General features: G+C 34.6%; 3 protein-coding genes and 2 pseudogenes across 4 annotated transcripts; 4 read left to right on the top strand and 1 right to left on the bottom strand.

The window, feature by feature from the left end:
• The first annotated feature begins 30,113 nt into the window (after window positions 1-30,113).
• On the top strand, window positions 30,114-34,336 carry LOC120196487 (serine/threonine/tyrosine-protein kinase HT1-like). The gene is made up of 6 exons (XM_039198292.1): window positions 30,114-30,442; window positions 32,342-32,474; window positions 33,035-33,230; window positions 33,544-33,665; window positions 33,760-33,915; window positions 33,991-34,336. Exons 1-6 carry the CDS (start codon window positions 30,165-30,167, stop codon window positions 34,306-34,308), a joined length of 1,203 nt encoding a protein of 400 aa, XP_039054223.1. The 5' UTR covers window positions 30,114-30,164; the 3' UTR covers window positions 34,309-34,336.
• A 1,585-nt stretch (window positions 34,337-35,921) lies between these two features.
• LOC120196837 lies at window positions 35,922-38,609 on the top strand (annotated as a pseudogene).
• An 872-nt stretch (window positions 38,610-39,481) lies between these two features.
• Window positions 39,482-42,310, top strand: LOC120196835 (vicilin-like seed storage protein At2g18540). Its single transcript, XM_039198548.1, has 5 exons — window positions 39,482-39,787; window positions 39,876-40,051; window positions 40,167-40,247; window positions 40,318-40,629; window positions 40,715-42,310. Exons 1-5 carry the CDS (start codon window positions 39,484-39,486, stop codon window positions 42,116-42,118), a joined length of 2,277 nt encoding a protein of 758 aa, XP_039054479.1. The 5' UTR covers window positions 39,482-39,483; the 3' UTR covers window positions 42,119-42,310.
• A 98-nt stretch (window positions 42,311-42,408) lies between these two features.
• Window positions 42,409-45,538, bottom strand: LOC120196955 (probable protein phosphatase 2C 80). 2 transcript variants are annotated; one of them, XM_039198624.1, is made up of 5 exons: window positions 45,389-45,538; window positions 44,202-44,925; window positions 43,679-44,003; window positions 43,223-43,372; window positions 42,409-42,821 (listed from the first exon to the last, which is right to left on the bottom strand). In XM_039198624.1, the coding sequence occupies exons 2-5, from the start codon at window positions 44,780-44,782 to the stop codon at window positions 42,525-42,527; spliced, it is 1,353 nt and encodes a 450-aa protein (XP_039054555.1). In that variant the 5' UTR covers window positions 44,783-44,925; window positions 45,389-45,538; the 3' UTR covers window positions 42,409-42,524. The 2 variants fall into 2 exon arrangements, with proteins under 2 accessions (XP_039054555.1, XP_039054556.1); XM_039198625.1 differs by lacking the exon at window positions 45,389-45,538 and having other exon boundaries at window positions 44,202-45,159.
• Window positions 45,539-47,431: 1,893 nt separating this feature from the next.
• On the top strand, window positions 47,432-51,646 carry LOC120196439 (annotated as a pseudogene).
• The last annotated feature ends 20,443 nt before the right edge of the window (window positions 51,647-72,089 follow it).

The following is a 72,089-nucleotide window of genomic DNA, read 5'->3' as shown; positions in this document are numbered from 1 at the left end:
TTTAAGATAATTTAATATTTTAAAAGTAATAATACTATTATTTAATCTCAATACTTAATATCCTTGTCTATTTTATTTAGACTACTGAAGTACATTTGATCTAATTAACGATGTTATAAAAGTAAAAGATCAATTTAATATTGATACCAGTTGACATTATTATTGATCTAATATTTTTATATTATTTTAATTATTTAAGAAATAAAATTTTAAATTTTATAATGTAAAAATAATTATACATCAAATAAAAAATAAAGTTCAATTTATATAAGGGTTAGTTATGTCCCCAGACTATGATCTTTGTTTTAAATCGGTCCTTAAACTTTTGAGATTTCAATTTCAGCCTCAAACTATGACCTTCATTTTAAATTGATACTCAAACTTTTGAATCTTCTAATTTCATCCCTAAATTCATCCAAATATGTAATTAGTTTCAACCATAGTTTAACCTAAACTTTATTTTTTTTAAAACATATAATAATATAACTTGACCTAACAATTTTACTAACAAGGGATGTGATTAGGATATACATATAGTTTGGGATGAAATTGAAATGCTCAAAAAGTTTGGGGACTAATTTAGAATGAATGTAATAGTTTGCGGATGAAATTGAAGTGTTAAAAAGTTTGAGGACAAATTTAGAATGACAATCATGGTTTAAGAATGAAATTGGAATGTTTAAAAGTTTAAGGATTGATTTAAAATGAGGATCATAATTTGAGGACATGTGATGCAATTAACTCTTTATATAATTGCGATTTTTTAACGAAATTATTAACCGTTCAAATGCTATGATTTTTAATTTATTCTATTTCTTTTACTGGGAATTAGAAAATTGAATACAGTCGGTCCATGGTTGATAGGTGGCAAAAAGTAAAAGGTGAATCCAATAGATTTGTAGGTGTTTTTGGATAAAGCTAAAAGTGAATGTGTTTGTAGCACTGCAATGCACCAAAACCCAATATTGGAATATATATAACCTTTTTCAGCAAAATCATTACGACCACAAAGATATTGGCCATGCTATGCTGGATGAATAGATGGAAAGAAAAAACAAGACATTGGAATGTAATGCTCAAACCTTTACAACGAAAGATACAATGTAAATAGAATTACAAAAAGAAGGCATCGTGCTCACACACATGACATCTCACACACATGACATCTAGGTTTAGCCACCGACAATGGATATAAGATACATTCCTTTTTCTTTTTTAATAATCTAAAGGTGATTATATGGTAGTATCTGTTCGAAAGACTTTCAGTTAATTTGACGATGAACGTTCAAACGTCACCTTTAACATACGATGTGTTCGAAGTTGAGACCTCTAAAGGTACCAATATTTACTTTAACTACTGAGATGTTGTAGTTTGTGCTAAGATACGATCATTTCTTTTGTCTACCCTCGCTTGCAAGTATATAATATTCTTTTTCTTTGTCATCTTTTGTTACAATCTTTAATATTGGATTTGTTAGTTAATTAATATTAATATATGTATTATAAGGAGTATATTATAAAATAATTTTTTTAATTCAATTTGTCCTATTTATAGAATTCGTTGAGTGGCGTTAATGATAGAATAAAATTTGTTTGTCTTAAAGAACCTAGGTCTGAGTAGATGCGTCTATGAGATGTATGCGGGTTGTCAATAACTAAGAAAAATTCTAAATAAATGTTAACTTATAATTATCTCATACTATTCATGATTTTAAAATTTAAACTCTAAATATTATATAAAAAAACTTAACACATTATTTTATTAAATCAACTGATAATTAATTTTTTCAATTATTAATTTCATTTAAATTTATGTATTAATTTGGATTGTTATTGTAGTTGTTCTTCTTAATACATTTTACTCATCGATGACTAATATTACACCAAATTACTTTTATATATATATATATATGACAAAGAAGGGAAATGGGATATGGATATTTAGAATGAAACATAAAATCAAAGGAAATATACGTGATAAAGATACTATCTATCTTTGACTCACTCTTAAAATATGAAATGGATCAAGGAGAAGGAATATATCGCAGGGATTATAGTTCAAGGTTTCTGTATAATAAAAGCACAACCGTAGGATAATTAAAACATTAATCTTATAAAAAATATTTTAATTTTATATTAGCATAAATAAATCGTTCTATATTTATATTTATATATAATATATTGTTGTCTGTTGGACCAACGCCTACTTTGTACCATTTCTATAATTTTGAAGGATTTAACTTTTTCTAGGGAATGGTTTAATTTTGTTTATTGGAGTTCAAAGAAATAAAAGTCTGTTTCTCGTTCCACAAAATATTAAGGGATGGTCGCTGTTGTTTTTGAAGTTGCTTAACTATGTGCTGTATTTGGGGATATGAGTGTTGCTTGTGTTGATGTTTCTATTATTTGGAGTGATAGTACGAGTGTCGTGGCAATGAGTGCTTTTATAATATCACAAGGTCATAGTTTCAAACACATTAATGTCGCCATAGCCTATTTAAGAGCTACAACGAATTCTAATTTTCTGGATTTCCTTTCAAGTGTTTTAAGTGTTCTGGACATGTTTAATGAACCTAGCACAATTACATCTTAATTAATTATACCATGTTTGATGGTATAAATTATAATTATAGAGTTATATAAGTTCTAAGGTTTAAATATGTCAAGGGTCCCTATATCATTTCAAAATTTAAAATTTAGTCATGTACTTTAATTTTTTGACATTGAGTCCTCGTATCAATTTTTGTTTGAAAATCTTGATCCATTCTGTAACTTTTATCTAATTTTAATATTAATTGTTGACCTAACAACTAAAAAAAGGAAGAAATAACATTTTTAATCCTCTGCGTTTTTTCTTTTTCTTTTTTTATCAATATGTCCATTAAAATTATAAATATAGATGATTGAAACATTCTATTTTCCGTTAATGATATTTAAAAAAAACTATTAATGATAAAATTGATAATGATAACTATAAAGTGAGAGACTAAAAATGTTATTTTATCTTTTTCATAGTTGTCAAGTCAATAATTATCAATAAAACTGAACATAAGTTGGGAAAGAAATAAAGATTTTCAAATAAAAATAGTATAAAGACTAAATCTCGCAAAATTAAAGTATAAAGACTAAATTTTTAATTTTAAAATAGTGTACATACCATTAACATATGATGACAAAACGTTAGTTCGAAAAAATAAACAATAAAAAAAATAAAAATACTATAATTATTACTAAATCAAATAAAGTAGAATAAATATAGAATTCAAAATAAAAAACGAAATTGTTTATTTGTATGTAGAATTAAAATCGGATGGATGGAGTTATTGGGATCTGTTTATGTAATACTCCAAAAATATGATTAGTGACCCAAATGAATAAAATGAAAGTTTGGTGGCTAAAGTATAAACTTGAAAAGTTCTGGAACTAAAATAGTAATTTTCAAAAGTATATATTTTTGTCCCGTAAATGAATAGGTACCCTTAAGAATGACGCTTTTGTGTCATTCAGATTTTTAGTACGGAATTTGTGTTAAAAACTATAAAGTGTGAAAGTTCGAGAAAAATTCAGATAATCGAGTCGAATCGAAAATTTAGGAAATTTTGCTAGATGATAAAGCAAGGAAAAAAATATCTTTTCCATGCTTTAAAATGATAAGATTTAATGTGGGCCATTGGATTTAAGTTGATTTCCATGTTAAATCTTAGTCATTGGATTAAAAATGACAAGATTGAAATTTTGAAACTTTACAAGGGTAAAGTTATAAACTACTAACTTCATGGTTTAATTTCAGCCCTTGGATGATAAATTTTATATGTGGCATGATTTGGATCATTATATTTTAAGGTCGTAATAGCCATTTTGGACTAAAATGAATTTTAAATTCATTTAAGTTATAAAATCTAAAAAGGACTAAAATTAAAAAAAACAATTCAAGAACTTTCTTGAATTTTGCTTGCTGCTCTTGTGAGCTCCAAAAATAACATAGGTAATTATTATTATTATTATTATTAAGCCTTTTAAGTTGGATTTAAGGTTAAGACGTGATCGAATTTTGTTCTTCATTGAATTCTCTTTCATTTGGTACCATTTATTCATGTTGTTCATGCTTATAATCCTAAATTTGTGAAAAGGGTGGATGAAGAGGATGATGGAATTTGAGATTTTAAGGCTTTAAATTGATGAAATAGGTGTTGTGATATTGATTTCATGTTTCAAATGATGAAAATCCACTAGTTTTCCTTTAAGGATCAATTTGGAAAGGATGAAAAGTTAAGGGGTTGATGTTTTGAATTGATTTTTTTATGTTAGATATGATGAGAATATTATGTTGTATGCCTTAGCATGTTTATTCAAGCTTGAAAGTGAGGAAGAATGGTTGAATCCTAATAGTGATCAAAACGACACTTTAGGAAAAGTTTGAGAATTATATTCAAAGCTTGGATTTGATGAAGGTTATGGTAGAAAATTACAATAAATATTTAAATGTGATGTTTGGAACTTGAAACCACCTTGGAAGGTGATGAATTATATTCGGCCTTATGGGTTTCTTAAGGAAAAATTTATAGGAAAATTCAAGTGACTTATTTATGATATTTGTTATCTTTCAAGGATTAATTTGATGATTAAATTATTGGATTTAGACTTAAAATGTGAATTTTTTAGGATTAGTCTTTAAAGCCTAAAAGAGAAAAGTAAGGGCTAAGGGCTTTAAGGTGAAATTGTGATTTTAAAGGGAAATTCAAGTAAGTTAAGGTAGAAATAAAGTGTAGGAAACATTGTAATTACAATGTTGTATTGGAAATAATATTATGAATTTTTCCTACACTATATACACATGGGTTAGATGGATTATAACATGTTATTTTGTTTTTTGTGTGTGTTAATGTTTGATATATTTATAGATATCAATCAAAACCAGGATCTAACTAGCAACAAAAGAAAGGAAAAAGATCGACCTTAAAGCTTAGCGAGACTTATATTTTGACTTGTATAAAAAGTGTCAAGGTGAGTGTAATGCATACATAACATGATACATGAATGCTTTTATACATCATTAGGAAGACTTGCGAAGAGTGTACCTTATTTATATTAGCATGATATTTACGTCGTTAATCATATATTTGACATGTTCTAAATATGTCAAAAATTAATATAAAATGTATGGATCACTAGTTTATTTATGATGATATATCATGAATGTTATTTCGGGTATGAACTGCCCAATGTTGAATTATGTTGATATACAATGCCATGAATGAAATAAATATAGACTATATACCCAAGTAGGTTATTGAGGGACAATGATATAGACTGCATATTTGATTTAGCACTATGGTGTATATAAAGAACACTTAATGCATATGGTAGGCACGACCTTATGTGTAATATGGAGGGCACGACCTTATGTGTATTAACACTTCGGTGCATATTTGACTCGTGTACTCATGGTTCTCATAGGCTTATATTTGGGCAATGTTTTATTGGTTAATAAATGATAAACAGGTGAAAAAGCTTATGAACTTTGAAATAAATGACAAGTATATTGGTAAGAAATTTTATATGTGGTTTATATCATGTTAATAATTGGTAACATGACTGAAATACAGGTAAAATGATCATAATGCATTGAGTATTGTTATTTATTCATATTTATGTGTTGTATTACATTGACTATTACTATGATTGCCTCACTAAGTGTATACCTAGCGAGTGATGACTCTCACGCGCAGGTAAAAAGCAGAAATCGGAATAAGGAGTATTTGTCATCGTACCTATCGAGGAGTATATCTCTAGTATCAGTAATGACATCTTCCTGATGTATTTTGATTTTATAATTGGCATGTATATATGTTAATGGTATTTTATTATAACCTATGTTTAAACAATGGTATTTTAGTACAAACTATGTTTAAACAAGTTTGTAGTAGTTTACTTGATAGTAGTTTTAATGAATTGTAATATATTATGATAGTTATAAAAAAATGGATTGCAGATTAACAATCCAATAAAAATTAGAATTAAATGAGTATTAGGATGAATTTTAGTTTAAGCAGAATATATGCAATTTCATTTGTTATATATTATAATTATGAATTGCTAAGTTGTTGCCTGAAATTGAAATTAGTTTGGTTGATTAAGAATTAGAAATTAATTTCCTTTGATACAATAATAAATGGTTTAAATTTGAATGCTAGAAAATTTATTGTGATATTCTGACTCGTATTTAGGAATTAAATACAAGTAAGGGTGTTATAGTTTATATAATTTTATTAAGATAGATTCGTCCATTCCTACAGTATTAGAAAATATTGGGCATCTGTCTATAACGATAGAACAACTGTAACACCCCTTACCCGTACTTGACCCGTATACAAATATGAGGTGTCACATCGACTTTTCAAAATATATATAATTAACAAATAAGAACAATTTAAAATTTTGGATCGAGATAAAAAGATAGCAACCTTAACTTAAAAAAGATAAATATTTCCATTCATAGTTACATAAAACTTGATAATGTACGGAATTACAAAATATATGAGTTTACAAAATAGATCAGAGCATTTCAAATTAAATGTATAATACATGCCAATAGTTTACAAAATTAACAAAAACCTACATTTAATTCGTCTTGATCTGATCTTCTCAGTATGTTATCCTCAACAACTCAGTCTTCCGATTTCTTCAAACCTACGTGTGAGGAAATCACACGCTAAGTTGATGACTTAGTGAGGAAAATACTAGATTACTAACTTACTAAACTAAATTTCATGTTTTTTTTATCAAAACCTTAATAAAAATCTCTCATTATTTTTCATATCGATAAGGTATACTTGTGTATTATTCTCTTTGTATAGCTTCGTTTCAAATGCCCAATGTATACTACTGAGAACTATAAGTATTTGAGTACATTGAGGTTGTGCACTAATCCTATCACCACAGCTCGTAATTTGCACCGAAGTGCCACATATTTGTCCCGAAGGACCACATAGGTTTGCACCGAAGTGCCACATAGGTTTGCACCGAAGTGCCACATATTTGTCCCGAAGGACCACATAAAACCCTCAACTCTTGGCATGCCAACTATACCTCTAATCCTCATACATATACTTTGGGATATTAATCACTTAATTATGCTCAATCATTATTCGAAGTGTTTCTTATTCACATTGTTCCTCTCATATAGAGTCTTTTCACATTCACTTGTTCAAAGTTCACATTTCCATTGTCATATAATCATAAAACATAGATTGTATAATATAACTTGAATAAAAACATTGCAATATAACATAAAAGAAATTATAAAGTTTTCGATCGAAAACACTAAGGTTGGCTTATCAGAAGCTTTCCTCAATTCTGTTACAAAACCGAGAAGTTGCACTCACATTTGCCTCACTGAAGTTCTAATCCAAATCCTTAACCCTTTCGAATCGATACTTAATATGTCGAGCTGATCAGAAGTTGATTACGTTCAATCACTACACAAAACAATCAAAAATCAATATCGTTCTTCGAATCGTTTATATCCAATCAGAATAACTTGTGATGCAAGAAACACTTAATTTCCATTTCATGCCTAGAAGTATCGATACTACTCCTACAGTACCGATACTTCCCTGCAAGGGTATCGATACCTCCTCAAGGTACCGATACCAATTTCGCATTCTGTAATTGTATCTTAAAAATGGTATCGATACCATTTCCCTGGTATCGATACTACCCACTCAGTGTCGATACCCTCTTCAACTGGTATCGATACTACCATTAAGAAATACACAGATTTATCCCTTAAAGTATCGGTACTGTTTTAACGGTACCGATACTCGAAGCCCAGAATAACTATTTTCACTTTGAAAATCACTAAAAAGCTTCATAATTCTCTTATTTTTATCCCACATTAAGCCTTTAAACTCACCCTTGTACATCCACACTAACTTGACTTCCTTTATTACTCCTAATTGTTCAAAATCCCGTTTGAACACTTGAATCTCTAAATCATACCAAAATTTCAAACATGTTCTTAACAATTTCTAACACTCTTAACTCTTAAGTTAGATCATTGACAAGTCAAATATCTCATTAAAACTTCAAAAGCTACTCCATATCAAAATTTCATTTCTAAACCCATTTTACAATTTCATCTCTAATTTACTCATCTTGTTGTTTTAATCATATATAAGTTTTCCTTAAGCTTATATAACACCCAAACTTCCAATACCAACCCAAAAATTGAAGAAACCATCAGATTTACAAAAACTTACCTTTGCTAATGAAGTCCACGGCAAGAAGAAGAAGAGAAGAAAGAGTTCTAGGCACTTCTCTCTTTTTACCACATATTTATCCAATAAAAAAGTAAATAAAATATCCTTCCCTATAAATTACCATTTTACCCTTATTAAAAATCCATATTTACTATCAAACCCTACACAAAAAATCCACCATAAATCCATGAATTTATCCAATTATTCTAATTCAACCATTGAGTTTAAAATTCTTACATTTTGGTCACTGACCCAATGATTGGGATGTTACAAATCTTTCCCTTAAGAAAATTTGTCCTCGAATTTTCATTGCATAAAGAGGTACGAATATTGCTTCCTCATATCTTCTTCACACTCCCACGTAGCTTCTTCTACTTTATGGTTTCTCCAAAGAACCTTAACTAGTGGAATCGTCTTATTCCGTAACTGCTTGTTCACAAAAGCTAGAATCTGCACTGGTTCTTCCTCATATGTCAAGTCAGATTGAACTTCTATTTCACCTGGTGTTATGATGTGTGCAAGATCGGATCTATACCACCAAAGCATAGATACATGGAAGATATTTTGGATCTTTTCCATCTCTGGTGGAAACACTAATTGATAGGCTACTGGTCTCACTCTTTTCAGAACTTCATGAGGTCCAATGAACCTAGGACTCATATTTCCTTTACGCCCAAAGTGAAGTACTTTCTTCCAAGATGATACTTTCAAGAATACCTTACCACATACTTGAAATTTAATTTCTTTTCTTTTTAAATCAGCGTATGACTTTTGTCTGTCTAATGCCACTTTCAAATTGTGCTGAATCACCTGAACCTTTTCTTCCACCTCTTTAATTAAATCTGGGCCATGAACTTCCCGATCCCTTAACTCATACCAATTGAGTTGCTTTATGCACTTCCTTCCATATAATGCTTCATACGGTGCCATCTTGATGATGGATTGATAGTTATTATTATAGGCAAATTCCAAAAGTGGCAAATACTTTTCCCACGATCCAGCAAAATCGATCACAAACACTCTCAACATATCTTCCAAAATCTGAATTGTTCGCTCTGATTGACCATCGGTTTGAGGATGAAAAACAATGTTAAAGTTCAATCGGGTACACAAAGCTCCTTGTAGAGACTTCCAAAATCTTGAAGTGAATCTGGGATCTCTATAAGAAATTATTGAGATTGGAACACCATGCAGCCGCACTATCTCCTTGATATACAATTCAACATATTTTTTCATAGATAAATCCGTTTGTACAGGAATAAAATGCACAGTCTTAGTAAGGTGATCCACAATTACCCAAATTGAATCATTCTTGCTCGGCGATAGAGGCAAACCTGTTATGAAATCCATCGTAATGTTTTCCCATTTCCACTAAGGAATTGAGGTTGGTTGCAATAATACCGAAGGCACTTGATGCTCCGCTTTTACTTGTTGACAATTTAAACACTTTGACACAAATTCTATAATGTCTCTCTTCATGTCTGGCCACCAAAAATGCTCTTTCAAAACTTGATACATCTTATTTCCTCCTGGGTGCATCATTAAAGGACTTCAATGTACAATTGAGGTTTGTACATCTTATTTGCAATAAAATATCTCTTTTCAACTCGTCATCATTAGGAACACACACTCGATTTTTGAAATATAAACACTCATTCGACTTAACCTTGAAGTCATTGAGTTTACCTTTTTCTAATCATCCACACCAATCTAAACACTTATTATCTTTCTTTTGTAATTCCTTTCTTTTGTAATTCCTTAATCCGCTCTAACAATAATGGCTTCAACATTAACTCTGCTATCAATGCACCATTTTCCTTAAGCACGATTCGAGCATCCAAACTATACAAAGCGATAAAAGTCTTCCAACTAAGAGCGTCCGCTACTACGTTGACTTTCCTGGGATAATAATCGATAATTACATCATAATCTTTCAGCAACTCCATCCATCTTATTTGCCTCAAATTTAACTCTTTCAGTGTCAACAAATACTTCAAGCTCTTATGATCGGTGAAGATGTAACAACGCCACCATACAAATAGTGCCGCCAAATTTTAAATGCAAAAACAACAGCTGCTAATTCAAGGTTTAAGCTATCTTGAAGCATAATCAACTACCTTTCCATCTTGCATTAAAACAGAACCCAAACTATTATGAGAAGTATTGCTAAAAATTGTAAAATCCTTGTTTGATTCCGGTTGCACCAACACTGGAGCTTCCGTCAGAACTTTCTTCAATGCTTCAAAGCTCTGCTGACAATCAGGAGTTCATTCAAAATGCACATCTTTTCTTAAAAATTTGGTTAAAGGCAGAGATATCATTGAAAAGTTTTTGACAAACCTTCGATAATAATCTCCGAGACCCAAGAAACTTCTAACTTCCGACACACTCTTCGGGACCTCTTATTCTAACACAGCTTAAACTTTTTGAGGATCTACCCAAATGCCCTCTGTAGAAACCACGTGTCCAAGGAATACCACTTCAGATAACCAAAACTCACACTTAGAGAACTTTGCATAAAGCTTTTTATCTTGTAACATTTGGAGAACCACCCGAAGATGAACATCATGCTCCTCCTTTGATTTTGAATACAGCAGGATGTCATCATTAAAAACTACCAGGAACTGATCAAGGTACGGTTAAAAAATTCTATTCATCATGTCCATAAACGCTGTAGGTGCGTTAGTTAGCCCGAATGACATTACTACAAATTTGTAAGGACCATACCGAGTCCTAAACGTCATTTTTGGAACATCTTTTTCTTGTATCTTCAACTGATGATACCCTGAACGTAAATCGATCTTGGAAAACACTGCAACTTCCTTGTGTTGATCAAATAAATCATCGGTCCTTGGAAGAGGATACTTGTTCTTTATGGTCACCTTGTTAAGTTGATGACAATCGATACAAAAGCACGCCGAACCATCTTTCTTCTTTACGAATAATACTGTAGCACCCCAAGGTGACACGATAGGTCTAATAAATCCTTTATCTAAAAGCTCCTGCAACTGAAACTTTAACTCTTTCAACTCCATAGGGGCCATCATATAAGGAGCCATCCTATAAGGAGCCATTGAAATTGGTGCTGACTCTGACATCACTTCAATCTGAAACTCAACCTCCCTATCTAGAGGTAACCCAAGTAATTCATCTGGAAATACTTCTGGAAACTCTCTTACTGTATGGATATGTTCAAGCTTTTTTTTTTTTGGCTCTCATATCAATTACATTAGCAATGTACACTTGTCATCCTTGCAGCAATAGCTTTCGAGCCGACATTAAATATTTCACATTATCTAATGGATTGATTCTTTCGCTGACCACACTAACTTTCAATCCATCCAGACTTGTTAACATAACTCATTTAAGTTGACAATCCACATTGGCATGATAATGATAAAGTAAATCCATACAAAGGATAACCTCGAATTCGTCAAAGGGTAATTCCATTAGATTAGCAGGGAATTCAATTCCTTGAATCCATATGGGACACCCTCGACAGATTTGTCTTACCCAAGCACTATGTCCTAATGGATTTGTCATAATTATTTCACTACGAATAGATTCTAATGGAATGCTCAAGTCTTTGACCAATTTACTTCTAACATATGAATAATTCGATCACGAATCAATCAAAACTAAAACATATTTACCAGCTATCTAAAAAGTACCTGCAATGATTTTAGGATCTTCACAATATTCACTAGTCTTTAGATTGTACACATGAGTGGTAGAGTGTACTTCCAATTAAGCGGTCGACTCAGATTGATTCATTCATCTTCCTTGACATATACCTCTCATAGGTGCGACAGTAGATCTTTCTGTTTGGGCAGGCTCTCCCGTCATCAATGGGCAATCTCGAATAAAATGCCCTACCTCCCCACACTTAAAGCAAACTTCGTAGACCCTTATCCAAATTCCACTATGGTTTTTCCCACAGTGCTGACATTGTTTCGGCTTGTCCACTCCAGATTCCACCGAATAAGTTTGTCTTGCTCTTCCCTGATTTGATCCTCTAACTGAGGATGCTGCAGATTCTGCTCCAGTCTTAGGTCGAGAACTCAAACCTCTACTATTATTTGATTGGAAAACACTAGACGATGCACCAGATCTCTTATTCCATTGCGTCCTTTACTCTGCAAACATTTCATTTCGAGCTCACTCTAAAGCTTTAGCTCAGTTCACTACCTCTTGGAAGGAATAGAGGTTGAGTTCCAATAATAACTCTTTCAATTGGGGTCGTAAACCCTCTACAAACTAGTCATAGGAGTACTTCTCTTTAGGAACCAACTCGGCAACAATCGACTCAACTTGTTGAATTCGCACTCGAACTCATAGACCGTGCGATTCTCTTATTTTAAACTCATAAATTCTAGCTTCATCTGCCTAATGAGTTGATCCCTTATGTATTTATTCTTAGACTCTTCTAAAAAGAATAACCTAGTCACATGCTCTCTTACCACTCTCATCGTCATATTAGACCACCAAATTCTAGCTTGTCCTCTTAGTAACGAAACAACATCATCCAATTTCTCCATTTCAGAACAATAGGAATGTTCTAGCATAATCTTCAAGTCATTGAGCCATATATTGGCAGCTACAGGACCTTCTTCAGCTTCTCCCCTAAATTCTGGTGCTTTTAAACTTCTCAGCTCTTTAGAGACATTCATATTAGAGGCTGAGGGAGCAGACGGTTGGAAATGCGTCATAATGGCATCCAACGACTGGATGAAGATCCCTTGATCTTGCATAGGCACTCCCGGCTGTGCCTCTCCTCACCATGCCTACTCGGGGCAGGTGAGTTACTATTTTCCTCCATCATATCTTCCGCTTCACTTCGAGAGTCCTCAAAATTCAATATATATTAAGATAAATTTACTAAATGTATTAGCAAGGATAGCATACTGATCACTTTATCAGATAAGAAAAACATTATTAAAAGTTGGCATGTATACTTTTTAAAACCAAAAAAGACTTTATTTCGAACTTAAAACCACTTAAACCATAGCTCTGATACCATTAAATGTAATACCCCTTACCTGTACCCGACCTGGATACGAATCCGAGGTGTCACATCGTCTTTTCAAAACATATATAATTAACAGATAAGAACAGTTTAAAATTTTGGATCGAGATAAAAATATATCAACCTTAACTTAAAATAAGATAAATATTTCACATTCATAGTTACATAAAACTTGATAATGTATGGAACTACAAAATATATGAGTTTACAAAATATATCAAAGCATTTCAAATTAAAAGTATAATACATGCCAATAGTTTACAAAATTAACAAAAACCTACATTTAATTCATCTTGATCTAATCTTCTCAGTATGTTATCCTCGACAACTCAGTCTTTCGATTTCTTCAAACCTACACATGAGGAAATCACACGCTAAGTCGATGATTTAGTGAGGCAAATACTAGAGTACTAACTTAATAAACTAAACTTCATTTTTTTATCAAAACCTTTATAAATATCTCTTATTATTTTTCATATCAAAAAGGTATACTTGTGTATTATTCTCTTTGTATAGTTTTGTTTCAAATGCCCAATATATACTAGTGAGAACTCTAGGTATTTGAGTACATTGAGATTGTGCACTATTGATTTCACTATAGCACGTAATTTGCACTGAAGTACCACATATTTGTCTTGAATGACCACATAGGTTTGCACCAAAATGCCACATAGGTTTGCACCGAAGTGCCACATAGGTTTGCACCGAAGTGCCACATATTTATCCCGAAGGACCATATAATTATCCCAGAGGACCATAAAAAACCCTCGACTCTTGGCATGCCAACTATACCTCTAATCCTCATACATATACTTTGGGCTATTAATCACTTAATTATGCTCAATCATTATTCGAAGTGTTTCTTATTCACACAGTTCCTCTCACATAGAGTCTTTTCACATTCACTTGTTCAAAGTTCACATTTCCATAGTCATCTAATCATAAAACATAGCTTGTATAATATAATTTGAATAAAAACATTACAATATAACATAAAAGAAATTATAAAGTTTTCGATCGAAAACACTAAGGTTGGCTTATCAGAATCCTTCCTCAATTCTATTACAAAACTGAGAAGTTGCGCTAACATTTGCATCACCGAAGTTCTAATCCAAATCCTTAACCCTTTCGAATCAATACTTAATATGTCGAGCTGTCCGGAAGTTGATTATGTTCAATCACTACACAAAACAATCGAAAATCTATAGAGTTCTTCAAATCGTTTATATCCAATCAGAAAAACTTGTGATGCAAGAAACACTTAATTTCTATTTCATGCATAGAAGTATCGATACTATTCCTACAGTACCGATACTTCCCTTCAAATGTATCGATACCTCCAAAAGGTACCGATACCAATTTGGCATTCTGTAATCGTATCTTAAAAATAGAATCGATACCATTTCCCTGATATCGATACTACCCACTCAGTCTCAATACCCTCTTCAACTGGTATCGATATTACCCTTAAGAAATACACATATTTACCCATTTAAGTATCAGAACTGTTCTAACGGTACCAATACTCGAAGCCCAGAATAGCTATTCACTTTCAATCTCCTAATTCTCTTCCTTATACTCAGCCTTTAAACCCTATACATCCCACACTTGACTTTTTATTACTTCTAATTATTCAAAATCTCATTTGAACACTTGAATCTCTAAATCATACCAAAATTTCAAACATGTTCTTAACCATTTCTAACACTCCTAACTCTTAAGTTAGATCATTGACAAGTCAAATATCTCATTAAAACTTCAAAACCTACTCCATATCAAAATTTCATTCAAACCATTTTACAATTTCATCTCCAATTTACTCATCTTGTTGTTTTAATCCTATATAAGCTTTCCTTAAGCTTATATAACACCCAAGCTTCAAATACCAACCCAAAATTGAAGAAACCATCATATTTACAAAAACTTACCTTTGCTAATAAAGTTCACGGCAAGAAGAAAAAGAGAAGAAAGAGTTCCAAACACTTCTCTCTTTTTACCACATATTTATCCAATAAGAAAGTAAATAAAATATCTTTCCCTGCAAATTAACATTTTACCCTTATTAAAAATCCATATTTGCTATCAAACCCTACACAAAAATTCCACCATAAATCCTTGAATTTACCTAATTATTCTAATTCAATCACTGAGTTTAAAATTTTTACATTTTGGTCACTGACCTGATGATTGGGATGTTAAAACAACGAGATGAACACGATAATAACACAACTACAATGATATGCGAATTGTAACCTAGCATTTTTATATCATAAAAATGGTTTGAAAAATAGAGATTTTTTGTGTGTTTTCATCATAGGTTTACTTAGTTTAAATAGGATATTCAGTTGGAAGAATTATTAAAAAATTTGAATAATAAGGAAAATAATTTTCGAGAATTAAAGAACCATTAATGCCTAGCATTCTTGTGTTAGGAATCAATGTAGCAGTTACCTAAAATAATGTCTAAATTAACGAGTCATTAAATTCAATTTGGTTTTATACTTTTAGTTTCAAATATAATTTTAAGAGGTGTTTTTATTTAAGAAAATAAAAATTTACTTATAATGGGCTAAAATATTTGCATGTGCCCCAAATAGTTTAATTGTTTCAAACATTTGTATCACTTACATCATGTCACTTACATCATGCAAGTTTACCCCCCCAACAAATTTGGATTTACACATCCTTTACACATGAAGAAGAGTATTAGCTTAGACATTTTATAATTTTTAAGTTGATTCGTGTATATAAACAAATATCACACTTGCTATCTCACAAATGTGGGAAATAAACATTCTATTTTTTTCTCATCATAACTCACAACTAGTGTACTTTGAGCATAAATTTCTTATTCATCACTCAACCATTTTGAGCATATTATATATCATTGTAAATGTCTCATGGAGTAGGATATAAATCATGATTTATCATTAAAATCTATGCCTTTAGCCATTGAAAACATGCCTTAAAATTTCTATAACACCCTCAGATCGATACGAGAGACCCGATCTGAGGTGTCACATTAAGGCCACTGGAGCGACCTACACTGAAAATCTGAGAAAATTAAAATTTTAGTTCAACCATTTCAAATCATAAAACAATTTATAAAAAGCACAAGTGTAGAAAATCTTTATTTATTGAAAACATAATTTAATCATAAAAAATATCAAAATAAGTTTCAAACTCCTATATTCAAAAACAAATGTTACCTATATGCCCCTAATTACACGTGCACCGTACTCTGCAAGCAACGCCGAAGAAACTCCCAAGATTGATATCAAAAGCAGGACATTGCCATTTCTTTTATCCTAAAATGGTAAATAACAGAGTGAACTTTGGGAAGCTTAGTGATACAAAACTATCATATGAATGCAATAAACATCATGTATATGGTAAAGCATAAATTTTCTTAGCGATACATACATCATCGAGTTCTAGCAGTGAGTTCAGATTTCATTAATTATTTCTTTAGGAAACAACCAATAAATTTACAGTCTGAAGCAAACATTCAATGAGACAGATACAATAGATTGAGTTGAAAAGTCTAGTGTGTTCCCACAAAACCAGCAAAAAGTGTGCAGATTGTTTAAAAATAGTAGTAGTTTAAAAACATATTTTAAAATCACAATAATACCCTCCAACTGAACACTGATATACATTTCTGGAGAACTGCATCCATAAGGACTTACCCTAGGCTCACTGAGTATAAGAGCCAACCTAAAGGATCACCTTGGATCCAGACAAATTTCCCTATGCATAAAGCAAATGAGCATATGGTATATTTTTCCTCTATGCACGAAGAAAAAAGTGGCATGTGGTAAGGTTTTCCCTATGCACGAAGCAAAGGAGCCTACGGTAAGGACTTACCCTGTGCACAAAGCAAATGAGCATGCAATAAGGACTTACCCTAGCCGAAGCGTAGGAGCCTACCCAAGGGACACCTTATATCCATAAAGATTTACCAGCTTGATTGACACTACACCTACAAAAACTCCATACCAGATCCCAGATAAACCCCAGTAAAAAGAAATTTTCAGACAATAAACAGTAGTATAAAAAATTAGGAATCAAATATACTTTTGTATCAAAAACAAAAATTAAAGATCATACTTTTAATATAGATAATTGATTCATACTCTTAAAACTATAGAAAAATTAAAAGGCATATGGAACACACTAGAGGGCCTAATTATTTGTTGGAGATACTTGGTCATTATTAAGAATGACAACACATAACATTCTATCAATTTTGAACTGATTGCATATCTATTGAAAGGGTATTTGAATATATTATAAGGGTATTCAGGAACTATTGCATTAGAATTATTTAAGATTCGAATATTCCTCGAGTAATTTCATGAATCACACTTACAACGACATTTTTATCAATTTGATTCTTGAAGGAATCTTGGTAATCAATTCAATAAGGGTAGAATGGTGATTTTACAATATTTCAAATTTGTAAATAATTATTGGGCTTTCGAGTCCAATCGATCTAAACAAATCCCATCATTGTAGTACTTAGCAAGAACTCTGACAGGAACACTTGATGAAAATTGATTTCCTAATATTGGTTGCATTAAGTAGCCGAACAGTCCACCTTCACAAATCTTCATTGAACAGATCCCAAGTAGACATATATGTGTTCATACGACATTTATTCTTATTTTTATATAGTAATAGTAGCAATCATGACCGATACGCTTGGGTCATGCTTCAACCTTTAGGGGCGATACAACCTTTTATTTTTACCAATATTTCTAAAATTTATCCAAAGGCATCCACTTATTATAGACCATGAAGATATTTAGATCATTTCGGTACTTGCGGTTAATTTAGTCATTTTGGGACTTGAGGGTGTTTCAGTTATCTTTGTGTTGGGGGGTATTTTGGTTATTATAGAGTATATGGATGATTTGTTCATTTTAGAGTTGAGTGTTAATTTAGTCTTTCCATTCAATCTAGTAGTTTCATTTATTTCAATAATTTCTAACAATTCGGACATAAAAGTACTTCTGGTGAACTAGTCTTTAGATGTTTGCTAAAAAATCAAAGATTTTAGGTCTAGTGCCTTCTCAAAGGTTATGGACTGTTTATCAGGAATTTAACAAATGAATAAGTTAAATACGAATTCTCAAGGTACTTTCACTATCAGGGTCAGTCAAAGCCATTTTTACCTCTTCGGGATAATTTCATAATTTTTTATCCAGGTTTTTTTTTTCATTAAAACTTTTAGCGAGAATAATTAGAATTTAAATATTCTTAGGTTGATTGCTTTTTCGGTTAACCACTGAACTTGAAATTATTTCTTATCAATCTGCTAGTTTTTTTTTTCCAAATTGTTCGAGTCTTATTCAATTTACTTATTTTTACCGCATTCAGATCGAGTTTAGAAATGATTTACTACACACATGTGACTAAAAATTAGCATCCATACATTAACCAATATCAACATGTTCCATAAAGCATGCAAATGGTAGTAATGTATTACCTCTATATCCAAGTCATATTGATTGGCCATTTAAACTCTACTTGATCACTCCCGAACTTGAATTCGACGTCCCATAATATCTCATACACAAGGCAAAACAAATTGCATAAAAAATGAAACTTAACCGTGAAAAACGCATCGAATTGGAAAATAAAATGCTGAAAAACAACTTACTGGGTTTGAATTTGGAGAAACAAACTTTGAATTTAGACTCAGAACATCAAAAAATAAAATAGGATTTTTTTCAAAAAAGTTGACTTTTTTGTCAAAGTCAACAGTCAACGCTGGTCAGATCAGGTCAAAGTTAACAGATAGACCGATTCGGGTTTACTCAGACAAGTTCGCATTGACTCGCCTTGGTCCTAGTTGACTTAGTCCAGTTTGAGTTGACTCGGACCGGTTCTGGAAGTTTCTAGGTTGGAGGAGTTACCCTACACGCAGTGGGGCGCGTGGTTGGGCATGCAGTGGCGATAATAGTGGGAAAAAGCAGTTGATTACTCCTCAGGTATTCACTCACCAAAAAACAACTCAAATCAACACCAATGTTCAGTTGAAACCATTAAACTAATCAAAAATAGGTGACCAAAGCTTACCCAAATCGACAAATGGTAAGGACGACTGTGATGGGCAACGAACCCGATTGGGTTTTGGTCATAATCAGCCAAAGATTACAGTGGTGAGGGCATTGAGGTTCTCGAACATCTGTTGTGGCTTGAATTGGGGAAAAATAGCAAATCGTTAGGTTTTCTTCTATGGATCTTTGATCGGTCCTCCACGACTGACAGTGTGATTCAACGATGATGGTTGGAAGGGGTTTGCTCGTGACAGCTTAGAGTGCTCGTTGGTGATGGCCGTGATAACCACCGATGAACGGTGGTTGAGATTGATGGTGAGTAAACCAAAGAGTCTCTCACTTATTTGCGACAAACGATGGGCTGCTAAGGGTAGTTGGTGGTCGAGGTTTGGTCAGGAAATAATGCTGGTGTCGATAGTGGTAACGGTGTATACCACTATTGGCCGGAGATGGGTTGAACAACGATGAACCAACTTGGAGGTGATAGAGAATTCTGGGAGCTTGGGTTTTTATGGGGTGGGAAAACTGATTTGAAAACCTTGTTTCGTATATGGGTTAATCCTTATTTTATTTAGTTTAGGGTATATTTTTCTAATCATATCTCAACTATAATAGCCTAGCCTAAATGTGATCGCTTGCAAATGTATATGCTAAGGCAATCAATTATGTGCAAGTATACACAATCGAATCAAGTAATATAGTAGTGAGTGAGTATTGTCTCCACAGGGATTGGAGGGCTTTTAAAAGTTTGCTACAGCTAGGAATATGTGTCACTAACAAATCCTAAGTACCTAAGTCTAATGATTTAATAAAGAAAATATGCAGTGGAAAATGGTATGAACAGATGGAAAAAAATATGGCTGACGCAAGAAAAATTGTAAAGCGAAGTGAGTAGAAAAGTTTTGTCAAGGCAAGAAAAATGTGCAAAGGTAAACAAATAAAAGTTGTCAAGAATAAAGTTGTCAAAACTCTGTAAATACACTAGAAACCTCACACATTCAGACTTCTAATGGGGCACTTAGGTTGGTTTTTCTATGGCGAGAAGTTATTTTATGCTAAAAATGATTTGGTATGCTATGCTTAGGCTGTCCGACAGGATTACTGAGTATTCCTAGACGGTTTCTATGGCAATACTACTTGGCGTGAGCTACAACCCTTGGTTTGTCAGACTGTTGTTGTGGTAATACCCCTCAGCGTAAACTATAGTCGTTGTCTATCCTACTCAAGTATTTATCCCTTTTAGTCGATTCAAATCCTCTCCTTATCTCTAAGGCAGCAGATTAGAATATCACCATCCAGTATATATTTTATTGCTCACGCAGATCTATCTTAATTCTCTCGAATCTAAGAATATATTTCTAGAAAAACGACAATCTCTTGAAAGCTCTTACAAGGTCTAGAAATGTTTCGCCTAGGCAGAAGGCAATCTCTCGAAGCTCTTATAGTGTCAAGGCAAAAGGTTAAAATAGTGAACAAAACAATACTTAACAAAAACATACTTAATCATTCATTAACGGTAAAGTAAAATATCATCCAAGCAATCCTAACACCAAATAAAATAGTTTATGGTGTGGTTAACGTCATCCCAAAAATATTCATTAAGTACAAACCCTTAGAAAAATATAACATGAAGAAAAAGAGGAAGAAAAACTCCCAGAACAGAGCTCTGTCATGACATCAGACCACCACCATGACTGCTCCAGCGCATCAGCCTCTCTCGAGGGCCTGGCCGCCGCCTCGACAAAGCTTGACTATAGGGAGCACCAAGGACGGATAAGTGGGGTTGGTGGAAAAAGGATGCCACGACCGCCTTTTTCCAAACCTAGGGTATTTTCTCTGTATGATTCTCCCCTCCTCTTTTCTTTTTGGCGATTGTGACTAGGTATTTATTAAGGGAATTTTCCTAGGTTGTCACGTCATTAAATATTCCCTAAATACCCATGTTTTATTATCCAAGCTATAAATGGAAAGGCGAGTGGATGTTGTCAGAATCTTGGGGGCTTGATTGCACGTGAGGTAGATTGGACAGCTGGCCATATGACGACAGCAGTTCATCGGATCTACGTCAGACTTGCAAGATAAATATTGCATTAACAAGGAAAATATGTTCCTCACTGTCTTCGTCTTCTGTGTTCCACTGGCCCTAGCAAATTAATGTATTTTGACTAATAAATTCTTCCTCAGTCATTTCCTGCATCATCATAATCAACAAACAACATTTATCATCAGCAGCATCAGTTTATTTAGTTTAATCAAATAAACTTTACCTCGGTAAAACTTATCCACCGCATGAAAATATGTCCTAAATGCAACTATATGCAGCTAAAATGCTATGTCAATGGCTTTTAGACAATCAATAACTTAAGTAAAAAGACTTAAAATATAGTCTTTTTACGGAGTTATCACACCCCCAAACTTAAGCTATTGATTGTCCTCAAGCAATGGATAATAAGCATCAGAGAAATAAATCACCATGGGAAAGCAAAAAATTAGGACAATCATGTGGTTTAAAGTTTTAGCCCTTATTAAAAAGTCTAGCCTCAACATGGTAGATTGTACGAGAAGTCAAGTACCTTTCTTAGGTCAGGATTCTTTGTCAAGTAGAGTCATCCTGTGACTACTTTCATTCACTCATATGCCAAGGTAACCATTTATTTAAGGGATTTTTCCAGGTCATGCCATCACACAGATGAGTGTCCCTCCATAGTTATGCCGAATCATTTATTTGTAATTCAGCACATTAAGGAGTTCAATTTATCTTTTCAAACATTTAATGCCACGACGCGCAAAAAGTTCTTTCCTATAATTTTTCTATGCACCTTAAGCAGAGAAAACATACAATTGTGTTTAAAGAGTCACAAAGAATCAAGTCCTAAACTCGGTTCTAGCTTTCAACAGTCGTGTAAAATAATTCTGGCTAGGCTATAAAATTTTCTTTCATCATTGGGCATCATCAACTTTTTCGAACAACTATCCTAATGAAACTCATGCCATGACAACAAATATTTCAACCAATTATTATCAAAAATGAAAAAACTAAGTATGGAGTACAACACCTCTCCCAAACTTGAGAGATGCATTGTCATCAATGCATGAAGACTAAACTAAAGATAAAATGTAATGCAGGGTACCTTGACTAACATCTACTTTGATGGTGGGTGGGTTTTTTTGCGTAGATTCCTTAGGTGGAGAAGTTCAAACATGATTATTTTCCCTCTTCAGGCGATGCTTGATCAGAGGTGTTGCAATTCACCGTGGCATTTGTACAAATAGGTGGACATCATCAGTAATGTCATCGTTTGTGCAAGCACCAATTGAGTCTTCTTTCTAAGTGGGTGCAGTATCCATAAGGGATTTACTCTTGTCCATATGCTTGAGGGTCTATTCTTCTAAAAACTAATATTTAAAGTAAATAAAGAAATAAAGCAAAGAAAAACAGAAACACAAAAAAATAATTTTGCCATGACTAAAAATAAAAAATAAAATAAATAGGTTGAAGGGATGCAAAATGAAAACATCCTGAACTGATATGGCAGTTTTTTTGCATTCGATTGGAGCACCAGTATAGACCAAAATACCCCACACATATAACAGTTCCACCTTCAAAATATTTTGCCCTGGCATTTCATGTCTTGCACATCTGAATTGTAGGACCTTTGCAGTAGTCCTCTCTCCTTTAAAGTTCTCTCTGCATGAAGCTGAATCATAGTGGAATATAATCTCTTCGTTATGCTTCTTCAACCTTTGAGGAAATTTTTGCCGTGGCTATAAATTTTCCACCATCAGTAGGATGACTTATTGAACCCTCATCCTTTTGCTTCTCTTTATACAACTCGTCCTATTCAACAGTTTCAGCTTGACTTTCAGATTCTTCATGTGTAATTTTGTGGCGATAAATTTATTGCTTCATCCCCCCTAAACTTATCTTCCATATTAATTTGGGTGCCACTCCTCAGTGTAAGCGAACTGTATTGCTCATTTCCATGAGGCTTAGTGACCTCAGTATCTCTAAAGAGGCTCCCTTGCGGGTGAGAATGTAATGTCGTGACAATTTGGCCCACTTGGTTCTCCAATGCTCTCAAAGATGAGCTATGACTTTGTAATACAGTTGTTTGACTTTGTAATAGTATGGCTTGGCTTTTAATTATTGAAGAGTATTCATGCAATAAGGCCTTAGTTGAAGTCGTAAATTCTTTTGTCGAGGCCATAAAATCTTGCAGTGAAGCTTCGAGGGAATTAGAATTTGAGGAAGTAGCTGAACCCTTGTTAATATTTTACCAGGGAATCTGCTGATGCTGAAAATTTATAGGTTCAGAAATAGTTTGTTATGGCCTGTTAAGATTGTCTGCATGGTTGTTGTTGGTCCCTTTCTTACCCCAAGAAAAAATTGGATGCTGACGCCATCCAGGGTTATAGGTATTAGAGTAGGGGTTATTGTTGCTTTTATTGAAATTGCCCACAAAATTAATAGACTCCTGATTTTCAGGGCATTCACTTTCATGATGGTTTTCATGGCAAGAAATGCATGCTGAGCTGGTTACTGTGACTTCCTTTACCTCACTGGAACGCTGTAAATTATTCAACATATTTGTTATGGCAGAAAGTTGGGCAGACACTGAATCCTTGGCGTCAAGTTCAAAAGCCCCAAACACTTTCCTTCTGGTTCTAAGCCTTGGGAAATGATTATCCTATCAAGGATATCAAAGGCTTCCTCGGGTGATTTGTCAAACAGAGTACCATTCTTCGAGGCATCCAACATCATGCGAGTGAGTGCGTTGACTCCATTGTAGAACATCACAATTTGAGTCCAGTCATGGAATCCATGATTGGTGCAATTGCAAAGAAAACTTTTGTATCGGTCCCAACACTCATACATAGACTCTTCATTGCCTTGGAAAAAAAATACTATGGCATTCCTGAGATGGTTATTCATATTGGGTGGGTTATGCTATAGCAATAATTGTTTGCACAAATCTACCCAAGACCTTATCGAGCCAGAAGATAGTCCATTAAGCCATGCCCTGGCATGATCTTTCAAAGAATATGGAAATAACTTCAATTTAGGCATATCTTCATGCACACATTGTTGTCAAAAGGAGTCAGAAACCTCCAAAAATGCTCGAACATATTGCCTTGCATCCTCATGAGGAGCAACACCAAACTGTCCAATCAAGTCTAACATGTCAAACATAACTGGTTTGAGCTCGAAGTGGTCTGCCTGAATCTTGGGAGCTATAATAGCATGCTTAAGGCCATTCAAGGTGGGAGCTAAGTGATCTCTGATAGTTCGTGGTCTTGCATCATTATTTGTATTTTTATTTTCCATGACATTTAATTCTATAGGTTCCTCCACTTAATTTTGAACTTCATATATAGCGTTTTGAGCTCCTTGAACATAACTTCTTTGATAGAAAATTTTTTCAATCTCAGGTTCAAAATGAGATAATGGTTCCTTAGAACTTCTACAAGTTATGCAACCGCACAACACCTGAAAAGGGTAAACAAAAATAGTGAATAAATCTAGAAAAATAAAATAATAAAATAATAATAAAGAAACAAGATAATGCTATAACAAAACTTTTAAAAACACCAATTGTCAATCCAGGCAACGGTGCCAAAAACTTGATCGCTTGTAAATGTATATGCTAAGGCAAGCAATTATGTACAAGTATACACAATCGAATCAAGTAATATAGTAGTGAGTATCGTCTCCACATAGATTGGAGGGCTTTTAAAAGATTGCTACAGCTAGGAATAGGTGTCACTAACTAATCCTAAGTATCTAAGTCTAATGATATAAAAAAGGAAAATATGCAATGGCAAATAGTATGAACAGATAGAAAAAAGTATGGACGAGGCATTATAAAGTGAAGTGAGTAGAAAAGTTTTGTCGATGCAAGAAAAATATGCAAAGGTAAACAAATAAAAGTTGTCAAGACTAAAGTTGTCAAAACTCTGTAAATACACTGGAAACCTCACACAATCAGAATTTTAACGGGGCACTTATGTTGGTTTTTCTATGGCGAGAAGTTATTTTATGCTAAGAATGATTTGGTATGCTATGCTTAGGCTGTCCAACAAGATTATTGAGTATTCTTAGACGGTTGCTGAGGGCAAACTTGTTGTTGAGGGTTGAAATTTTAAACCATTTGACTGTCATGAATTAGACTTTACCATAGCATTTCATTTTTCTATTACTCATTATCCATTGCTTGAGGACAAGCAATAGTTTAAGTTTAGGGGTGTGATAACTTCGTAAAAAAGTATGGCCGAGGCAATAAAAATTGTAAAGTGAAGTGAGTAGAAAAGTTTTGTCGAGGCAAGAAAATATGCAAAGGTAAACAAATAAAAGTTGTCAAGACTAAAGTTGTTAAAACTCTTTAAATAGACTGACAACATCACACAGTTACTGATGAGGTGACTTTTGATTTGCAATGTCAGATGCACTCCTTACTCTACTTACTGACACCTACGCGTGAAATAAACACACGTTAAGTATTTACTTAGTGAGGCAAGAACACTAATAAGGTGAAATCAATACATTATTATATCATATCTATCAATTACGAATTTATTTTTTCAAATCATTTTGATTTCTTTGAGGTGCACACATAGTGCTGATACGGTCTTTCATAAACAAATTATGAATTTCGTGGTGTTGCACACTTAGTGTCGATACGGTCATTCATAAACATATTATGAATTTCGTGGGTTGCACACTTAGTGTCGATAAGGTCGTTCATAAACATATTATGAATTTCGTGGGTTTTGCACACTTAGTGCCGATACGGTCATTCATAAATATATTATGAATTCTGCGTAATGCACAATTAGTGTTGATACGGTCGTTCATAAACATATTATGAATTCTATGGGTTGCACACTTAGTGTCGATACAGTCGTTCATAAGCATATTATGAATTCTGTGGTTTTGTACACATAGTACTAATATAACACTGCAACATATTCATTTAACCAATAATAACTATAACTCGTAATGTATATATTAAATGCACTCACCTGGTATGTCTCGTTAAAACGCTTTAAGGATGTCCAGCTATTCGACAACCATATCTTTGCCCTTTTTCTTGCTTAACTCGGAAGCTTGGTTACAATCTACACAAGCATCCAATAAGTACACATACGATACCAATGTTAGTATACTTTCTAACATTTATACTTTTAATAATACTTAAAAGTACTATTATATTCAATTTTTATCAAAATTTGTACAATCTTAATTTTCCAGACTCAATAGTATCGGTACCCCTACCATGGTATCGATACTTCTATACTATGGTACCGATACTCCCTTCAGTATCGATACCATTTCTGCATTATGGAATCCATGGTATCAATACATTCCTCTTAGTATCGATACCCACAACAATATCGATACTAATTGCATCGGTATCGATACTGTTCATCATAATTAATCAAATTTAAGCCTATAGTATCGATACTGTTCTTGATACCCTTACCCATAATTTCCATTTTCAGCTCGATTTTTGCCCAAATTCCATCAAATTCCCTTACTTTTACCTCCAACAATACTATTAAACTCTTCTTTACTTATCTCAACTAACTTTCCTTCATCTAGCTTCTTATAACATCTAAAATCTCCAAGAATCATCTCAAACCAATAATTATACTACTTTTTCATACATGTTTTTAATCACATCCAATGCTTATAATCTCTTATTTACTTATTTGACAAGTTAAATATACTAGCAAACCTCAATAAAAACTCATATTTCAACATAACATTCAAAAACCCATTTTCTTCAATCTCTCATAAATCATTCATCTCTTGGTTTTAATCCTTTATAACCCTTCATTAAGCCTCTATAATACTCAAGGTTTCAATACCAACCATTTAACTAAATGAAAAACCAACTTGGAGGAACTCACCTTTGGCTATGGAGAGAACGGGCACACGGGAAGAAGGAGAAGAGAAGATAATTTAGCTTCCTTTTCTATTTTCCCCTTTTTCTTATTCTTAAATACCCTATCAAAATGAATTTTACATCCATTTCCCTCTAAAAGACTAAAATACTCTTTCATTCTTCCTTTCTTACTAATTGGTCTTACACAAAATTTCTAAATCATTTTCTCATACTTTACCATTATTCAATTTAATCCTCCTGATTTTTAATTTCTTTCAATGTAGTCATTGACCTAATATTTGAGGCATTACAATCTGACCCGACCCAAAAACTATATATCCTCCACCCTACCCCCACCCAATCCAAAAAATATATATTCCCACCCAACTCCGACCCGACCCGAGTTTTTAGAGTATAAATTCGACCCGACCCGACCCGGTTTAAAATAAGGACATAATTAAAAAATAATAAGATTTTTAAAGAAATTACATTATTATCCTTGAATGGGGCCTAGTCAAAGTTTTTTTGCACTCCACCCGAACCCGACCCCACTTTCTTAAAAATTTGATCAGACCCGACCTGACGCTGAATTGTTTTTAAAAAATCCAACCCTATCGGATCGGGTCAAGTCGGAAACCATCTGTTTCGGGTTAAATTGTCATCCCTAAAAAAATCCATTATCCAACAATCCTCGTATGAATGAGATTGCTTATTTAATCAAAATATTGAATCGATGGTGATAAAATCTATGATAAATAGTTGTATAGAATTAGTAGACATCAACCCTTGAATATTCTCTTGTAAAAGTATATTTACTTGTCTAGCTGACTAGTAGACATGATGTCCTTGAAATATTCTGTCATTTGTGTAAATAATGATATACATTACAGAACTATCCTCCTGGAAAGGTTATTAGTTCTTGTAAGTATGTTCATATAGCTGTGAACATTTTCTAGTTCCATAAGAGTTTGAGAGAACATTTCTTAATTTATCTCACTTTTCATCAATATTTACATCATAGGAACGAGTTAAGGCTAGGAACCCACAATGACCTCATAAGGTTGATGCAAACATGTTATCTCTTTAAATCTAGGTCTTAGAATTTTCGGTCAACTAAGTTGGGTTTTCCTTCGCATTAAATCAAGTACTTGGTGTATTGATAATGAGTAATACTTTAGTGTTCATTAACATTAAATCTCAAGTTTAAACCAGGATAATCTCTCTCCCTTTCCCTAAAAAAATATATTTATATTGAAATATTTAATTAAGTTCAATAACTTGATTAAATGATTATATTTATTTTTCAAATATAATTAAAAATACAAATTTAATTTAAAAGTATTAAAATTTTGTATCTATCGATACTAATTGGTATTAATCAAAATATACTGAAATTTTAACCGAAACATTAAGTACCGTTTTAAGACTGATACAAACTGCTAAATGTTCTCGTTTGACATATTGGGTAAAGAAATAAGGTTAGATTATGCTTAATTAGGAACTAGGTTAAATTGTGAGCAATCAACACAATAAAATCAAGGCAAATATCTTCTTCTTTTTGTTTAAGTAATGCATATATACTCAATCATTTACCTCAATAATAAGAGTATATTATTAACCTTGTTCAAAAAATTTAGAGCCAAAGTCCAAATCTCCCCGATCATCATTAATTGGTAAAGTACACAAATGATTCTCCGATTATAGGTACTGCTTTGTTAAATCTTTTAACTATTAAAAATTACAAAACAATCCACCGATTATTTGACACTTCTTATTGAGTCCCCCGACTATCAAAAGTTATAAAATAGTCACCCGTCTACTCATATGTTTCAAACTCATCCTTTTTCGTCAAAAATGGTGGTCTTCTACGCTGAACGTTAACATATTGACTGAGATATGATAAAATCTGATCTCATAATCGTTTGAATTGTATTTTGTGGATCAATTCTCTGTTTACATTATGTCGTCAAGCCAGTACTTGAAAGCAGCGACAGTGCTAGTAAACAATATTAAAATATGATTTTATCATATCTCATTCAATAAATTAACTTCTAGCGCAGACGTCCGTCAATTTTCTAACATAAAAGGACAAGTTTGGAATATATGAATAGGCAGCTGACCATTTTGTATCTTTTAATAGTCATGGGACTAAAAACTTATACCCTATAGTCATGGAATATATGAATTGAGGGACCATTTGTGCACTTTACCCATATTTAAATTACATATAACTTTAAAATCTTAAATCAAAGATAAATCACAAATTTAAACAAATTCAAATTCATGAACATTATAAAAACAACAGTAATCAAACTCAAGTTGAGTTAGTAAAGAATGATTTATCTAACATTTAACGCTTTCTAAACATTTAATATCAAAATCTTAAAAATTGAATAAGAACAATGAATAGAGGGAATCAGTAATAACAGTGGAGCCATATGTATTTCCCTGATTGCCAAAATTAATGTACGAGTCCAAAACACTCCAGAAAAAAACATTCATTATTCTCTAAATCATTTCCATTTTTATCAAAAATAATAATATAACCTCCGTGGTCCCCCACCCTTCCATCAAACTGTCCTCTAAAAATATGCCAGGTATGCAGATGCAAGGTCATTCATGCACCTCAATGCACCATTTTCAAATAAAAAAAATTAATTAAATTTAAGACTTTCCATAAAAGCAATATAGAAAAAATAGTTTCCATAATTCCCTCTCGTTTTTGAAACCCACCAAAGGCCAAAGCCCCACGTTTCCAATAAAAATTCATTTTTTTATTGTTTCTGTTTCTGTTTCTGTTTCTGTTTCTGTTTCTGTTTGATTTCACACACACACACACACATATATATATATATACATATTTATATAAGAATTTTTGCCCATTAAAGAAGTATTTTAATTTTTTGAGCTTTTTCTTTACTGTGTAATGCAACAAGAAAACTACAAAAAGGAAGGTTCAGCAATGGATAGAGGAGAAAGAGACGAGCTTGAGTTGTCTTTACCTTATCCTCTTCAATATGTAGGCAATACCTTACCTAGGCTGACGTCATTGTACAACAATGACGTGGAAGATGAAACAGATGATTCAGACTCAGATAATAGTTTTGTCTTCCAGATTGATGAAACCTTGTTGATTGATCCTCGCCATGTTTTCCTTCACAAAATGATCGGTGAAGGCTCTTACTCTACTGTTCATGAAGGATTGTGAGTTTTTTTTTTTTGTTTTGTTCTCTTCACCTTTTTTCCCTTTTTTTGGGATGTTTTATGTTTGGTTTTCTTGATATTCTTGACTAGGTTAATCACATTCTTTGCATGTTCTTGGATTTTCATGCTCTTTTGTTTTTTGTGGGCTTCTTTGGGTTTTTCTCCTTTGTCTGAATTCAATTTTGTTTTCATCTTTCTTTATGACATTTGAATTCTTCTGTCTTTTTGTATGGACAAAATTTTCAAAGGGTTCAAGGTGGTTTATCTGTTTTTTTTTGGCAACATGGTGTATTTAAATCTTGATGGGAAAAATGGGTTCTTTTATAAGGGATTTGAGTTCCTTCTAGTTTAAGGTCTATAAAATTTGTTGATTACTATATTTAATGGTAAAGAAGTAAGCTTTATCTTCATTTTTGTGGTCCCTTCAAGTGCTAAGGAAGTAGATTCATGGTTCCTTGTTTGCTGAGTTTTAAAGAGTTAATAATGTCAGATTGGTTGAATGCAATGGTGATAGAATATCTGTTCCGTTGCTTATATAGTCATTTTAGTTGGAGATATGATACGTTCATTTTGAATTTGCACTGCATTTCACTACTGGTTTAGCTAGTTGTTGAAGCTTCGCAAGTGAGAGCATTGATGAAGATTTCCTGGAGGAATATTTTAGGTTCTAATGAAATTTAGCTGATAGCATCAAATTTTGTTCACAAGTTAAAAGATTCATCTCATCATCGATCGATTTGAGATTGACTCTTAACTACATTTAGTTGTTGTTGCGATTTTTGTCAATAGCATAGTTGACGCTTAAAAGATTCATCATCAGAGGATTTGAGATCGACTTTAACTAAATTTAGTTGTTACCGCACGTGTAGTTTGGACTTTGGAATGGTGCTATTTTCACTAATAGCCTAGTTGATGGTTAAAAGATTCATCATCCAATGGATTTAAGATCGATTCTAACAACATTTAGCTGTTACCACACGTGTAGTTTGGACTTTGAAAAGGTGCTATTTTCACTAATAGCATAGTTGATGGTTAAAAGATTCATCATCCAATGGTTTAAGATCGATTCATCATTAGATGATTTGAGATGGATTCTAACTACATTTAGCTGTTACTGCAAGTGTAGTTTGGACTTTGGAATGGTGCTATTTTCACTAATAGCGTTGACGGTTAAAAGATTCATCATCCAATGGATTTAAAATCGATTCATCATCAGATGGATTTGAGATCGACTCTAACTACATTTAGCTTGCACATGTGGTCTGGACTGCAGTGCAATTTTCACTAATAGCATAGTTGATGGTTAAAAGATTCACCATCTGATGGATTTAAGGTCGATTCATCATCACATGGATTTGAGATTGATTCTAACTACATTTTTTTGTTAGTTCCACATGTAATGTGGACTTCAGTGCAATTTCCATTAATAGCATAGTTGACAGTTAAAAGATTCATCATCTGATGGATTTATGATCGATTATGATTGTTTCCTAATTGACTGGACACACCTTGGATACCTAGTCAAATTTCCTATGCATCTTGTTGTATATCAATTCTAAAAACCTCTCATTATCTGCATTTGTATTTAAGTTATAAATTGAACATAATCGATGCTATCTTTTTGTGATATTGTTTGCATGAAAGCGCCCTCTCTACTGTAGATGTCTGGTAAAAGTAATTCTTCATTGCCCTGTATTTCAGCAGTTGTGTATGGCAAAGGAAGACAAAATCTTATGCTAATTCTTATTGATTCTGTGATATCATGTTTGGCATTGTTCAAATTTGATTGCATGCTTGCTTTCTGCGTTTTAGAAGGCTATACCGTTGCAATAAATTTCAATTTTCTATCAACGAATGATTTAGATTCGTCACACTGACAGTTACTTCATTTTATTCCAGCTACAAATCCAAACCTGTTGCTGTGAAGACTATTCAGCCAAGTAATCCATCAGCTGTAATTCATGAACATAAAGAGAAATTTCAGAGGGAGGTTTTACTGCTGTCTAGGATGGACCATGAGAATGTTGTAAAGGTATTTACTTCATTTCCTCTCATGTATAAAACTTACCCTTAAATTTTAGTATGTCTAATTTTACCTTCACCTTCAGTCTCTTGTTTCAAGCTCCTGATCGAAAGCAACGGCTGATTAATATTTGATGTTTTCTGCTTTCCATGTATGTTGTCACATCCTCCTTGCTAGCCAACATGGCAACAGGCTACATAAGCAAACTAAGTTGTCAGATTTGGTGTGGGGATATGGTTTCCCTGTGAGTTTCTCATATATCCATCCATGGAAGATGTTCATTTGAACTCTGCTATTTGTCTGACTGGAGGAAATTTTGCTGCAGATGTGTTTATTATCTCAGAATCTTTCCATACCTAATACAAATATCCTTGAGCAATAGGCTTATAATATGAATTTATCTATTTTCAGGGCCTTTAAAATCCATCAGAATAATTAAAATATGACTTTCTTGTATCATTAAAGTTGATTTTCTGGCTATTTTAACTTTGCATTGTTCCCTCAAGCTGGTGTTCATAACTGCATTAATCTCCCTGTCCTTCTAATTCAAATCTGTTATGCTGAAACAGTTTATTGGTGCTTCCGTGGAGCCAACTTTGATGATAGTTACTGAACTTATGAAAGGTAATACACTTCAAAGGTATTTGTGGAGTGTGCGCCCCAAGTGTCTCGAACTGAAGCATTCGTTACGTCTGGCTTTGGATATTTCCCGAGCTATGGAATACATGCATGCCAATGGCATTATTCATCGTGATCTGAAGCCGAGTAATTCATTCTCTTTTAATCTCAGTATTCTAGTTGCTTTAATTTGGTAAACAGTTAATGGTGTGCTTCGCTTGGTTGTAGTGACCAAGACATAAGATATAGCAAATATTCATTGTTTTCCCGAACAGCAATGGTGACTTCCAATAATATGTTGGGTGCCAAACGAATTATAGATAGTGCTGAAACTGAAAATTTTCACTTTTTCAAGTGAAGCATCAAAATGCTTAAGAATTATAGAAGCAGCTGATAATAAGCCTTGAAATGTTATGCCAGCAAATAATCTGTTTCCTACATATCCTTAATATCATGGCAGGTAATTTGCTTCTCTCCGAGGATAAAATGCATGTCAAGCTGGCTGACTTTGGATTAGCAAGGGAGGAAATAATGGGCGGAATGACTTGTGAGGCCGGTACTTACCGGTGGATGGCTCCCGAGGTGCATTTCCTATAATGCTTCAAATCAATATCTAGTAGTGTATTATCTTCCTAGTTCCGGTGACGTCTGACACCTTTTCTTATATCTGAATTAGTTATACAGCAGAGATCCGCTCCCCATCGGGGCAAAGAAACACTATGACCACAAGGTCGATGTGTACAGCTACTCCATTGTTCTTTGGGAGTTGTTGACGAACAAAGCCCCATTCAAGGGAAGGGGTAACATAATCGTGGCGTATGCAGCCTCAAATGTAAGCTGAAATTTGTGATTCTCATGTCATTACTTTTAACAATATCTAATTATATATCTCTTTTGCAATCTTCAGAATGAAAGGCCTAGTGTGGAAGGTCTTCCAACAGAGATTGCATCTCTCCTGCAGTCCTGTTGGGAAGAGGACCCGAAGATCCGACCGGAATTCAAGGAAATCACCGCGTATCTTACAAACTTGCTCCACAAGTGTTGCTCCGCAGAGATGGAGACTACGCCTCCTAAGATGGTGGAAATCGATCGTTCCATAAACCATGCAAAGGAAGAGTGTACCGATCCCGACCATGTTACCAACAACGGTAACAAGGGAAAGAAATCGAAGACTTATACATCATACTTCCTCTGCTTGGATGATTGCTTCGGATTGATGAGATAGGAGGGTTGATCATGTTTTGACTGCAAATTTTAAACAGAAATTTCCAGAACTTTCAATTGGAAATCAATGCTTTTTATATACCTCAGAAAGAACCAAAAATAAATACTATCAAAGTTTCTGTATGTCTTGTGTTATTGAAATAGAGATGTTCACTTTTGTTAGAAGAAATAGTTTTTAATTTATTTTAACTATTTCATGAATAGAAAACAACTTGATCCACGTAGGCTTAGTTTTGGGCTAATTGTTGCAATGGCCCATCGAGTATTGGGAAATTGGAATATCTTACTGACGTGGAAGGATAACAGAAAAGTCAAAAGCCTCAAAACGACGTAGTTTCACGATGGATCCTCTGTCTCTTATATAAATGTCAGTCTTGCAACATCTTTTTTCAGAAGAAAATTAATTGAATTGAATTGAATTTCCTCCTCTTTTCAACGCCATGAAAGCAGGTCTGTTCTTTATATGTAATTCTAAAAGCATTTAGAGTCTAAGATTATTTAACACTGTCAAGAATTTAGTTTCTCTTGTTTCATGTTTTTAATTTTTATTTACCAGTTGGATGAGTGCTACTTGCTCGTTCTTGTCTCAACTTTATCTTTAAACTGTTTCTTTTGAGCTTTGCTTATGATACGCATACGGGAAATCATGCGCGTTTAGGGCTGCTTAAAGATTAATATTAACTCTTTACTCTGTTAAAAATGAAGCTGTTTAGTATGTTTATTAGTGGTAATCCATAAAATTAAATAAATTAATGTATACTCTCTCTTTTCCCCCAAACATGTTTGGGAGGAGGTGTAGAACCATGAATTCCATCTGTAAGACAATTGCTGGTCCACTTTGGGTTTTTATTAAAATCTGCATGAAGAATTAGATGGCCGATTGTTGACTAGCTTTAGCTTTGGTCTATTTAAAATAGGCACGGCTGATTTCTATTCTTTTTGTTTTAGGTAGAGTTGTTGGAAAAGTTGAATGTTTTTTACGAAACAAATTGGAAGGAATTTAATTAACGAATTACTGGAATCGAAGAATTACTTAATATTTGAAGATTGTCCCTTAATGGAAACAGTTGATACTCTCTACTTTGTTTTGCGTATCGCTAAATTAACTACAAACATGACGCTGCCCTCTGAGTGCTTCACTTGTTAGGACAAGAGCAAAATAACCCATTTGTATTATTTTGGATTTATCTGCTGCAAGAGAATGTGACCAAGATAAGAGAACATCTTAAAAAGTATCTAGTTTATTTCTAGATTTTAGCATTCTTTATATGGGTTATTTTGAAACTGGTGTAGGGTGTTTACAATATTTTTCGGGTAAGTTCTGTCTTCTGTTGGATCAAGTGAGTGTTTGTTGCTGAGCTTTAACTTCAGTTCTATTATCTATCTTTTCTCATTATAGTTCCTTCATGATAATACGCTGACTGAAGACTGAAATTTGTTTAGATTTACGTTCCATGAATCATATTTTTGTACATAAAATATGATTCTGCATGTACCCAATAGCCGGTTATAGCTCCCCCCCACCCCCCACCCCGGTTAGCTGTGGCATTGGTTGATAGTTTCTTGTGATCTCTGATTTCTTATATAAATGTTCACTCGGAATTGGATTCTCAGGTGCTCCATAAAAGACATTTACTATATTCAAATTTGATTCTAAGTTTGCTGAAATTAAGAGGATTACCAAAGTGATTATGGGAACAGAAGAGAACTCACCATCCAAGCCTTCCAAACCTACAGCATCGGCTCAGGTATATCGTAGTTGCCTCCTCTTCACAAGAAGAAAAGAGCTAACAGTGTACTCCTTTGATTGTTGCTCTCTCATCACTTACATGTGATTGAGCCTTACCGATTATTCTAACTTTTACTAACAGGAAATGTCAACACCTGCATATCCTGATTGGTCAAACCCGATGCAGGTTTGTATAGTACATAAATCAAAGGGTTTGAGTTATTTTTCAACTGCTGATCTCGTGTATGAAATTCCTAAAGAGTCTTTTTCCTGTAAAAAATCGTTCAAGCTTACGACTCAGCTTCTTGTTTAGGCTTATTATTATGGTGCTGGGGCTACTCCACCCTTCTTTGCCTCAACTGTTGCTTCCCCAGCTCCACATCCATATATGTGGGGAGGCCAGGTGATACCACCTTTAAAGTCACCATTGTGCAATAATCGGTTTATTTCATTATTTTGTTGGAGTAAGGGTCTTCCTTTCATTTCTGTTGATTATCATTCAGCATCCTTTAATGCCTCCGTATGGCACCCCAGTTCCGTATCCAGTAATATATCCTCCAGGGGGAGTATATGCACATCCTACTATGTCTATGGTAATTTTAGTTTTTTTTTTCCCTCTTTATTTGTGTTCCTTTTGCAGTTTATGTTTCCTTTTGTTTCTTAGCTGTTCATAAGATAAATGTCCTTCCTCATGGCAATTTTTTCTATAGACTCCACGTTCCGCTAAGAATAATAATGATCATGAGGCAAAGAGTGCTGATGACAAGGATCGAGGTGCCACCAAAAAATCCAAGGGAACTTCGGCAAGGAACGCTAGAGAATACATCAGATGCTGCTTCAGGCTCTGGAAAAGATGCTGGCTCTCAAAGGTGCACTATCCTTTTGATGCTCTAATCTTTCCCATAAACCAATTTTCTCATTCACTCTTACCATTGGGTTTTGGTCTAAAGAAATTAATCGAGTTTTGTGCTTGCCTTTTCTAATTCTAATTGCATTCTTAACAGCGGTGAAACTGGCAGTGAGAGTACATCAGATGGAAGCAATGAGAATAATCACCAAGTAGGGCACCGACTACTATATAAATTTCAGTCTCCATATCATCATGGTTTACAGGATAGCATTTTAATACAATGACTTGTCCGTTTCTAATGAATAGTTTCCCTTTGTTTCTCTTTAGGGACCTGCTGCTGGTAAAAAAGGAAGCTTCAAACAGATGCTTGCGGATGGTATATTAAGCTTCCTTATCCAATTTCGGCTTTGCTGTAGGATAAATCCAATCAAACAAGCTTCAGCTTGTTTTGAAAATAAAAGTTCCTATTTATGTTTTCGAAGTGTGCTTATGCTAACAAACTTAGGTTTTTATATTCTAATTACAAATCACTCTTATTACCAGCCAATGCACAGAGTAATAATGCGGGGGCTTTGGTTCCTGGGAAACCCGTAGTCTCTATGTCTGGAACTACTTTGAATATAGGGTTGGATATATGGAGTGGATCCCCTGCTGCCACTGGAGCTGCAAAAATGCAACCAAATGCATCTGGTGCTGTAGTCACAGTTGCTCCTGGAGTTGTAATGCCTGACCAGTGGATTCAAGTATGAGCCTTGGTGGTTTGTGTTTCTAATGTTGCTTGTTCCTTTTTTAACCATTACCATTCGCTTCATTTGTAATCCAATATTCCGCATGAGTTTACAAAAAACTTGCCCTAGTACTTGTAGTCATAACTTAATTTGCTCCGCTGTTGTGTCCTTTTAAGAAGCTAGATTGTTTTGGATGTCATGCGACTTACCAGTGTAGTTTTGTGTTTTTAACTAAATTGGATCTGTTGATTCGTGCAGGATGAGCGTGAGTTGAAAAGACAGAAGAGGAAGCAGTCTAATAGGGAATCTGCCAGGAGATCAAGATTACGGAAGCAGGTAGACTGCTTTAATTTGTTCCTCAACCATTGATTCTGGAATTATTTCCATTCAAGTATCGTTTAGCTTTGTTTCGAATCTCAAGACCTGAAGCTTGTATTTGGTGTTTCCACAGGCGGAGTGTGAAGAACTACAAGGCAGGGTGGAAAGCTTGGCCAATGAAAACTGCTCCCTTAGAGGAGAACTAAAGAAACTTTCTGATGAATGTGAGAAGCTTGTATCAGAAAATAGTTCTATTAAGGTATAATAATATAAACAGACACACCCTTTCACTCGAGGCTTCACCTGAGATCTTGCTGTTGTCCTCGCGACAATTATCTGCTTGAACCTTGCTCTGATCATTCTAGATTTCTGTTAGTTCTTGTAATCCAGTAAATGTGCTGCAATCAGTTAGTTCTTCCTTGAGCATATTTTTTGAATAATGTAATCAACAAATATGATTTACTTCTATAACAGGAGGAATTATCGAGGATTTGCAGAACGGATGCCGTAGCTAAACTCGGACAAGAGAAGCCCTCTTCAATTGTTCAAACGTGAGATGCTGAGGGTAATAGTTAATGGGAAGAGTACAGAGATAAGTAATATTCTTTTTACTAACGGACTAATAGAGCATTTGTTTTCTTTACTGATCTATATTCTAAAGGAAGTGCTTAACCAGAGTTGAGGTTGTGGTATTTGTGTAACCGATTGCGCCATTATTCAGATTTTAATCCAAGTAGGATTTAGGGATATGCATTGAACATGTTTCTTCGTTGCAATGTAAACGACAGATGAGACTGAAATGTGGTTTATGATACTAAAGCCTTAAGAAATACTGAATTAATACTTGTGTGAATTTCCTTTTGGGGGCTTTTATGCCTTTTACCTTGTGAAAAGGAGTATAATTGGAGCCTATAATCCAAGCCCAAAATTTAGCATATTTGTTATCATGTAAAAAGAACCTGGCCACCTTGGAATTTTCTTAGCCAAATTAGGGATAATATTAGGAATAAAAATGAATCAACAAAAACTTGATTTACGACAAGTCTGACCTTAGCATGAATTAAATAATCTCATTGCTTCAGTGGATAATTATTATCCTGAGATCTCGAATTTAAACACGACATTAATGAGGATGTTTAAATATTTAATGTTAAATAATTAAAATTTTTAAACAAATATTATCTTATAATTATTTGTATTAATAAAAAAATTCCGACATTTAATTAATATACATCCGCATATACTCGGACAACGTTGTATTTGCGGAAATTAAGATGAAACCTGTTAAATTCCAAAATAATCCCCCATGCAATGTTCTCTCTCTCTCTCTCTGTTGAGTTGGATCTTAACCAATTTGTGAATTAGCGGGAAGAGTTGTCGTAAGCCCCCGCCACCTGTTGCATGGCCATGCACGTGTCGATCCACAACACCACGTAACGTAAATGTCTAACCCCATCACCCACTTTGTTCATCTATATAGACCAAACCAATCTGTCCTTTGTTCCAATACTCACAAAACCCGTGCTTGCTCATCTCTAACCTCTGGAAACAATGCCCAAGGAAACCCTGGTTTCCCCATTCTCGTTTTTCTCACTTCTCTTCGTTCTTGCTTCGACAAGTACAAACTTCCTCAGCGTCGAAGCTCACTCGCATCGACATGCTTCGACTGCTGGTCAGTTGGTTCTTAAACATCACAGGAAGCTCTTAACTCAGACAGAACATGGAGTAATCTCAGCTGCTTTTGTCAATGATGGAACAAAAGGCCCTTACCATCTTCAGTTCATTACCTTGGAGCCAAACTCCGTATTTCTTCCGGTTGTGTTACATGCAGACATGGTTTTCTTCGTCCATACAGGTACCCTGAAACTTAATGCTTGTAGATTCGGAATACGGTGCATGAATGTAAAATTCTGAGTTTGAAATGATTTTTTTTTTTGGTTTAGGGAGCGGAACTTTGAGTTGGACGGATGATGATGATATAAGGAATGTGGACATTCGGAAAGGAGATGTATATAGGCTGCATCAAGGGGCGGTTTTCTATGTTCAAAGCAACTTAGAGGCTGAAAGACATAAGCTTAGAATTTATGCAATCTTCACTAACACAGAAGATGACACATATGTATGATGCTATTTGTTTTATCCGTTATTTCCCTTTCTTGCTGTTTTAATTCCTGTCCTTGACTTCTAAAAAAAATGTGGACTTTTATGTTGGTCTGTGAATTTAACAAATTCAGGAGCCGTCGACTGGGGCTTACTCGAGCATTACTGATGTGGTTCTTGGCTTTGATTCCAGAGTCCTTCAAGCAGCTTTTAAGGTATGATTTTAAAGTGGTTATAAACATTCCTGCATAATTTTGTATATATAACGGAAACTTGCGTCTCAAGGTACCCGAGGATGTGATAGAAGAAATAATGAGATCAAGCAAAGCACCTGCTATAATTCATGCAGTGCAAAAGGAGAAGAAGGTGTTGGGAGAATGGCAAGATGGACTGTTGAAAGCCTTTCTAGGGAGCAACAGGAGTGGTTTCTTCCGCTCTATCAGTGGCAAGAACAAGAAGAAAACGAAAACATACAATGTTTTTGAAGCAGATCCAGATTTCGAGAACTGTAACGGGTGGAGTGTAACTGTAGACAAGAAAGACTTGCATTTATTGAAACATTCCAACATTGGGGTTTTCATGGTGAACTTGACAAAGGTTGGTTTTTTACTATAGGTTTTCTTAAATAGTAGCATTGTCTTAGTTAAGAAGATACATTGTAATGGTGGAAATTTTTGTGAAGGGTTCGATGATGGCACCACATTGGAATCCAAGAGCTTCAGAGATAGCAATAGTGTTGCAGGGTCAAGGGATGGTTCGGGTGGTTTGTTCTAGCAATGTCAATGAATCTGAGTGCAGAAACATGAGGTATAGAGTGGAGGAAGGTGATGTAATCGCAGTACCGAGGTTCCATCCAATGGCTCAGATGTCATTCAACAATGATTCGTTTGTTTTCATGGGGTTCAGCACATCAACAAAGAGAAACCATCCTCAATTTCTAGCGGGAAAGAGGTCTTCTTTAGGGGTCGTAGATAGAGAGATATTGGCTTTGTCATTCAATGTGTCCAACACAACAATTGATCACCTTCTAAAACCTCAGAAAGAATCAGTGATATTAGATTGTACATCATGTGCCGAGGAAGAGGAAAGATTGATGGAGGAGGAAATTGAAAGGGAAAGAAAGGAAGAGGAAGAAGCCAAGAAGAAAAAGGAGGAAGAGGAGACTCGAAAGAGAAGGGAAGAGGAAGAAGAAGCCAGGAAGAAGGAGGAAGAGGAGGCTCGAAAGAGAAGGGAAGAGGAAGAAGAAGCCAGGAAGAAGGAGGAGGAAGAGGAGGCTCGAAAGAGAAGGGAAGAGGAAGAAGAAGCCAGGAAGGAGGAGGAAGAGGAGGCTCGAAAGAGAAGGGAAGAGGAAGAAGAAGCCAGGAGGAAAGAGAAGGAAGAGGAGGCTCGGAAGAGAAGGGAAGAGGCAGAAGAAGAAGAAGCCAGGAGGAAAGAGGAAGAGGAGGCTCGAAGGAGAAGGGAAGAGGAAGAAGAGGCTCGAAGGAGAAGGGAAGAGGAGGAAGAAGCCAGGAGGAAAGAGGAAGAAGAGGCTCGAAGGAGAAGGGAAGAGGAGGAAGAAGCCAGAAGGAAAGAGGAGGAAGAGGAGGCTCGAAGGAGAAGGGAAGAGGAGGAAGAAGCCAGAAGGGAAGAGAAAGAGGCTAAGGAAAGAGAAGAAGAGGGAGCTGAAAGAAGAAGGGAAGAGGAAGAAGCTGAGAGGAGAAGAGAAGAAGAAGCAAGGAGAGAGCAAAAGGAAGCCCGAAGACGGGAAGAAGAGCGGCAAAGGAGGGCAAGGGAAGAAGAAGAAGAAAGGAGGCGACATGAAGAAGAGAAAGGTCAAGGCGAAGAAGAAGGTGAACCAAGTAGAGAGCAAGAGGAAGCCCGAAGACAGGAAGAAGAGCGGCAAAGGAGGGCAAGGGAAGAAGAAGAAGAAGAAGAAAGGAGGCGACATGAAGAAGAGGAGGGTCAAGGCGAAGAAGAAGAAGAAGGTGAACCAAGTAGGGAGCAAGAGGAGGCCGAGAGACGAGAAAAGGAAAGACATAGGAAAGCAGAGCAAGAAGGTATTGGCAAGGGCCGAGGCCGAAGAATTAAGAAAGTGTGGGAGACTTAATTTTAATGCATCCCCGGATAGATTTTCCAGTCCTTGCTTTTGTTTACAGCAGTAGTGAATAAGAAAAACTGTCCAATGATCCAACCTATGTTCTAGTTAATCGGACTCCATGTTAAGTGGTGTAGAAAAGCTTTCTGAATCTATGTTTTCTGGATCTTGATCTTAAATAAGCTCTTCTTTCCTTTTCTTTCACCTGGTTGTTAGAAAAACGATATCAATGAGGAAAATAAAATCTATGCATGTTTCCCCAGGCGTAACCAGTAATTTACTTATTTAACAAAATCAAGTTCTGTATTTCACAAGGGATATTAAACAAAAGGTAAACATGAATATGCTTCTTTAACCAGGTTTCAATTGCTTTCCAAAAATCCTACAGACACCATAACAGCTAGTCTTAAACCAAGATTCACGTATTGGAAGAGCTAGCAATGTAGGACACAACAACAGTGATGTCGTCAAGCTTGCCACCATAGTAACGAAACCCAGAATCTTGAGCCGCTTTGGCAAATGGTGTCTGCCGGTTCTTATCCACTGCTCGTTCCAGAGCCAAAGTTGCTATCTGCTTAGCCGTCGATTGGGGTCTGAAGCCAGCTCTTAAACCATGAACCACAGCAGCAGTAATCTCATTGTTATACAAGTTATCGAACAAACCATCTGTTCCAGCGACAATCACATCACCTGGCAGAACAGGAATTCTGAAAACCTGGCCCAAAATGATAGATTTGGGAAATATAAGTCGTGAAAAGTCAAAATAGTTTCATATCTTCTACGGAGGACAACATCCGAGATAATCATTCCCATCAAACATGTAGGTAAAGAAAATAGAACATTACATCTGCCTCAACAAGAGATAAGCATGTATTAATGAATCCAATAACTCTAACAGCAGTAGCCAAGACATTGAAGAAATGCAGCCAAATGGGGTCTAACAAACAATCCTTAGCTAATATAAAATTTCGACCTTTTAACCATAAAAGATCCTAGAAAGAGAGAAAAGAGAGCCAGGAGTTTCTATCCTATTCAAAGTTACTAGCTTATGGTGAAATAGATAGAAAACAATGATCAATCCCTTGTATGAGGAGTGGTAACAACTCATCGACTAACCTGACCAGTGCTTGGTAGATCACCACCATTACCACTCTCCAATTGATATGTAAAATTGAAACCGTGTTGCTGCACTGGGGAATGGAAGACGGCGGAACCATCCCTAACCACTATGAAACCGCTGTCCCCCAGATTTATTGCATGTATTCCCTATTGAGAAAAGTAGAGTTATATGAAACCACATGTATAATTTGCTTGCTAAAATCTTATTGAACGTTCTAGACTCAAGCCATTCAACGTTCCCTAAAATCAAGCTAGATAAATTCTTTAGGGCCATTAAACACAAGTTATATTCCAGTACAAAGACATGGAATGGGATGACCGGATGATAGCAATTAAGAAAGCTTTCTGTTTCCTTGTAAGTATCACATCCTAGTGAACTCATCAATATATATCAAGGAAAATTATTCTAAAGATTATCTGTGCTCATCTTTATTAACATAAAAGAAAGCAAACCTCCTCAGTAAGGCCAATGATGCAGGCAGTTGAGGACCCCTGTGATTTCATGTTTGAATGGGCCTTCTCTAATACTCTGGCTGGGTCAATGGAACCCTTTGGTTCATCTTGAATTGCTGCCACTGAATTAGACATAAGTTCACGGGCAAATTCTCCGGCATCAACGCCAACTTCTGCCCAGCCTCCAACACCATCAGCTACCCCTATGGCTTCTTCATTTGAACAAATGAAGTGAGCATCCTCTCCCCCTGTTTTTTCCTTAGCAGGATGCGGGAGATAACATGACCCTGAAACTAGTCTCAAGCTTTTCTTACTTGGAATAGTTCTGAAATCAACATCAAAGAACCAAACAGTAAAGTGAAACTTGAGTCTTAAAAATACTTGAGATTATCTGGTGTCAGAAAAGTTTGAACTATATTATATTGTATATCATTACTGAAAGATAATTTGAAAAGTGAAATAAGGTTAAAAGAAAAAAGGCAAAAGGTGAAATAAAAAATAAAGAGAAGATGAGGGGACATACTGTACAGGTGTGGTCTGTTCATCCTTGGAACTGCCATCAAATGACACATCATGAGCTGCCCTAGCAGAGGTACATGGCAAAGATGAGGTGTGGGTACTTTTCATCCTATGACCGAAAGGAGGATTATATTTGGTATTCCCCTGCACTCCATCACAAATAATGTACCCACAAACAAATCGATTGTTGTGTTGTTCTCGCTTTCTCAAAATCAGGCTAGCTTTATGGCAACTGCTATGGCTTCGATCAGCAAAATAAACCCCAGTAGGATTCAGGAAGTCCAAGCCATTCCCACAACTTGATACCAACTCATCCACATAAACATCTCCGAAAACAGCCTTGGAACCAGACACAGCCATTGTTTTTGTCCTAATACAAAATGGGTTTCGAATGCACCTCTTATCAGATATAGATTTATCTGAATAAGGCAAGGACTGATCCAACCCTGAATTCAGAGACAAAAATTTGAGCTGCCTAAGCAGTGAACTTGGTGAACTTGACAATTGAACTGGTTTTCTTGTAAGTGACCTTTGAAAACCAGTACATATTGCAGGTTTGAGCTTAGAAAGTAAAATAGCCGGCATCTTTAACCCTTATATCAAGTCCCCTTGATTCAAGCACCCAGACAGAATACCAAACCTTGAATTGCATACAAAAAGTTATACATTTACACGCATTTAACCCTATCAGAAATTTCTTCTTTACTGAAGCATGTTTCTGTGAATATCTGAAAACAGCACAGAAAGTAGAGGTATATTATATGTAAATAGATCTGGCTTTAGGCTTGTGGCCAAGATTCATAAAACGTTCACCAAATTCACAAAAAAAAAAGTGGGAAATGTTCAATCACAAAGTAATTACATGGTTGAATAATAACTCATATTGCGTTTAGATACAAAAGCTTCTATTAAAAAGAATAAAGATCACAACTTTAATATTTTCTGGGTAACTTTCCCTTCCGGTATGCAATGGTTATATTATAGCTTAAATTCAACGAAAAATGGTTTTGGTGGCATTGGTTTATTCTTTTGTTAGCTGCATTAGAACAGAACGTATTTTCAAGGAAACAAAATATGGGTAATTTAAAGAATCTGAATGATGAGAAATATGAATCAGAAAAACTGAAACATTGCACAATAACCCAGCAAACAAGTCGAGATTACAAACAAAGAAAACGCAAAAGGAAGAACCTGTTGAAGCTGGTTGTGGATCCCAGAGTTGAAGGTGGAAGAGAGAAGAAAGAAGCTCCCAAGATTGAATCAATCCAAAAAATCGACGATCTCCGGAGCCTCTCCCTGTTTCCCTCTGGCTCTGCGTATGCTAACTTAATGCAGGGAATGTGCTGAATAAAGGGGTAAACACGTGAGGTATTTTTGGACATCCCCCTTCTCTATTTTTAGATTTTGATATACGGGTAAAGTATACAAATGATCCCGATTATAGGGTGATGATTTATTAAGTCCTCTAATTATTAAAAGTAAAAAAAATGGTCATTCAATTATAGGGTGTTTGCTTTGTTGAGTCTTTCTATTATTAAAAGTTACAAAATGATCACCAGACTATTTAATATGTTCCAAACTCATCATTTTCCGTTAAAAATTTGACAGTAGTATGAGTTGGATGTTAACCCAAAGAAAATTTAATCTCAGAGTCTAAAAAATATCATATATTAGTACATCTAGCTCAGACTGTTGTCAAAATTTTAATAAAAATAGACGAGTTTATAATACACTAAATAATCGGTGGCCATTTTGTAACTTTTAATAGTCAGTGACTCAATAAAGGAACACCCTATAGTCGGATGACTATTTTGTAACTTTTAATAATCGAGGGACTCAATAAAATATCATCCTATAGATGAGGGACTATTTGTGTACTTTGCCCTTGATATATTTGTTTCAAGTCCATCCACGTATACTTTTATTTATTAGTTTCTAGAAGAAAAATGGTTATTCAATTAAATCATTTAAATTATACTGATTATAACCAAAATATTCTCATAAATTTTGGATTTAAAATCTATGCTTTAGTTTTCCATCCTCAATTTTCAATATATAATTACCTTTAAAAGTGTATTTCTAGAAAAGGATTATAAACTTTGTATGACATAATAGTGGTGCGAAACCCGTGAAATTTAATATAGGGCCCAGAAGAGTTGAGACGTGAGGTGGCGGTTAGTGGCAGGTTGGTGACCTGAATAATTATTAATTCTTTTGAAAACATGAATTAAGATTCGGGGTTGAAGAGCAAGCAAGGTCACCAACATTTTGGATATCAAATAGAAATCGTAATCCAAATATAGGGGAATTATGGATAAGTCGTATTTATCGTGATTGTAGATATAATAGATGTTATTATGATCATAACGAATATTGGGGTCGTGCAATAACGATTTTGAACAGTATTATTATCACTGTATAATAATCTCTATTTCAATAGCAAACTGCTATTTGTATCCTGTTTTTGGATTTAAGCTGCATACAATTGCGTACAGTCCTTAGTATTACATGAACAATCAACATTCTTTCACATAATAATCTAAAAGATAAGATACACGGAGATATTTATTAACAGAGTGGAAGATGAGGAGGTGGAGGTGCAAACTTTGCATTTTACTTTTCTCATTCTTCACTATAAATGCCATTCACAATCTTCATGTTGTGTGCACTTCCAGATGACTACAATGCGTGAATCACGTTACTGAAATATTAATAGAAAAACATCACAGCTATACACCATATAGATGACAGTATACATGGAATTTTTTATGGTTTTAGCTATAAAATGACCTGAGTTATCTTCTCTAAAGCCAATGAATACCTATACGCTTATCAGTATTGTTAACTTATAAAATTTTAAATACGTGAGAATTTATAAATTTTAGGAAGAACGAAAACATATTTTTAATAAAAATATAAAAAATTTCTAAAATATTTAAAAAGAATTGAAACTTTTGGGGGGTGATTGTCCTCACCAACCCTTTTAAGTCCATCCTTAATCCAATAGTGCTCCTACAGAGGGGATCGCATTAATTGTTTAGATATTAAAACAAATAAAAATTTAAGTATTAAAATAAAATAAAATTAATAATTTAGATACTAAAAATGTAGTTTACTTTTAGTTAGCTGCTCTTTACCTTTATAATTTTTCCTCTATTCTCGTGTCTATTATTCGGTAATCACTGAAGCCTCGTCCTAAAACCCCAAACCCGAGTCGGAAACCCTAGCCAGTTACTGGAGCAACACTGAGAATAAAACATTGAAATGGACCTGGATGATTTACGAGAACTCGACGGTTCAAGTCAGCTCAATACTCGAACATCCAAATTCGAGCCCAAATCTTCCAAATTCTCACCCAAGCTCAAACAGGCCTCTAAGCCAAAGCACGAACCTTCATCCAAACAAGAGCCACAAGACTCCGCACCCAAACCCCAACCACCACCACCAACACCACCATACCTGTGGAAACAGTTTCGAAAAAGAAAGAAAATGATGACGAGGATTTAAAGCCACCGGTGGTTGCTTATTACTGTTTTTGGAATAAAATTGCGGTTATATGTTTTGCAATATCCTTTAAGACATTGCTGGCGACCATATGAGTTAGATGAACGATGCGAGGAGGTTGTCTCTTATCCCCCCCCCCTTTTCCTCCTTTTCTCTATTTGGACCAATCTTGTTCTTTGGTTATTTTGCAGGTAAGGGTGAAACCTGCTATTGCGGAAGTGGAAATTGACATGTCTGTCGATGTTGATTCAATAAATTATGACAGTGAATCTGATAAAAAAAATGAAGATGACAAAGCAGGTTGGCTTGGCTCTGATTCTACATTGTTTTTTATATATATTTAAACAAAAATTAAATTAAATGTGTTCTTTTGATTTGTTTGTAACCTTGGCTAGTGGTTTGACATGTGTTTTCGAAATCAATTTTGTTTGATAATCTAATTTCGTATTGTTATTACTTTTTAGACTTTATCTTTTTCTTGGCTGCCACCACGCCTAACTGGCTATGGCTCTGCTGTTGGAGTTTTAATGGGCGATAAGGTATGTGCATCTGGTTTCTCTTTGATGAGCTTTTTTGAGACTGGTTATATAGTATTTGACATGTAAGGTTCCAGTCATTATATTGAAGCAGATACAATATTGATCTTTAGCTGTTCTTTCTGTTTTTTTAAACCTACATACGCATTGCTTAGATTTGAGATGGGAATTAACTGGTGGTAGTTTTTACATTTATATATATTCTATTTTTTATTATGGAATGGAAACAGTAGTTCTAAGGTTATTTTTATGGTCCAGTTGCACCTAAATCCTATTCATGCAGTTGTTCAGTTCCGACCATCGTTGGAACATCTCAAGTCCAGTGTGTCAAAGAAAAAGAACATGGTGGCTGCTGATGCGGAAGTTACTATTAAAGTAGAAGAACAAAACGATGGGAAAGCAGCTGATCCAGCAACCAAGCAGGTTATTCCTGATTTTTGGGATATATTTTATGGAATGCTTAAATCTAAAGTTAAAAAAATGTGTCTAAAATGAACCTTGGTTTTGGCTGCTTAAATCTCTTTTTCAAAATTTTCCCCTGTTATTTCCCTTTGCATATTAATTCTATAAACGAGTTTGAAGTTTTACTCTGATGCAGAGCAAGAAAATACAGTCCTTAACAGCTGAGCAAAAAGCTGAAGATAAGGAGGTATTATTTTCTACTTTTTTTATACAGCAAAATGGTGTTTGTTGTCACTTGCTAAATTAATTAGATTTGCTCATTCCCCCCTATTTTTTGTTCCTTTTCCTTCTATTTCCAGTGTTGGGTTCCTCTCAAGTATCATAGCTCCAAGAGTGATTTCTCTGCTCAGTATTTGCTTAAAATGATGGCAGAACAAAGCTGTCCAATTGAGTTTAGCATGAGCCCGTATGTGTTCTATTACCTGTTTATTTGTCGGCCTTTATTCTAAGAATTTGGAGAGAAGTTCAAAGTTACTGTATTGATGTATTAATAGGCTGATTGTATATTGCTTTGAATTGTTTCTCATTATCTCTAGGTATGATTATGTCGACTCCTTATGTCCTTTACCTAGCAGCAGCAATAAATCACAAGGTCCATCCAGAAGGTATGGTTACCCTTCTAGTTTATTTCTAGCTTCCACAGGCATACGAATCAGAAGATGCAATTTGGTATATGTATGTTATTTGTTCACGTGTTTGATATGTTCATAGCTGTATTTGGTGGTGGAAAATGCATCATCTGCCTCTTCTTTATGTTTAATGATTTAAAGACCATGAGATTGTTTCTTTCAGGTTTTTGCTTTCAATTCCACTGGAAGAACGTTTGAAGACATTACTGACTAAGGTCTGTTCGAGTAGAGCTTCCACCTTGTATTTTTCAGCTTGTATGCTGTCTGCAAGGTTTGGCTGCTTTCAGATATATAGTACATCAATGGATGAAGTTTTACGCCCCAAAATTTATAACACTGCAGACTGTGTCTACCTTAAACCTTTTCCCTATCCATTCCCTAAGAACCTAAGCTTTCAGCTGATATGCATCTTTACTTTAATGCTTTTGTTGCCTGAAATTAGGATCATGATCTTATAATTTAGTATTTTAATTGAATTAAGAATGCTATAAAATCTTGCATTTTTTTCTCTTATTTAAATTCCTTATTGGAAAAGAGAAATTAAGGTTTTTGACTGTTAAATTTTACCTTGTTTGCCCAGTCTTGGTAAGGATTACGAAAGCTATAATATAATGTATTATCCCATGTAATATTTCCAAATCCTTTTCTTCTCTTAATAGGGACCGTCTTTACACCGATTCAGCGCTCTCAGATCCTTTGTTGAAGAGGTCCCAATTGAAGAATTCTTTGAGGTCCCTCAGAAGCATGCTCTATTAGTGCAGGGACTCTGGGTTCCTAAGAGTTCATTATTATTTCCGGAGGATCCGTCCAAATCTTCAGCCAGAGACTACATGCTTTTCTTATTTAGCAAGAACCTGTTAATAAGCTTTTCGGAAGTAGATGCCCTTTCCACAAGTTGCAAAGAAGAAGTGAAAGGCATTCTGAAAATTTTAGCCGTACAAAGGATGGCCTTCAAAGATTGGAACTTTGGAAGTTAAATTGGGATGCTGATAACAAATTCAAAAAAGAATATCCAGATATTGTTAGGAAACAAGAACAGATTTGGAAAGCTGGAGAACACAACGTAATTAGTCATATTTGTCAAGGTGCAAAAGGTGGCCCTAGTAGAACAAGGCCTGGCACAGTCACAAATCCAGAAAAAAGCAGTGAACTCTGATAAAGTTGCAAGAAAGGCTACACCTGGAGCACAAGCTGGGACGACAATGTCTGATGAAACTCAAGAAGCTATACCGAAGGTGCTGAAAAAAGTGTTTCAAACTTAAAAGGTTTGCAGGTAGATTATTAGAGGCTTTAACCATAGACATTTCAACCTTACTATTTGCTCCAGTCATTTCATCCTATGTTGAATATGTAAACCTTGGTTTATTTATGCTGATGAAAGCTTCTTTAAATTTTGTTGCACTGACTGTTTGTTTTTAGATTGCAACTGATTCGCAAGGGTTTATGGGATTTGGCTCTTTCCGAGTCTACCCTTCCTAAGGCAGATGCTAGACTGGTTGTTAAGGCAGCATTTGGTGCTGATGCGCCTGAGCATGAGCTCCAGGAAGTCGTAAGTCAAGTTGCAGTAGAACTTCCTCGTGGTCCTTTGGTTATGAAGTCTTCCCCAGAGAATCCAGAATATGATCCATTGAGGTTGTATAGATCTTTTCAACTAAAAAAACTAAGCTTAAATAAACAAATATGGTCTCTATTTTCAATTTTACAAATTTCTCTCTTCTTCATAAAAATATTCTTTTCAATGCACAGGGAAGTTGTGATTAATCTTCTTCGTGTGAAAGAAAAGCTCAAGAAGGCAGATGTCGAAGCTGCAGCCCTTCTTAGTCTCAAGAGGAAAATTACTAGTAATGAATATAACAAGGTATGTTGTGTATTTAGTATCTTGTTTTCCTGACATACTTCCTTTAGGTTTGAGGCACGAGTAATTGTTTGCATGAGGCATACATAAATGTAATAAGGTATAAATAAAATCGTAAAATGCCTTCTCACATTCTAATACCAAATACAAATTAACATTGAGAAGAATTATGTTATTTGCAGCCAGCTTAGAGAATCATACTAGTGAATTAAGATGTGTAAACATGTCTTGTTTTGACGAGCATTACCTAACAGATATGGTGCTGGCCAAATCTTACTAGTCGCGTCTTCCTTTTGCAGGTAATGGCTGATTTTTGTGAGTGTAGAGGTAACTGGTGGGTATTGAGAAGTGGTGATAGTAAACCAAGCTAATTTTGAACACTTGTTCATGGGGATTCTTATGAAATCACGGCAAAAGGGTATTAATCTGAAATATTTTCAACAAAAAAATTAGTTTTGTGACGACATGGCATGTATAGCTTTCTTTTATTTTCTTTTTTTCCTTTTAACTAGTTTTGGCTGATGACTAGGCCAATTTACATGGGATGGGAATATACGTGTTTGCTCTCAATGAGTTTTAGTGGAATGCACAACCTTTAACCTTTCTTCAGCTTTGGTAAATAAAGATACAATATAAATTGATAATGCAGTAGAAGGTAACAAATTATTTAATGGGTAAACTATATGAATAGTCTCTTGTTTTTGGTCTGACTGACTTTAGTCAGTGGTTTAAAAATTAAGTACGTTTGGTCCCTTGTGTTATAGTAAGATTAATTAAAAAAAAGCACAGTGAGATTTGTTACTGCAATAGTTATAGTAAAATTAAACGAGAAATACGTATTGAGATTTAATCAAAGGGTGATGGTGAGATAAAATATAAGAAAAGGAGTTGACTTTTAAGGACACTCAACAAAATTGTGTATTATAAGAATTTAATTTATTTAATATTCATAAATCAATTAAATAAAATAAACTATATCATAATTCTATGTATTTTAAATTTTACTAATTTTTATTATTACTTCATGTAATTACTATTCTTAGTAATTAATAAACTTTGGAGCATCTATGAGGGTTTGAAACTGGCTTGGTCGAATGGTTTTGAGCGGATCGTAGTTCAAACTGATAACGCGGATGTTTAACGTCTACTGTCTCCTTTGACGGATTGTCATTTTCCCCTTGTTAGATTTATCGCTTCTCCCTGCACAAATACTTGGTTTGTTGACTTCATCCATGTTCGATGAGAGGCCAATGCGACCACTGATTTCACGGCTAAAATGACCGTCTCAATTCGGGATTCTCTTTGGCTGTTTTACTTGATATTTTAGATAGAGATGTTTATGGCCCCCCTTATAGTCGATTAAGGATATGATGTACCGGTTTTAGCCTCACTCTTTCCTTAAAAAAAAATTACTTTTATAATAAAATTGGTATCAAATTATCATATGAAATAAATTTTATATGTTTATTATATAATAAAATAATCATTATATATTTATTTTTTAGTCAAAACATAACAAAATTTCTAAAATCTATGATTTTTTGGCAAACATGCAATTGGTTAGATATATCTTATTAAACACATTTAATAATATATATCTTTTTAAATGCATTTAATAATATTATTTTTTTAATAGTTTAATGATTATAAAATAATATATGTTCAAAAATAATTTAGTCAATTGATAATGCACAGACCATGTAGACTCAACTACTCATTCTAGGAAAACCAGCATTTCCTTTTACTATTTAGACCACTCAGTAAGTTTAATAATATAATTTTTTAATTAGAATATATAAATTTAAGATCATATTTATTTAAAATTATTTTAAAAATAAAAAACAACATATATAATTTCGTTTGATAATTTATTATCATGAATGTATATTTTGGAAGGATTTACTTTTTTTTTTAATTTTAAAAATAACATTGTTTAGAATTTTATATAATTTTGAGTTTTGTAATATTTTTTAGAATTTTAAATATTTTAATATAATTCAAAAATTACATAGATACAAATTATTCTTGATAAATAAGTCAAGAAAAGGTAATAAATATCAAAAGAAATATATAGTCGGACATAATGTTGGATTAGGGTTTGAATATCAACAGAGATCCATTTGTAATTTCGTGTACGACGTCGGGTGAAACAGCCGATGAATGCTTCCAACGGCGGTGGTGGAGTCCCATCTAAGAGCTCATATGACTACCTGGGTTCCAAATCTTCGGCGATTAGTTTACGACAAACTGTGACGCAGACACCTAGAACCCTAGAAAAGAAAACAACAAGGCCTTTTGGCGGTGGAGTCGTCTCGTCTAAGAGCTCATATGACTACCTGCGTTCCAAATCTTCGGCGATTAGTTTACGACAAACTGAGATGCAGACACCTAGAACCCTAGAAAAGAAAACAACAAGGCCTTTCACTTCACGATCAATTGCGAAGGCACTGCCAAGCGACAACAGTAGCAGAAAAAGAGATGGAGGTTTGGATTCGTCGGCGCCATTACACAACAGATTGTTGATGAACTCTTCGAATTGTGCGATTCTTCCGGCACCAACCCCTAATCGGGATGAGCTGATGCAGAAACCTAGGATCCTAAAAAAGAAAAAACAATGCCTTTCAGTTCGCAATCAGTAGCAAAGAACAAAAGTTGTAGAAAAAGAAGAGATGAAGACAGAGGATTGGATTCGTGGTCGTCATTACACAACAGATTGTCGATGAACTCTTCGACTCGTTCGATTCTTCCGGGTCCAACCCCTGATCGGGATGAGCTGATGCAGAAACCTTGGACCCTAAAATGGAAAAGAACAATGCCTTTCACTTCAGAATCAGCAGCAAAGGCATCACTAAGAAACAAGAGTAGCAGTAAAAGAGATGATGGATTGAATTCGTCAGTACACAACATGTTTTCGATAAACTCTTCGACTCTTGCTATTCCTGCGGAACCAATCCCGGATTTGGATGATCTGATGAAGGATCAAACTTTATAGTCGGCTGATTTCTTTGCCGATATACCAGAACTTGAGGATTAATATTACACAGCTTGTGGTGGAAATGGGTAGAAGTAGCGATGGCAGCGGGTACAATTTCGTGGATTCTGTATCGCATCCGCTCCAATTGGGGTGAAGATTGGTATAATTTTAGTGGGTAGTGGGCGGGTGTGAATTTAGAAAGTGGTACCCGTCGCGGGTAGTGGGCGGGTAATGGGTTTGAGACCTCACCCGCCCCGCATCCGCCCGCCTCCGCCCGCCTCGCATCCGCCCGCCCCACATCCGTCCGTCCAACTAAATATCTATTAAATTTTGGACCATTATGAATTTAGGTGTAATTTTAAAAGACTAATTTATAAATCCTAATATTGTATAAGATATAACTTGTAATTTAACCAAATATTAGGGATAAGTTTATGCATAATTTTTTTTCTTTCAAACCTTTTGTCTTCACTCTCCCGCTTATTCATGTATGTTTCTTCCATTTTTACTTGAAATTTAATTTTTGTAAGAGTCAATTCCGTAGTCATTTTGTTTTAAGCTCCTATGCATTTCGTTTTAAGAGTTTAATTTTTATTTGCTCGTACTGATTTTTAATTATTTTTTAGATTCATCTTAATGTTTGTTTTAAGCTTAATTTCTTAATGTTATACAAATCAGTATCTTGTGACTGAGCACCCACATTTTTTGCTAACAGAGTCAGATCGTTGCTTCTCAAATCTCTATTTTTAACGTCACTGAATAGAATTAAGTGTTTCACTTGTGCTTCTCAAACCTCCATTTTTAATGCCATTGAAACTGACTTTTTCAAATTCAAATTTCAACCGAGTATTTTGCAATATTGGTGTTTTATTATGGTGTTTTATGAGAATGATGATTGTAATACTGGAGTATCAGATGTCACAAGTATTGCTTGAAATTTTAGAATGTTGTGCCAAAGAACAAAAACATTATGTGTTTGTCATTTATGTTTCTAGGCTTTAATTATGTCTTTTATTATGATGTTTTATGTACTTTAAGATCTATATTAACACTTAACTCAAATAATCATTGGTTTATTTTATTATGTTTCTTAATAGATGTGTTTGTTTTATGTTTGTTGCTTATGTATAATTTAAGTTTGTTGTCAGGCGGGTCTAGCTGGGTACGTCTCCAGTGGGTAGTGGGTGTGGGGATGGATTTGAGAATGTACCCGCGTGGGCGGGTGTGGATTTGAAAATTTTTACCCATCATTGGTGGTGGGGCGGGTGGTGGATTGAAAAATATTAGGTGGGTATGGGGATGGGGGAGGGGTATCCGCACCCGACTCGCCTGTTTGCCATCCCTAGGTAGAAGGCATGTCCACTCTTCAAGGCATGTCCTCCATTCTGTTACACATTCAGGAGCTGGTTAGAAGGCATTGGTCCGTTCGATTTCAACATGTCCCTCGCAATGGCAACCGTGTAGCTGACTCCCTGGCCAAAGTCGCGCCTCCGTCGGTCTTGATGTACACTTCCTCCCCGAACCCCCGCCACCAGTGTTTCCACTGCTCCATGAAGATAGAACCTGGCAGCCTGCCTTTGTTAAAATCTTAGAGTTTGTTCTTTAATTCACTAAAAAATATCATGAATTTGGCTGGAAACTATAATTTATAATGTAATATAACTAATATTCTAAAATAATATTTTTTTTATTAATATAGAGTGATTACAATATAATATTTGTTCGAAAAACTCTCAATTATTTAATAATAAATGTTCAATCACCTTTAGGTATAACAATCATCGCTTTAAAATTTGAGTAAAATTGTTAAAAATTAACATTATCATTGTTTTATTATCTTAAATAAAATTATTTAAAAAATAACTGTAGACACCCGTTTTTGTCTGAGTCTTAAAAACATTATTATTATTATTATTATTATTATTATTATTATTATTACATTTGTAGGCTCCACAAGAAAGCCCAATTACAAAACAGAATCAAAATTACAAGACCCAACCCAGACATAACCCTACACTCAACCCGACCTGAAGGGGACCTGAATCTGCCCACTGTATAACCCAACATATTAGGGTTTACCCTTTGGCTTCAACCGCCTCTTTCCATTACCATTGGATCAGATTTGATCTAACAGTTTAAATGGACCCAGATTAGGGTTTGTTACCTTAACATCAGCCAGCCGTCGCTCAAGCCAAAATTTACTCTCGCCACCGCTGCTCAAGCCGAGCCTCACCCTCGACGACCGTATCTGATGTTGCCGTCGATAAATCTACACCAAACATTGACAAATGCATCCATCAGTCAGCCGAAAATCATATCAACAATAAAAAAATAAAATGGAGAAGAATCCTTAGGAAAACCCGAAGAAATCGGGGGCTAGGAAAAACATCAAATCCATCCAGCAATCACATAAGCAAGATAAAAAAAAAAGAGGAAAGAAAGAGAAATCGAAGGAGGAACCATTCGGGGTGGAGAGAAGAAAAAAACAAACAACGAAGAAAAAAATACCCAGAGAGAGAACCTAGAAGAAAAAAATCGAAACGAAAAAGAAATCAGAGAGAAACAAAAAGAGAAAGCAAAGAAAAAAAAGCTTACCTTTGGTGATATCCACCTTCGCACGGCCGTCAAAACCAAAGAAACTGAAGGGTTTCTTCTTGGATCTACAACGTTTGGGCCATTTTCAGGCCAAACGGGACCCAGATCCTTACTCAAGGCCAAAAGGCGCTTCGGATGGTATCTTAATCTCTCCCCACTAACGCCGACGAACGATGGTGGCCGTCAGTCAGTGGCGACCGACACGGCGGAGTTCCACCAGTTTCTGGGAACTCTTGAAGCTTCAGTGGGAGCTCTCTAAATCTCTCTCTTTAACTCTCTCACTCAAGCAAAGAAAAAAAAAGAAATAAAAGTCGATGGTCATTTTGGGCTTAACTTCGGGCATCTATATGCGTACCAAACGACATCGTTTAGAGAGGGGCTACGAGAGCACTTTAGCGTGTGGAGGCTAATTAACTTTAGGCACCCCTATTACGACAACGTGTAAGCGATTCAATACCAATTTTTGGGCGCTATGGGGGTGCTTATCCTTCCCCCCACGTAACCGACTCCCGAACCCATTACATCGAATCTTTGTAATCATAGACCATTTTTTGTCTAAAAAACTATAACCCCCTCAGACCGATGCGAATAACCCGATCAAGCCTGAAGTGTCACATTAGGGCCACCGGAGCGACCCACTGTAAAAATGGCAGAAAATTTAAAACTTTTTATTAAAACATGTAAAATCATAAAATGATTTATTATTATTAAAAAATAAGACAGGTTTTTCAAACTCAGATATAAAACAAAATACAATCTACATGCCCCCTAATCACATGTACCGTACTCTACAAGAAACGCCGGAAGAACTCCCTTACTGATGTTGATAGTGGTACTGGTACAATTTGTTTAACCTGCAATGGTGAGTAATAGAGTGAGCTTCGAAAAGCTCAGTAATACATAACTACCAGATGATGCTACATGACATGCAGATAAATGGGAAGCCATAATTTCCTTATTCAATCAGTCGTATACTAGTGGGCGGAATAATCTGGGGTTCCATTAGAAGTTCATCGAGTAAAAGCCATGAAAATCATAGTTCATAGGAAGCATTCATAGTATCTAATTTTTATGAGTCGAAAAGGATGTCTAGTGTGTTCCAATCAAAACCAGTGAAAAGATATAAATCTTTTTAAAACCATAGCGAAACCCTCCAACCAAACTCCATTATGCAGTTCCCCAGAACTGCGTCCGTAGGGCTTACCCTAAGCACACAGCAAAGGGAGCCAACCTAAGGATATGCCTTGGGGCCCATGGGCTTACCCAAGGGTATCATTAGGTCTATAAGGTCTTATCAGTTGGATCAGGGCTGTGCCTCCATACTCCAGAATCCTATCCATATAAAAATTCGATAGAAATCAGTTTTAGCCATAAAACGTAATACATGGATCGTTATCTAGTAATATGTCATAATCGTAATAATGAAATAAATCGTATAACTGATTTCTGCATGTACTCCATAAGTAGTCTAATTATTAACCTAAGGGAACCAAGGATCACCTTAAGTCCGTAAGGATTTACCAGCTTGATCAGAGCTTTACCTCCATACTCCAGTCTACCCATATAATATCCCAATAAAACAATTCTATTAGTAACTAGTATTATTCATGGTCCATAAAAAAATAACCATCATTTTATTCCAGTGAAACAAGAAACCTGATAACACATTCCAGGTACCAATAATTCATAAACCAGTAACTTTCATGATTCCATAAATCAGGAACAATTCATAGTTTTCGATAAAATCCGTAATCAAATATCACATACTATGTTGCCATGGTTCATAAACCAGTAAATCAATAATTTTGTTAAAACTCATTTCAAAACATATAAAATTGTCATGTAGTACATGTGGAACGCACTAGAGGATCCAAGTAATATTTTTTTTCAGAGACATTTTTTAGTTATCGGAATGAATAACTTGAAACTTATACAATTTGATCAGATTCCAGGAACAAGAACTTATTGAAGAGAATCGATTTCTAACCGATCTAATCAGACATTTCAGATTGATATTTTAGAATTCCACTATGATTATGGTGCATCAGGAAAGCGTTCAGGAATAACTGGAGTGATTTGAGAAAATAAATGAGAAACGGAGATTTCGGACATTTCAATTCATGTTGATCGATCGGTTTATCGAACTATTCGAACTGAACAACTCTCAAAACTAATGCGTGTCGACCCGTCAATTTATTGTCTTTCCAAGTATTCACTCTTTAATACTAACAATTTCTTGTACATAAATCATCTATGTAATCATTGCTGAATATATCTTCCTATGGTCTTTATTTTATTTCCACGTTTCAACGATATCAGAAAATACAGACGTACTTGATTCATGGTTCATGACCCATAAAAACATTACATCATGTCTGTTCATTAACGTTTCCAGACTCATCCAAATCACTTACTTAATCCTTAGCCCTTGAGGTTACTTAGTTCATTTAGCATTCAAGTCTATTCCAGTTACTTCGGGATTTTCCAGAGTAATTCAAACGTTACTGAATTTCAGATACATGTTGTACTTCTGTTCCATTAAATTTGGTCTTCATGTTTGGTTTATCGAACAAACATCCAATTCTTAGTACTGAATGCGATCTAGAGTTGAACTGAGCTGAATACTTCCAAAATTTATCATCGAGACAAACTTGAAAAGACGAACACGCATTCAAGTAATATCTATGCCATTCAAGTATTGACATAGCTTTAGGGTTGATCTACTCACTTAAATTGTGTTCCATTACTTTTAAAGGTAGTCCAATACCTATGCTTATTTGGATTTCTTAATTAATCCAAGACATTTACTTAGTATAGGCCATAAGGGTATTTTGGTGTTCAGTTTTATTCCAATCATTACAGAGCTCGAGGATATCCCATCAGTCCTGAGCTTAGTGATATCCTTAGGTCATTTCCATTACAGGGGTATTTTGGTCATTTTATAGATTCATTGTATTTTAATCATTTTCTTTCTTCCGATCTTACTATTAAATTCAATCTTATCATTTATTTCAGTCCTTTCGATCAATTCTGACAGCAGAATATCCCCAATAAATTATTCTTCAGGTATTTACTCATTACTCGAATATTTTCGGGTCAAGTGCCTTCTCAGATTTTACAAATGGAATATCATGAATTTTTCTGTACAAAGACAACATCTTAACAATTAAATTCGTACTTAATCGAGTTAAGTACAAATCCTCAAAGTACCTTCTCATTCAAGGTCAACTCAGACTATTTTACCTCTCAAGGGCATTTTCGTAATTTCTTAACCAGATAATTTTGATATTAGCTCTTAACGAAAATAATTATAATTTAAAGATCCTATGGTTAATTGCTTTCCCGAACATTCTCTGATTTTGAAATGATTCCTTAATAGACTTCTAGTATCTTGCACAAGTCCTCTTGGAGTTAAAAACCGGTTATCCATAATTTCCAAGTAAAACTAACATTTCTTATGCACATCAATAGTTTTATCAGATCAATAATTCTTTTCAGATTTATTAATTCACTTCCAAGGATAATTCTTGTCATTTTCCAACATAAGAGTAATTTCATAATTTTACCTAATCGAAATATTCTCATAATTTATCATCTAAGTACCTTTAATGAGATAAATTATAATCTACATATCCATGGCTGATTCTTTTATCACTTAATTCCAGAACTTGTAATTTAATTCCAACTGTCCCCCAATTTCTTATAATAGTCATCTGAGCCATATTCAGTTACTTACTTTCTACCGCATTCGTATCGAGTGTAGAACTTCATTAACTACCCAAATGAGACCAACATTATCTTATTCATGCATTTACCAATTTTCACATGTTTCATAAAGCATAAAGAGGTAATAAAGTATTACCTCGATTTTCGTGCAATACTGATTGGCCATTAAATTCCATTAGAATGCCCTCGATCTTGAAATCATCTTCCAATATTTCCTCAGATCCATATCAACAGAAATTACATAAAAACGGAGCTTAATTCTAAAAAACGGATCGAAACGGATGATAAATCAGTGAAAAACAGCTTACTGGGTTCGAATTTGGTGAAACGGACTTCGGATTCGGATCCAGGACGTCGAAAACATAAAATATGACTTTTCAAAAATTTTGAATTTTTAGTCAAAGTCAACGGGTTTGACTGCCAATTTCAAGGCCTTCGGGTTTAAATTTTGAAAAACGGAATGCGGAATCGGACTTGGAACGTCGGAAAATGTCAGGATAGGTATACTCGGTCGAAGTCAAAGGTCGTTTAATGCCCGGTCAAAGTTCTGGTCAACAGTGTTCAAAGTGGGTCAACGGTCAACAGTAGACCATTTTACACAAATATCACCCTAACAGAAATTAATTACCAAAATAGCCACATTATGAAAATATTTACAAAACTAACACCCGAATTTTACACAAATAGCACCCAAAAAGAAATTAAATACAAAATTAACACCCAGACGATGCCCACTCTCGGGGGGTGGCACGTGCGGCGCGTGAACAGTAACCCGGTGTCAGAAAAATTCCTAAAATTTATTTTAAGCGATTTTGAAGCACTTACAAAGCTCGGTTCACAATTTTGAACGGCGGAGAGCTCGATTCTGAAACGTCGGAAACTTTGACGGTCTCACCATTCCACGCGCCGGTGACAACGGAGAAACGGAGTACACTGGTGGACTTGGAATGATGCAAGGAACACGATGGTGCGGAAGGTATCGTAAACGAATGATCGGATCGTCGTGAATCGATGAAAAACCAACTGAAATCGAGTTATTACCGATGATACTTCCGACTGAAATTAACGACGAACGATGACAATTCACGACGAAAGGTCTGAGGGGTTTTGTTCCTCGGTCGACAACGAACACGATGGTGGTTTCGATTCATCGATCGGAGGTCAGACGGCGAGTAGATAAGAGTTAAAAGGAGGGTTGTTGGAGAGGGAAACTAGAAAATTTTTCCAGTAACATACGAGAATGGGGGATATATAATTCAACTCATAATAAAAATGGGTAAACCATGAGTTTAGTCACTGAACTTTCTGCACTTTATAAAACGGTCTGCCAACTTTGAAATCTTACAATTTAATCAATCGTTTCTTCCTAAAATACTAATTAAATCCAATACTTTATAATTTCTTAATTTTAGCCCCAAAATTGTGGTGTTACAATTCTCCCATTCTTAAAAGAATTTCATCCTCGAAATTCATTCATGTCACATAATTGTAGAAATGAAACTTCCATAAACTCTTCCATATCTTCAAGAAGCTTTTATAGAAATACGAATCCTCCACTAATCCTTAACTTGTTGAGTATACATTCTTATCAGAACTTTTCCTTATTTCAATAAAAGAATCCAAACGAAAATGTCATTGAGTAATCAATTCAGTCTTGGTCATGAGAATAGGCTCATAGAGCAGTAGCATATCCCAATTTCATTTCCGGAGTCAAGTCAGAATTTCTCAAATGAATAACTCTCACATGGCTTATGAGGTATTTTACAGCGTTTATACAAATGTTACTGTTATTCATTTTTGTACAAGTATAGCCTTAACGGATAGAAACTTTAGTTTACTCGTTACAGTAGGGACTCAATCTTGGAGTTCTGGCTCAGAGAGTACGACTGTAGTCTAGGGGCATGTACTGATCAGACATATTTTGACATTCGATCGGCCGGTCTATCATGAAAATTTTGCTTCAAACCATATCTCTGATACCACTAAATATAACCCCCTCAGACCGATGCGGATAACCTGATCCAGTGTGGAGTGTTATATTAGGGCCACCGAAACGACCCACTGTAAAAATGGCAGAAAATTTAAAACTTTTATTAAAACATGTAAAATCATAAAATGATTTATTATTATTAAGAAATAAGACAGGTTTTTCAAACTCAAATATAAAACAAAATTCAATCTACACGCCCCCTAATCACATGTACCATACTCTGCAAGCAACGCCGGAAGAACTTCCTTACTAATGTTGATAGTGGTAATGGTACAATTCTTTTAACCTGCAATGGTGAGTAATAGAGTGAGCTTCGAAAAGCTCAGTAATACATAACTACCAGATGATGCTACATGACATGCAGATAAATGGGAAGCCATAATTTCCTTATTCAATCAGTCGTATACTAGTGGGCGGAATAATCTGGGGTTCCATTAGAAGTTCATCGAGTAAAAGCCATAAAAATTATAGTTCATAGGAAGCATTCATAGTATCTCATTTTTATAAGTCGAAAAGTATGTCTAGTGTGTTCCAATCAAAACCAGTGAAAAGATATAAATCTTTTTAAAACCATAGCGAAACCCTCCAACCAAACTCCATTATGCAGTTCCCCAGAACTACGTCTGTAGGGCTTACCCTAAGCACACAGCAAAGGGATCCAACCTAAGGATATGCCTTGTGGCCCAAGGGAATCATTAGGTCCGCAAGGTCTTATCAGCTGGATCAGGGATGTGCCTCCATACTCCAGAATCCTATCCATATAAAAATCCGGTAGAAATCAGTTTTAGCCATAAAACGTAATGCCTGGACCGTTATCCAGTAATATGTCATAATCGTAATAATGAAATAAATCATATAACTGATTTCTGCTTATACTCCATAAGTAGTCTAATTATTAACCTAAGGGAGTACCTTGGGGCCTGAGAGGATAACCAAGGATCACCTTAAGTCCGTAAGGATTTACCAGCTTGATCAGAGTTGTACCTCCATACTCCAGTCTACCTATATAATATCCCAATAAAACAATTTTATTAGTAACCAGTATTATTCATGGTCCATAAAATAATAACCATCATTTTATTCCAGTGAAACAAGAAACCTGATAACACATTTCAGGTACCCATAATTCATAAACTAGTAACTTTCATGATTCCATAAATCAGGAACAATTCATAGTTTTCGATAAAATCCGTAATCAAATATCACATACCATGTTTTCATGGTTCATAAACCAGTAAATCAATAATTTTGTTAAAACTCATTTCAAAACATATAAAATTGACATGTAGTACATGTGGAACACACTAGAGGATCCAAGTAATATTTTTTTTCAGATTGGAACTTATACAATTTGATCGGATTCCATTTTTTAGTTATCAGAATGGATAACTTGAAACTTATACAATTTGATCGGATTCCAGGAACAAGAACTTATTGAAGAGAATCGATTTCTAATCGATCTAATCAGACATTTCAGATTGATATTTTAGAATTCCACTATGATTATGGTGCATCAGGAAAGCGTTCAGGAATAACTGGAGTGATTTGAGCTAATAAAAGAGAAACGAAGATTTCAGACATTTCAATTCATGTTGATCGATCGGTTTATCGAACTATTCGAACTGAACAACTCTCAAAACTAATGCGTGTCGACCCGTCAATTTATTGTCTTTCCATGTATTCACTCTTTAATACTAACAATTTCTTGTACATAAATCATCTTCGTAATCATTGTTGAATATATCTTCCTATGGTCTTTATTTCATTTCCACGTTTCAACGATATCAGAAAATACAGACGTACTTGATTCATGGTTCATGACCCATAAAAAACATTACATCATGTTTGTTCATTAACGTTTCCAAACTCATCCAAATCACTTACTTAATCCTTCTCAGATTTTACAAATGGAATATCATGAATTTTTCTGTACAAAGACAGGATCTTAACAATTAAATTCGTACTTAATCGAGTTAAGTACAAATCCTCAAAGTACCTTCTCATTCAGGGTCAACTCAGACTATTTTATCTCTCAAGGGCATTTTCATAATTTCTTAACCAGATAATTTCGATATTAGCTCTTAACGAAAATAATTATAATTTAAAGATCCTATGGTTAATTGCTTTCCCGAATATTCTCTGATCTTGAAATGATTCCTTAACAGACTTCTAGTATCTTGCAAAAACCCTCTTGGGCTTAAAAACCAGTTATCCATAATTTCCAATTAAAACTAACATTTCTTATGCACATCAATAGTTTTATCAGATCAATAATTCTTTTCAAATTTATTAATCCACTTCCAAGGACAATTCTTGTCATTTTCCAACATAAGGGTAATTTCATAATTTTACCTAATCGAAATATTCTCATAATTTATCATCTAAGTACCTTTAATGAGATAAATTATAATCTACATATCCATGGCTGATTCTTTTATCACTTAATTCCAGAACTTGTAATTTAATTCGAACTGTCCCCCAATTTCTTATAATAGTCATCTGAGCCATATTCAGTTACCTACTTTCTACCGTATTCGTATCGAGTGTAGAACTTCATTAACTACCCAAATGAGACCAACATTATCTTATTCATGCATTTACCAATATTCACATGTTTAATAAAACATAAAGAGGTAATAAAGTATTACCTCAATTTTCATGTAACATTTATCGACCATTAAATTCCATTAGAACGCCCTCGATCTTGAAATCATCTTCCAATATTTCATCGGATCCATATCAACAGAAATTACATAAAAAACGGAGCTTAATTCTGAAAAACGGATCGAATCAGATGATAAATCAGTGAAAACAGCTTATCGAGTTCGAATTTAGCAAAATAGACTTCGGATTCGGATTCAGAACGTTGAAAAATAAAATACGACTTTTAAAAAATTTTGAATTTTTAGTCAAAGTCAATGGGTTTGGCTGCCAATTTCGAGGCCTTCGGGTTTGAATTTCGAAAAATGGAATGCGGAATCGGACTTGGAACGTCGAAAAACGTCAGGATAGGTATACTCAGTTGAAGTCAAAGGTCGTTTAATGCCCGGTCAAAGTTCTGGTCAACAGTGGTCAACGGTCAACAATCGATCATTTTACACAAATATCACCCTAACAGAAATTAATTACCAAATTAGTCACATTCTAAAAATATTTACGAAACTAACACCCTAATTTTACACAAATAGCACCCAAACAAAAATTAATTACAAAATTAACACCCATACGATGCCCACTCTCGGGGGGTGGCGCGTGCGGCGCGTGAACAGAACACGGTGTCGGAAAATTCTCGAAAAAATTCCTAAAAATTATTTTAAGCGATTGTGAAGCACTTACATAGCTCTGTTCACAATTTTGAACGGCAGAGAGCTCGATTCTGAAATGTCGAAAACTTTGATGGTCTCACCCCTCCACGAGCCGACGACGACGGAGAAACGGAGAACACCAGTGGACTCGGAACGATGCAAAGAACACGATGGTGCGGAAGTTGTCGTAAAAGGATGATCAGATCGTCGTGAATCGACGAAAAACCAACTGAAATCGAGTTATTACCGACGATACTTCTGACTGAAGTTAACGACGATTCACGACGAAAGGTTTGAAGGTTTTTGTTCCTCAGTCGACAATGAACACAATGGTGGTTTTGGTTCATCGATCGGAGGTCAGACGTCAAGTAGATCGGAGTTGAAAGGATGGTTATTGGTGAGGGAAAACTGGAAAATTTTTCCAGAAACATACGAGAATAGGGGATTTATAATTCAACTCATAATAAAAAAGAGTAAACCATGAGTTTAGTCACTGAACTTTCTGCACTTTATAAAACGGTCTGTCAACTTTGAAAACTTACAATTTAATCAATCGTTTCTTCCTAAAATACCAATTAAATCCAATACTTTATAATTTCTTAATTTTAGCCCCAAAATTGGGGTGTTACAAAAACTATTTTTCTTAAAATTGTTTTTAAAAGACGTTTTTAGGTATCCTATTCAATTTTGTTGAAAACATTTTGATGTTTCGATATAACAAATTAAGTTAAATGAATTTTAAGATTTTACAAATGATTTTCTAAAAGTATATTCGATTTAATTATTCAAATATCAAGCTATTACTCCAAGTCTTTCAAGATCAATTTTAAACCTTACTAAATGTGTAAATTTGTGTTTTATACTTAAACTATTTTTAAACAAATTTTCACAAAGTATTTTGAACCAAAATCAAGCCTAAAATCAATTTTTCAGAGTGATGCACCGATGCACCAATCCATGCATCGATGCACCAATCCATGCATCGATGCACCATGAATTAAATTGAACATCGAATGCATTTCATGCATCGATGCACTTACCATGCACCGATGCACTGAGGATTTTATGAAAACATCGAATGCATTTGATGCATCGATGCACCTGCCATGCATCAATGCACTCTGGCTATTTTGAAACATTGAATGCACTTGATGCATAGATGCACTCTTAGTGAACCGATGCACTAAGGGTCCAACGGTCAAAATATTTGAATTATACACTGATGCACCGATGCACCATGGGTATGCATCTATGCACTGACGCTCCCAACTACTTTAATTAATTGTTTTCACACTTAAACGGCTCTATTGATTCCACTAATCATCCCAAATGTTCAGAAGTGATTCAAGGTGTATTTAAATAAGCTCAGAAGCCATTGATTAACAACAAGAAACATCAAGCAATTAGAATCAAGAGAGAATCAAAGAGAAAGCATCAAACCTAAAGTTTGAGCATTTCAAGCCTATTTTTCATTCAATATTCATTTTGCTTTCAAGAACACTTATTGTGCTCAATTGTATTTATTCTTGAGTGTTCTTTCTTTGTTCTAGAATTGTGCAAACATATTTGCCTTGTGAGGTTTTTTCTTGTAAGTTTGCAAATTTGTAATCTTCTATTTGAGAAAAGAGTGTTCTCAAGAATTGGGGTATATTCTTGAGGGAGTTGTAGGGTTATCTCTCTGGCCTCAAAAGAAAGAACAAATTAGTGAATTTGTTAGAAAATCCTTAGTGTGGACGTAGACTTTGGTTGATAAAGTCGAACCACTGTAAATCGCTGTGCAATTACTTTCAATTTTCTGCAAAAGCTTCCACCAAAATTTTTATTGCCAATTCACCCCCCCCCTTGGCCAATTCCATCGATCGATTAACTCAATAAATGGTATCATAGCCTAACTCATTTGAAGGTTTAATCACCTCTTGAGTCGATTCGGGAAGAGTTACATCGATAATCAAAGTCATCAATTGACTCTACTTCAAACTTCGACTCCGGTCTCGATTCAATGCCCGTCAACAAACCTCCTTTCTTCAATGGGGCTAACTATTCCTATTGGAAAAAATAGGATGATGTACTTCATTCAAGAAAGTGACATGGGAGCATGGAATGCAGTAGAAGAAGGATAGATCAAGCCTCTCACTCATCCAAGATTGTGGAGTGAATGAGAGACAAGAATGTTCCAGCTCAACTCCAAAGCCATCCATATCATATTTTGTGCTCTTGGACCAGATGAATACGGAAGAGTTTTATCTTGTACAACTGCCAAAGAAATATGGGACAAACTTCAAGTCACTCATGAAGGTACCGATGAGGTAAAAAAATCTAAAATTAATATTCTAACGCATAGCTATGAAAATTTCATGATGAAACCAAATGAAGATATCAAAGCTATGACGAATAGATTTTCAACGATTGTCAATGGTCTCAAATCATATGGAGAGATCATTTCAAATGAAAAGCTTGTAAGGAAGTTAGTTTACTCCCTTCCAAAAATAGTGGCAATCAAAGTAGACGGCAATCATCGAGTCTAAGGACCTAACGTCCTTAACTCTTGAAGAACTAATCAGTTCCCTTCTCACTCATGAAATGATGCTTGAAGATGAAGTGGACCTCGATAAGATTGATGAGACACCAAAGGAGAAGGAGAAAAACATTGGAGTTGCTCTCAAATCCACAAAAGATGAGAGTGATTCGAATGACGATGATGACGACGAGGAAATGGCATTATTTGCCAAATGATTCAGAAAGTTGATGATGCCCAACCGAGGAAGAAAATTCAAACGTCATGAAGGCTTCAAAACTGAATCGAAAGAGAAAGACCCGATCATTTTCTATGAATGCAAAAGGTCGGGGCATGTCAAATATGATTGCCCACAATTGAAGAAAAAGGGTCAATCCAAAAAGAAGAACAAGGCTCATGTAGCTACATGGAATGATGAAGAAGGTTTCGATGAAGAGGAACAAGAAGTTGCAAACTTGTGCTTAATGGCTATCGGGGAAGATTCTAAGGTAACCTCTAACTCATTCGATTCAGATGAATTATCTTATATGAGTTATTAGAGGATTATAATGATTTGGCTTCAGATTATAAGACCCTATTTTCAAAATACAAAAATGATATTTCAAAATTGAAAAACGAAAAATAGTCTTTTATCCAAGACCAACAATGAGCTTGAAAGTAAGATAAAAGAATTGCAAATCAAAATTAATGATTTTGAAAAGAAAAATACTGATTTGCATAACTTACTTTCAAAAATTCATGATGATCATCAAAAGAAGATTGATGATCTTAAAACTTCTTTTAATAAGGTTGGTACAAAACGTTTTGAAAAAAGGTGAGAATTCAAAATCCAACTTTGTTAAGAAAAGTTTTAGAAACTACAATCATAGATGTCCTCAAAGAACTTCATATGGTAAAATCATTAGAAGTATATGGGTTCCTAAAGAACTCATTACTACTAAAGATAAAAATGTCCTTCATAAATGGATACCTAAGGGGACAAGGATTTTAGAAACTAATGAATATGGACCCAAAAGAATTTGGGTACCAAAAATTAGAAATTAATCTATATTTGTAGGAAAAGGAGCATTGCTACAAGGCATAGGAAACAAATCCAAATTCATGGTACCTTGATAGTGGATGCTCGAGACACATGACCGGAGACAAAAGCCGGTTCATAGAGCTTAACGCCAAAAATGGAGGAGAAGTGACTTTTGGTGATAATTCAAAAGATCACATTGAAGGTATTGGTACTATAAGTAATATCTCTTCCATACAAATTAAAAATGTATTATATGTGAATGGATTAAAGCATAATCTATTGAGTATTAGTCAATTATGCGACAAGGGATTCAATGTCATGTTTGAAATTAATGGTTGTAAAGTCATTGACAATGCATCTAATTGGATTATGCTTGTTGGTCATAGAATATGAAACATATACATGGTGCATTTAGACTCTATTGATATGACTAATTTGTGCCTAGTTGCTAAGGATGAACATGATAGTTGGTTATGGCATAGGAAACTAGGACATGCTAGTATGAGTGTTTTGCAATGGCTAATTCAATGAGACTTAGTAAGAGGGTTGCCTAAGCTTAAATTTGATAATGATAAAATCTGTGATGCTTGTGCTAAAGGAAAACAAAAGCGAATTTCTTTTAAATTCATTAATGATGTATCAACTAGTAGAGTATTACAATTGATCCATATAGATCTTTTTGGGCCAACTAGGACTACTAGCTTGGGTGGAAAACAATATGCATTTGTCTTGGTAGATGACTATTCTAGATATACTTGGGTTCTATTCTTAAGTACTAAAGATGAAGCATTAGAAAATTTCATCACATTTTCAAAAGTAATCCAAAACAAAAAAGGTTACTCTATCACTAGTGTTAGAAGTGATCATGGCACTAAATTTGAAAATCTTAGATTTAATGAGTTTTGTAATTCTAATCGTATTAGCCATAATTTTTCAGCACCTAGAACCTCTCAACAAAATGGAGTTGTTGAGAGGAAAAATTGAACTTTAGAAGAAATGGCTAGAACCATGCTTTGTGAAAATAATTTGCCAAGATATTTTTGGGCGGAAGCCACAAATATCGCTTGTTATGTTGTAAATCGAGTAATGATTAGGCCAATTTTAAAGAAAACTCCATATGAAATTTTCAAAAATAAAAAGCCTAACATTAGCTATTTTCATCCTTTTAGATGTAAATGTTTCGTTTTAAACAACGGTAAAGAAAATCTTGGCAAATTTGATACTAAAATTGATGAAGGAATTTTTCCGGGTTATTCCTTAAATTCTAAAGCTTATCGTGTATTTAATAAAAGAACTTTAATTGTAGAAGAGTCTATACATGTTGTTTTCGATGATAATCCCCTTCCGAGGAAGGATTCTTGTGTTAATGATGATGTATGTATTGTACAAGCAAATGACGTTAGACATGACGTTGGAGAATCATCATCATCAAAGGAGAAAACGAAAGATGAGGAAACTTATGACCCTTTAGAGAATCCAACCATTGAAGAAAGGGAAGTTTCTTACCCAAGAGAGTACAACTATGTCAAAGATGGTGAAATTATAGGTGATCCATCCAAAGGGGTAACTACTCTATCTTCTCTTAGAAATATTTGTAATTATGTTGCATTTATTTCATGCATAGAGCCTAAGAACATCAAAGAAGCATTAAAAGATGAACATTGGATTATGGCTATGCAAGAAGAAATAAATCAATTTGAGAGAAGTAAAGTATGGACATTAGTTGAAAGGTCTAGTAATAAATCTACTATAGGTACTAGATGTGTATTTAGGAATAAGCTTGATGAAAGTGGTAATATAGTGAGAAACAAGGCTAGACTTGTTGCTCAAGGGTGTACTCAAGAAGAAGGGCTAGACTATGATGAAACATACGCTCCCGTAGCTAGGATGGAAGCAATTAGAATGTTATTAGCATTTGCATGTTTCAATGAATTTAAATTATATCAAATGGATGTTAAAAGTGCATTTTTAAATGGTTTTATAAAAGAAGAAGTGTATGTGGAACAACCTCCTGGTTTTGAAGATTTAAAATTTCCAAATCATGTTCTTAAATTGACAAAAGCGCTTTATGGTTTAAAACAAGCTCCTAGAGCTTGGTATAAAAGATTGTCAAACTTTTTAATTGAAAAAGGTTTTTCAAAAGGGAAGGTTGGCACTACATTGTTTTTAAAGCATAAAGGTAAAGATTTATTAGTAGTTCAAATTTATGTTGATGATATAATATTTGGTTCTACTAATGATGTTCTTTGCCAAGAATTTTCTAAGCTAATGCAAAGTGAGTTTGAGATGAGCATGATGGGGGAACTCTCATTTTTCTTGGGACTCCAAATCAAACAAAGAAAAGATGGCATCTTCATCAATCAAGCTAAGTACATCAAAGATATGCTCAAGAAGTTTGGACTAGAAATGGCAAGCCTCATGACACTCCAATGAGCTCTTCAACAAAGCTTGACTTAGATGAAGGAGGTAAATGTATAGATGTTAAATTACATAGGTCAATGATTGGATCTTTACTTTATCTAACTGCAAGTAGATCGGACATTATGTTTAGTGTTTGCTTATGTGCTAGATTTCAATCATGCCCTAAGGAATCACATTTACTAGCTGTTAAGATAATCTTTAGATACCTTAAGGACACTCCTAGTATAGGACTTTGGTATCCTAGAGACTCTAGCTTTAGCTTGCATGCCTTCTCAAATGCGGATTACGAAGAATACAAATTAGATAGGAAAAGCACCTCCGGTACTTGCCAATTCCTTGGAAATATGCTGATTTCGTGG

Source organism: Hibiscus syriacus, unplaced genomic scaffold (genome assembly GCF_006381635.1).
Source record: "Hibiscus syriacus cultivar Baekdansim isolate YM2019G1 unplaced genomic scaffold, ASM638163v2 tig00117034_pilon, whole genome shotgun sequence".
In the NCBI taxonomy this organism is placed as follows: domain Eukaryota; kingdom Viridiplantae; phylum Streptophyta; class Magnoliopsida; order Malvales; family Malvaceae; genus Hibiscus; species Hibiscus syriacus.
The sequence above is the reverse complement of the archived record's forward strand: the minus strand, read 5'-3'. Positions and strand labels throughout refer to the sequence as shown.

What these genes read in the sequence shown, in the direction of transcription:
- LOC120196487 (XM_039198292.1), top strand. Translation starts at nt 30,165, where the DNA reads ATGCAACAAGAAAACTACAAAAAGGAAGGTTCAGCAATGGATAGAGGA. An exon ending in TCTACTGTTCATGAAGGATT is followed by an intron (nt 30,443 to 32,341) that starts GTGAGTTTTTTT and finishes ATTTTATTCCAG; the next exon opens with CTACAAATCCAAACCTGTTG. An exon ending in TCATCGTGATCTGAAGCCGA is followed by an intron (nt 33,231 to 33,543) that starts GTAATTCATTCT and finishes ATATCATGGCAG; the next exon opens with GTAATTTGCTTCTCTCCGAG.
- LOC120196835 (XM_039198548.1), top strand. Translation starts at nt 39,484, where the DNA reads ATGCCCAAGGAAACCCTGGTTTCCCCATTCTCGTTTTTCTCACTTCTC. An exon ending in TCCTTCAAGCAGCTTTTAAG is followed by an intron (nt 40,248 to 40,317) that starts GTATGATTTTAA and finishes TTGCGTCTCAAG; the next exon opens with GTACCCGAGGATGTGATAGA. An exon ending in TCATGGTGAACTTGACAAAG is followed by an intron (nt 40,630 to 40,714) that starts GTTGGTTTTTTA and finishes ATTTTTGTGAAG; the next exon opens with GGTTCGATGATGGCACCACA.
- LOC120196955 (XM_039198624.1), bottom strand. Translation starts at nt 44,782, where the DNA reads ATGCCGGCTATTTTACTTTCTAAGCTCAAACCTGCAATATGTACTGGT. An exon ending in GAACAGACCACACCTGTACA is followed by an intron (nt 44,004 to 44,201) that starts GTATGTCCCCTC and finishes TGTTGATTTCAG; the next exon opens with AACTATTCCAAGTAAGAAAA. An exon ending in ATCTACCAAGCACTGGTCAG is followed by an intron (nt 42,822 to 43,222) that starts GTTAGTCGATGA and finishes ATTTTGGGCCAG; the next exon opens with GTTTTCAGAATTCCTGTTCT.